The 72,089-nt window shown below is 43.0% G+C and overlaps 1 protein-coding gene and 1 long non-coding RNA gene across 2 annotated transcripts in view; both read left to right on the top strand.

Moving 5' to 3' along the window:
- Nucleotides 1–22,635, top strand: part of Ankrd55 (ankyrin repeat domain 55) — a 99,777-nt gene extending 77,142 nt beyond the window's left edge. Inside the window, exons 9-12 of the mRNA XM_013125432.3 lie at nucleotides 1,868–2,035; nucleotides 6,846–7,507; nucleotides 19,823–19,915; nucleotides 22,110–22,635. Of these exons, the coding sequence (XP_012980886.1) occupies nucleotides 1,868–2,035; nucleotides 6,846–7,507; nucleotides 19,823–19,915; nucleotides 22,110–22,231 (1,045 nt within the window). The 3' untranslated portion in view covers nucleotides 22,232–22,635. The remainder of the gene's footprint in view (nucleotides 1–1,867; nucleotides 2,036–6,845; nucleotides 7,508–19,822; nucleotides 19,916–22,109) is intronic.
- Nucleotides 22,636–33,331: 10,696 nt separating this feature from the next.
- On the top strand, nucleotides 33,332–70,866 carry LOC106022550. Its single transcript, XR_001197507.3, has 4 exons — nucleotides 33,332–33,466; nucleotides 34,322–34,444; nucleotides 65,449–65,593; nucleotides 70,149–70,866. It is a non-coding gene; the product is annotated as an uncharacterized LOC106022550 (long non-coding RNA).
- Nucleotides 70,867–72,089: the final 1,223 nt, after the last annotated feature.

The following is a 72,089-nucleotide window of genomic DNA, read 5'->3' as shown; positions in this document are numbered from 1 at the left end:
AGCCCTGACCTGTCATACTGGGTCAGATGTAGAATTTTCCATTTGTGATATCCAATATGTCAGTGCTCAGAGCACTTCAGAGTTTAGATTTTAGAAGAGGTAAGGCCAGTGTGGGACCTTTTGTGATTGGCTCGTGTCACGTAGCAGAATGCACATGACACTCATCTCTACTGTCACGCACTGGTGGCCTGTTCACTATGTCATTGAGGAACCACCACTTGTTTATCCATTGACCCCTGGAAGGACAGTGGCTTGCTCCCATTTGGGGAAGTTATGATCAGTTGCTATAAACATTTGAGGGCAGGCCTAAGGTAAGTTTTCATTTCTCTACCTAGATATCTAGAAGTGAGATTTCTGGTTCACATAGTTGAGACATATTTAGCCCTGTAAAACTTCCACTAAGATTGTAGACAAATTCCAGGTCTTTTATTTATTTATTTATTTAATTTTTTTTGCTTTATCAAGTTTTGTTGGGTTTTGCATTATTTTAATCATTTTTACAGGCATGTGCTGAGTCAGGGTATCACACTGTAGGGCAGGTTGACCTGGAATTCCTGGGTGCTAGGACTTCAGGTGTGTGTCATGCAGCTTGGCAAGTATTTTTGAGCCGGTGGCACCTCATCCATTCTTTTCTTTTCTTTTCTTTTCTTTTTTTGTGGAATGTCTATCCCGATCCTCTGCTATTTTTCAAGTGAGTTTGTTTTCTTATTGTTCAGTACTGAAAAATGTTATGTATTCTAATTAAAAGCCTTTTGTTGAACACGTGGTTTGTGACTATTTTATCCTGCCTTCCGACTCCTCTTCTGGTTTTACATTTTAGCAAATGGTTAAATGTTGGTGGATATCTGTCTTCTGGTTAAGAAAGGACTTTATAAACATGAAAGAGATAAGATAAAATGCAATTGAATATGAATGCCTTCCATTTTTATAGAAAAATCACTAAATATTTAAAGATTAACAAAAATTTATAAAGGTTTATTTATTTATTATGTATACAGTGTTCTGTCTGCATGTATCCCTGCAGGTCAGAAGAGGGCACCAAATCTCATTATGGATGGCTGTGAGCCATCATGTGGTTGCTGGGAATTGAACTCATGACCTCTGGAAGAACAGCCAGTGCTCTTAACCTCTGAGCATTTCTCCAGTCCAAGTAACAAAATTTTTGAAGTTTGTATAGATGACCTATAAATGATTAATATCTTTAGTATACAAAGAGTCCATTCAAATTAGTAAGAAATACATTAATATTATAATAGAAAAATAGACAATAGAAAATGGCAGGGTGGAATTTGCCTATAATCCCCACACTTGGGAAACCGAGGCAGAAAGAGTGTATATTCAAGATTAATCCATGCTATACAGTGAGAATCTACCTTTTAAAAAATCAGAAAAAAACCAAAAGGCATTAAGGGTGATTTCAATGAAGAAATTCAAATGGCAAATTTAACCTTACTATTAAATAAAGAAATGCATAGGAAAACATCAAAGTATCATTTGCCAACCAAATTGACAAAGATTTTACAAATGGTGATATACTCAGTGTTCAAGAAGGAGTAAGGGCTCAGCTGTAAGAGGGTAAATTAAAGGCAGTTAGCTCTGTGTATAAGACCCTTAAAACCACTCATATTTCCTCTTCTAGGAAATTCTCAGGAAGAGCAGAGATGGGAAGGCAGAAAGAATGCCCAGAGGTGGAGGGGCCCTCTGGAACTCACCCTAGACTCTTACACTGGGTTCACGTACACAATGTCTTACTATATAGCAATGGGGTCATCCTCCTTCAGCCTGACTCTGGGTGGAAGCCAACCATGACTAAACAGCCTGTAAGGTTCTGATTGAACCCCTTGTGTTTCTTCTGTTATTCCTCCAGGACACCCCTGCACTGGGCTGCAGCTGCCGGAAAAGCAGAATGTGTCCAGTCACTGCTGGAGTTGGGCATGGACAGCAACCTGAGGGACATTAATGAGAGCACACCCCTGGCCTACGCCCTGTACTGTGGTCACACAGCCTGTGTCAGGCTCCTCTCCCAAGAAGGCCGGTGAGTGTATCTCTAGTGTCTTTCTCTCAAAGACTTATGACATTAACATTTCTCTAAACCACTAGCATGCAAACCCAACAATAGCAAGTGCACGCTCTCGTGTGTGTGTGTGTGTGTGTGTGTGTGTGTGTGTGTGTGTGTGTGTGTGTGTATAGCTCAGAGACCAGTTTTCAGAAGTATCTCTCCTGCCATCATGTGAGGTCCAGAGCTGGAACGCAGGTCATTAGGCTTAGTGACAGGCATTTTTATCCACTGATCCATCCAGTGGCCGTAGTAATTTAATAATATCAGAATTACATAATGTAAGTAACAGTATCAATTATCCAATTAATTATGCATGTTTGCTGTCATCTAACACAGAGTAAAATGGTCTCCATTATGTGGAACACAATGATAATAACAAGCTTGAATCCATCAGTTCCGGGTCACAGGACTTGAACCCCTCTTTCCTTCTCCTTTTCTTCTCCCTTCTGCCTAGATCACTTTTTCCTGAGACCACCCTTATACATTCTCAAAATTTACAGAAGATGCCAGAGATTTTTAAAATCTGTTACATCCACCACTACTATGCTGTCAAAATATCTAATTAAGAAAAATTTAATAAAATATTTGATTTGTTACTTAAGTACTAATAAGTTTGTGGTTGCTACATGGTAGAATAAAAACATTTTAATTAAAACAATATTGTGACTTTAATCCTGGGATTACAGAAGCTAAAGTGGGGGTGTCACAAGTTTGAGGCTAGTTTGGGCTATCTGTGTAAGGAGACACTGTTGGTAAATGGATAATAAATAAATAACTTTATTTCATTTAATGTAGCTATTTTCCAAAACAAGAAAAATTAATAAGAGCAGCACTGTTTTCCATTTATGGCAAATCTCTCCTCTCTCTCTCTCTGTCTCTCTCTGTCTCTGTCTCTCTCTCTCTGTCTCTCTCTGTCTCTGTCTCTCTGTCTCTCTGTCTCTATCTGTCTGTCTCAACTAGACAATTAAACTTGGATTGAATTTTGAATTTTGCACTGTGGTATAGAAATTCCATCTGGTCAAAGCCCAAAACCAATGAAGAGAGAAATTAATGGCACCAAGATTTTCCCACCTCTCATCACACTAAGGCTGATTACCAATCAATCTTCACATTTCATGTCCCTCGGGGCTCTGTTCCGTAAAAATCCGTGCAAGATTTCCACATTGGAATTCTTAATTCTCCTGGGGCCAGGGGTGGGGAGAATCAAACCTCAAGGCAACAAAAGGTCATCAGATCTACTGGGTCCAAGAACAAAATTCAGTTTAAACACTGTGCCTCAAACCAGAGCGAGTTGGTCGCTAGGAGCTGAGCCCATTGCAGAGCGAGACTGATAAAGCTGATTGACAGCTGCCTCAATGAAACAGTCCATCAATAGTGCGCATAAAATTCATGAAACTGCCCCAGCCATTGGATGTCAAACCAAGAAAACTAGGGAATGTGTTTAAAAGCACTAAAAAGTGTTTCATATAAACCACTGCATCAGTCCAGAAACTACTATGAAAAAAAGTGTGAAAACAATAAATACAAAGTTTAGTCAACTTTTCTCTTTTTCCCTCAGTTGCTGGTATAATACCACTTATAAGATGCAAACTCTTGAAAGCCTTAATTTCTTGTTCAGGCCCATTAAGTATTTCTATAATGTCTTCTTTTGTTTCATAATTCATACATTCTACAACATGGCTACCTGAGTAACTTGGGTAGCCCTCATTCTGGGAAGGCATTCATTGATCACGTGATCGCCATGTTGAAAGAGAGATAAAAATGTGTTAATGATTAAAAACTATAAATTGGCCAGGCATTGGTGGCGCACGCCTTTAATCCCAGCACTCGGGAGGCAGAGGCAGGTGGATCTCTGTGAGTTCGAGGCCAGGCTGGACCGATAGCCTCCAAAACAATACAGAGAAACCCTGTCTCATAAAAACCAAAAAAAGAAAAAACAAAAAACAAAAAAACTATAAATGGAGATATATATGAACAAAGATTCATAGTGAGAAAACATCCACTATCCAAGGAGTAATATTGCAGGTTCCCTCTTGGCAGCCTGCACATGGGTCCAGTTTCATAGTTGATCCCTGATGCAGAAAACTTTGACTGGACCGTGGCTTCGAAAGAGAATAGCACAGAGTTTCCAAAGAACTGGAACAGAACAACGCCTCAGGGAAACTCAGCTTGAGCACGCCCGCCAAACAGCTGCCACGAACACTTTTTCATTTGAGCTTGCTTGTAAGTTGAGCATTGCTCACATGTGCCACGCCCAACCTCTGGCACACACAACTTCCTCTTCCACTGGAACTCAAACTAAGTCTTCTCTGCCTGTTTCCTTTATTTCATAACCATATTTAGGGTGTTTTTAGATGTGAAAGAAAGAATAAACAGCATAAAACAGGCAAAATGCTGGGTGTGTAATGTCGGTGCTGCTGGATGCCCTGGACTCTCTCACTCAGAGCAGACACAAAGCCAGTTACCTGTGCAGCTCCTAGCCTCTGAACTCACACCTTACATTTAATGCCTGTGCCAGTGTTGACTGTCACTGAGAGATGAGAGAGTGGGAAGGCTTTAAGCTATTTTCAGGTTAATCAGTTGATAATTGAAAACATTGTTGTGAGGTAATTGAAAGACTATAGCCTCTGGAGGCCAAGGGGATGGTTCAGCCAGTAAATGCTTGCACAACAAACATGAGGACCTGACTTTGATTCCCAGCACCCATGTAAAAGCCAGGCATAATAGCCACAGCTGTAATCCCAGCACTAGGGAAATGGAGACAAGGGGTGTTTGTGGCTTGCTGGCCAGTCAATCTGCAAGCCACAGATTACTTGAGAGACTCTGTCTCAAGTAGTAATCATAATAATGTTGGTTCAGAAACATGGTTCAGCAGGTAAAGGGGCTTGCCTCGAAGGCTTAGCTTACGTCTGAGTTCCATCCTCAGAGCCCACATAGAGTTCAGAGGAGAGAACCAGATTCACAGGGTTGCCCTCTGACCTCCACAAACATACCCTAGCATGCAAGCATCTGCCCTTACGTATACCACACAATGTCAACACAGAAACACAACTCTCTCCTCAAAAGGGATCAGAGATGGTTTGCTCTGGAGCCAAATATGAGTGGTCAATGGCCTGGGAACATAGATTTAGGTTACGTCAAAGTCCATGTTCCAAGATAAGATTTTTTTTATAAAAACAGAACAAAGAAAGTTGTCAATCAAGGCACCTTGCAGACACATTGGTGGAAACATTTGGTAGGCAGGTTAGAACAGAATCAGGGAATTTCTGCTACGGCTCTCAGGTGCTATCTGGCACCCTTAGCCTTTTGGTTGCTGGGAGTTTGGCATCAGTTTGCTCATTCCAAAGGATTTACCTACTGGTCGGAGGAGCACAATACATGGCTATTGAGAGGGCTGAAAATGGCCTGAGGAAATTGACTCTGAACTTATAACATCCCAAACCCTCCCCACTCTCTGAAGTTTTAGTCGGTTAATTGCAGAAGGGTCAGTGGGGGCTGCAGCGTCTTGCAGAGAATTATTATTCACACACAATAATAAATAATGTCAAAGATTAAATAAGTAAGTAAGGTTGACACACACAACAACCTCTGGTCTCCACATGTAGGGAGAAGAGGGAGGACGGGGAGGGGGAAAGGAAAAGAGAGGGAGAAGAGAGAAAATATCCCCTATGGAAGTTAATGCAGAAACCCATGGAGTGGTCAAAGAGCCAAAAATAAGCAATCGTGGAGTGCAGGGTCCTAAATAGGACGGCTGTGTCACACCCGCCAAGGCTCAAGGAACATCACAAAGAGAAAGAGGGAACAAAAGAGCCAGAAGTTGGAAAGATGTGCAGCAAAACATGTCTTCTGGACATCACTCAGCCATCGAATTCACGAACTCACTGCTGCTATGGTTATCTGCATAAGACCTGTACAAGACTGGGCCTGTCGATATTTCATCATGATGGGGAGGGGACCTCCTAAAGAATTATCTGAAGTTATTGGCTGAGTGAATAGAATGCCATCTTGTTTTCTTCTTCTTCTTCTTCTTCTTCTTCTTCTTCTTCTTCTTCTTCTTCTTCTTCTTCTTCTTCTTCTTCTTCTTCTTCTTCTTCTTCTTTTTTTTGGTTTTTCTAGATAGGGTTTCTCTGTGCAAAAGTCCTGGCTGTCCTGGAACTTGCTCTGTAGAGCAGGCTAGCCTGGAACTCGCTGAGATCTGCCTTCTCTCTGCCTCCCAAGTGCTGGTATTAAAGGCATGCACCACCGCTGCCAGGCTAGGATGCCATTTTCTTATCATTGTATATCCATGATAAGGTGCTTATGCTCCTGTCAAATCTTCTCTCCCACACTCACGCAAGAAATGCTAATTAACGTCAATATGAGTCAGCGGGAGAGGGAGGAGGTGAAAGAGAGGGGAGCTGGGGTGAGATGACTAAAATTTACTACATGCTCGTGTAGCGTTACGTTTCATACACGTACAGTACTGTCAAAGAACTACAAGGGAAGGGGGAGAGGAGTCAAGAGATATGGGTAGCCCAGCACTCAGGAGGCTGAAGCAAAAAGATTATGGTTTGAGGTTACGTTACATACAACCCTCATCTCAGAGAGAGAGAGAGGAGTGTTGAGGTACCATCTCTACAAGAAGTTAATGGAAGCTAAATTTTGGCTTGAAGACTACAGGCATCTGGGGATGAGCCTGGCCAGACAGGCCAATCAAGCAGATGGAACGGGGCTTGGGGTTTCAGTATCTTCCCCTTTCCCATTTCCTGTCCTGGCATGGCATTCTTGTTCTTTTCTGTTCCTCTAGAGCAGAACATGCTCGGCCTCTTCCTCCCCAGAACAGCCGGCCCCAGAAGAAGGAAGGGCGATTCAACGTGCTCAACCAACTCTTCTGCAAGAACAAGAAAGAGGAGCAGAGAGCCCATCAGAAAGACCACAGCAGGGACAGACACAAGGACGACACCTCAGAAGTCAATGACATCATCACCACCTTTGACAGTGTCGTGGATACCAACTGCCAAGATCAGCCTGGTGACCAGGTGGCTACGGTTGTCTTTAAGAAGAGGACCTCAGAGAATTCAAAGTATCTCTTGCCAGAAAGGAAACCCCTGGCCCAGAAGGGGCTTCCACCAATCAGAACACAGAGTCTGCCACCCATCACCATGGGCAATAACTTCCTGACAGCCTCCCATGGAGCTACTTCTCATGCTGGCCTGAGCTCTGGTCCTCAGCATACTACCCAACGTTCTCAGAAAAGTCGGAGTGAACAGGACTTATTAAATAATAGGACTGGCTGCCCGGGGTCACTAGATAACCCCTGGAAGGGTGACACTAATCAAGTGTTCTCCTGCAAGGCTTGGACCGTGTCTTCCTCTGATAAGTTACTAGACAGGCTATTTGCTGGCCAGCCTGGTCACCAGGAGCCCTCTGGGCCACCTCATCTTCCTCATCTACATAACTCCTCATCAGGTAATGGCCTTATTTTCTTCTCCTTTGCAAAGACCTCCCTCACACAGGGAGTGTCTCTTGTAGAGTTAAGCTAGTAACTGCCAGGTGAGTAGCCTGAGGGCAAGGGCAATAAAATGTAACCACAGCCTGAAGATTTCTGGGAAGTGAAAACTTTCAGCTTTTCCCTGAGTGTGGGGAAGTAAAAGAGTATTCTCAAAAAAAAAAAAGGGGGGGCGTGGTTGGGTGTTGCTGTTTCCTTTAAAATGTTCTTCACTGGAGTTGTGTGGCACTCCTATTCCCGAGATGCTAATTTTCTTGTGGCTAGTTGTGTGTTTCAAATCATGATCTACCCCACCAGCACCTTTGGTGAGGAAAATTACAGTGCCTTATTTGGGCCTGTGTAGAGGGGACATTTGCACATTTATGATTTGTTGTCTCCTCCAAACCTACATAGTGAAGCCCTTTCTCAAAGAATAATTTCAAAAACTTACATTTTATATACACATAAATATTACATATTAAATGATAGTAATGGTATATTTATATTATTATTATGCTCATTATGAATAAAATATCACATCATACTAAGCAATTTATTTTGCTGCTTGCTTTAGCATTGAACTTACTATGTAGCTAAAGATAACCTTGACCCCTAATTTTTTTGCCTTTACCCCTTAATGTGCTGGATTGTAAGTTTGTGCCATCTTGCCCAGCTCTTATTTTTACTTTAAAAAATGACTCATGTAGGACTGTGAGGCCCTCTGAGGCTATGAGACAAATCTGCTCACTCACATAGGGCCTTGGTTTCCTTTTAGATGAATCAATTGCCAATACTTAAAACCTGACATTCTATACACATATCTAAAGAAAGATGCTGAATTTCTCTTGAGAAATAGAAGCCAGCCTTCTCATGTGGCAATAGCTGATTAGCTCTGAGTAATTATGGTACACTGGGGTGCCACTGTTTCCAGCATAATTCAGAATTATTTGCATCCCTACTCCCTATCAATATACTTCAGGTAGTTTTTTCCTTACAGTAAGTTAAGGGAGAAAATGATGTATTTATTTAACCCATATTTCTGTCTAAGTTTGAAAAAGGAAAAATTAAGATTTTTTTTTAAGTATGGAAGGGTCATGTTTCTGTTTGAATGTGGGATTTTTCTTACTATTTTTTAACTTGAGGTGGTCAAGGGACAGTTTTGAATGTCATCTTCAAGAACACCATCCACTTGTTTGAGACAGGCTTTCTTATTGATCCAGGTTTACCAGTTAAGTAGACTGGCTGGCCAGTGAGCCCCAGGGCTTCTCCTGACTCTGCCTTCCTAGTATGGGGATCCTAAGACTACAGCAGCACACCAGCAGCTCTGCTGGATTCTGGGAAACACAGATCCTTGTGATTGAAGGATAGCTTACCAACTAGGTCACCCTTGTAGTAGTTTGAACAGGAATGGCCCCATAGACTCATGTGTTTGAATGCCTGGTCACCGGGCAATAGCACCATTAGGAGGTGTGGCCTTGTTGGAGGAAGTGTGTCATTGGGGGGTGGACTTTGAGGTTTCATATGCTCAAGCCAGGCCCAGTGTCAGGCTCTCTTCCTGTTGCCTTTGGATCCAGTTGTAGAACTCTCAGCTCCTTCTCCAGCACCATGTCTGCCTGCACACTGCCATGCTTCCTTCCATGGCAATAGTGGACTAAACCTCTGAATTGTAAGCCAGCCCCAATTAAAGGTCTTCTTTCATAGAGTTTCTGAGGTCATCGTGTCTCTTCACAGTAATAAAACCCTAACTAAGACACCCTCCAGCCCCAACCATCCTATCTCATGTGCAGCATGCTGGGCACTCCTCCATCATTGGCATATGCTTGATGCATGAAGCTTTTAAAGAAGAATGTGGCTCTCCTCGTGTACATAAATATGCATTTATGTGCTTCAACACAGGACAACTATGGATGTTCACATGAGAGCTATTGGCTGATATCTGAGATGAACCACTTAAAATTTTGCCTCGTCTACAGAGCACTGAAATCTTTGGCTAGTGGCATGAATGGTTTAGAGTGTTCCTGCCGAAGGGTTACAAGAAAGCACATTGTTCTACCACCTTTGACAATTTGGTCTTCCTATTGGAGTTAGTTCTGGCCTGGCCAAGCTATGCCTCCTTTATAGAACCCTTTGAAAGCTTGGAGATCTTGTTCTTTTTCCGTGTTTCATGTAAGTGATTGGGTTCAGTAGCACAAGGGTTGGGCTCAGCTCCTATAACAGAAAGTCAGAGTCACGGTTGGTTGTTTGCTGGTTCAACAGCATAGGGGTTAGAGCATTTCCAGCTGCACAGTCCTCTAATAGCAGCACTCAGGAGACTGAGGCAGGAGTATTTATTCTAAGTTCGAGGTCTGGTGAGACCCTGCCTCAAAAAGAGGAAGGTGGTGTTTCACTTGTTATCCAAACAGGCATACTACCCTCTTCAAAGTTTGCCAAATTGCTGAAATCAGTGTTTGCAAAAGAGAAAAAGTTGATTGACAACAGGGCCAAGAAAAGATGCAGGGACCCAAACCTGAGATCACCTCCCAGGACCAGGGTTTGAGACTATTTATGGGCTATAGATGCCGATGGGCCAGGGCATGGGAGAAAGATAATCAGAGGTGAGGTGACTCGTGTTCCGGATGGCATTTTGAGCATGATCTGAGGGTGGAATTTTGCCTTCCTGCCTCAAAAGGTCCCTACCAGACATCTGCATGAGCCCAAGTGAGCAGTTGGTAATTTCTATAAAATCACCTCAAATCCGTGAAAAATAGTCTAAGCAACTGTTAGTCATCATGGCCTATACATCAGAGATGTTATCTAAGTCATGCTAGGGGAGACTAATAACACACTGCTCATCTGTATGACTGTCAAAACTGGTGGTGAGACACAGTCTCTTTTTATAACCCTGGAATTTCCTGTGTAAGGTGAGTATGCCTTAAACTCATAGCAATCCTCCTGCCTCAACCTCTCAAGTCTTGGGATTAGATGCATGAGACACCATGCCCAAAACAATATTGATTTTTTAAGCCAATTAAAATCAAATTAACAGCGGGGTGATGACACATGCTTTTAGCACTGGAGGGCTGGGTCAAAGCAGAAGAAACAGGAGTTTGTGCCAGCCTCTGCTCCATAGTGAGTTTAAGGCCATCTTCAGCAAGTCTCCAATGAAATCAAAGAACAACTGGAGATGAGGGAGGCTTGGAAGCTTTGTATGAGACACAAAGTACAGAGAGTTGGCTGCTGTAACTAAGCCTAGGCCAGCTGCGTTCATCAGATGGTCAAACCAGGATGCTGCTCTCCCACAGAGTGTCAGAGACATCCGTCTTGTTACTTTTGATAATGGCTCTTGAGTCCTTGAATGGTGAGGTCTGGGCTTCCAAAGACATATACTTAGAATGCTAAGGCCTCCTTTAATAAACTCCCAGCCAAAAGAATGTGGCCTGTGTAGCAAGAGCTCCATCTTACTCTCACATGCAGCAGGTCTGATGTAGGCATTGCCCAGACTTTTGGTGGCTATGCCATCACTAGAGACACAGCTTCCTTTCGTCTGCATGCCCCTCTGCCTAATCCCTAGCTCCCTCCCTCCAGGTAACTTCACAGTGCAAGGCTGACTCAGCAGGAGGAGGGAAGGGTGAAAGGAAGCCTCCCAGCTCAACCGGCTCCCACTCAGAAGTCCTCTGTCATAAGGCTCACACTTGCATCTGACCAGCTGTGTCACATACTCACACCTATCTATAGAGAGGATTGGGAAGTATACTCTTTACATCTCCAAATCTGATCTCTGCTTCTTAGGGAGAAGAGAGTAGATGTTGGGAAGGAAACTAGTGGATTCAGCCTAGTGTATTATCCAAAACATCTACATTATTTAAACAAAATAGCATTAAACACAATTGCTTTGAGATTTGGTCAGGCCCCCAAGAAGTAAAACCAGTGAAGTCCTCAAGTGACAGAACAATGAAAAGAAGAGGTGAAAGTCACTAAGGGATTCTGAAGATCTGAACAGAGCTTATAGCAAAATGATTGTATTATTTTAGCCAGTACTTATCCGTGCTAGTTATAGCTAGGAGCCATTTAAGTCATGATAACACAAATCTAAGAGTCTTTAGCCTATAGTGACTTTTAAGGGATATAGAACTGCTAGATGATTATGCAGCTAAACTCGGGGCCTCCTAAATGTAAGCAAGCACTCCATCCCAGCCCCCAGCATAACACTAGGTGATATGAGCTAACTTTATGGATAAGCCTGGGAAGAGAGAGAAGGAAAAGGGATTAAAGTCAAGATATAGTCTCTAGGGGCACAGCTGGCTTCAAGGATCCACTCCCTTGAAATCCATCTCACCTCCTAAGTTCCTATCACATCCTTGTAGCATGTGGGATTGTGAGTCTTCAAAGGAGCAGTCACTTCCTAAAATCTGTCGCTGCACACTGCTGCATGGAGAGCCAAGTCTTCCACGCATGAGCCTTTGGAGGTCATTTTAATTCCCAGACCATAGCATTTCTCATCTGCAAAGTGGGAGAAAATCCCTAACTCAATGGGTCATTGGTAGCTGTTAGGACTGAGTGAGTTGGAAACTAGGGAGGTGGTCCAGTGCTTGGTAGGAAAGTGTGAAAGCCTAAGCTTGGATTATGTAAATACTAGGTAGGTGTGGCAGCCTTGGAAGGCAGAAACAAGGAATCCCCAAAAGCAAACCCCCTAAGAAAACTAGCCATATCAACCAACTCTGGGTTTAATTGAGAGAGCCTGCCTCAAAGAATAAGGCAAAAGTGATCAAGTGTGATTTTGCGAGTGTGTAGGCACTTGCATGTATATGTAAAATAACTAATACCACACACTTATACACGCTTTCACACTCACACATACACACTCACATACATATGCACTCACACACACTCTCACATACACATACTGTAGGCAGAGTTTTCTGTCCTGTAGCTGCTCTCAAATGCACTGAGGCCTGTATTAATTATAAATGCTCGACCGATAGCTCAAGCTTATTACTAACTGGCTCTTACATTTTAAGTTAACCAGTTAACCAGTCTTCTTTATTTATGCTCTGCCATATGGCGGTACCTTTGTTATCATGGAACACACATGCTCCCTCTACATCTATCTGGTTGGCAACTCCAGATTCCGTCCTTCATCCCATCATTCTCAGTTTGGCTTTCCCTAACTTTATTCTGTTTAGCTATTGGCCAGTCAGCTTGTTTATTAAACCAATCATAGCGACATATAGTCACAAAGTATACAGAAGGACTATTCCACAGAACACATACACTGACACACACTTACACATACACTCACACATTCTCACATACACACACACACTCTCACATACACTCACACACACATACACACTCTCACACACTCATACTCTCAAACCTACTCACACACACACTCTCCCTTTCCCTCACATACTCTGTCACACTGACACATAAGGAAACGGACTAAGTTGGTATGGACAAAGTAATACAGTGACTGGCAGATATTACTAATCAAATATGTTTTGCTGTTGGTATTGGTGTTGTTTAGTTTTGATCTGGTTTTTGTGTGTGTTTGTTTTGGTTTTGGGGATTGCTCATTTGCTTTTGTTTGTCAAGACAAGGTCCCACTCTGAAGCTCAGCATGGCCTTGAACTCATAGTAACCCTCCTGCCTTAGCTCCCAAGTGTTAGATTATAGGAGTAAGATTGTACCTGGCCTCCAGCTTGTTTATAGATGTTGGTTAGTTCCTGTGCTAAGCAGTACACATTAGAAACAAGCTACCAATGACCTGTATTTTAAAAATAATGAGTTTAAGCCAGGTGTGTAGCATGCCTAGAGTATAGTCACAGCTACTCAGGAAGCTGAGGCTTCTTATTAATATAGCATAGGCTAAATGATGAGACCGAAAGAAGGAAGGAAGGAAGGAAGGAAGGAAGGGAGGAAGGGAGGGAGGGAGGGAGAAAGGAAGGAGGAAAGAAAGAAAGGGAGAAAAGAAGGAAGAAAGCAGGCAGTCTGGGTTTGGTAGCTCATGCCTATAATCCCATCACTTGGGAGGAGACATGAGGGTAAGGAGTTCAATATCATCCTTGGCTACATAGCAAATCAAAGGCTGGCCTTGGTAAGAGATACCCTGTCTCAGCAACCCTCCCTCCCTCCCCCCCCCAAAAAAGAGGAAAGGAAAAGGAGGCAGGAGAAGTGTGCCAAGTGCATGCCTCGCTTCTATTCCATTCTATGGCTTAGGGCTGTGCTTCCCAGGCTCTTTGCCTGCTGACTTCATCCAGGAGGAGGCACAGAGAGAGGATGAGGAGAAGGAGAGGAGTAGGAACCCAATGGTTCTCCATGGCAACCCTGCTTCCTGTGGGAGTTGCAGTAGACATCAGAAGTGGTGCAGTACTGTGACTCCCACTCAGTTTCTGGGCCATGGTAGCATCATCTCCTCCTATCACCCCTCCAGCCATGGCCAGAACAATGCCTCAGTCTAGGGCTTGTGTTTTCTTGCCCAGCTTTTTCTACAGTTATAATAAGCATCTGCATGAAATTCCTTCTTTGAAAGGCCTAGAGACCTTTAACGAAGCAAGAAATGCCTTTCTGTACTACAGTGTCAGAGGACCATCAAGACATGGGGGTTGTGACATGTTCATGTCATAAGGTCCTTTCTTGACATAATTCACATCACCTACAAAAGTTAAATGATTTGCTCAGTAATGTTCCAATCAGAACTTGAGCCCAGCACTCCTGTACAGGAATATCCTAGTACTGACACTGAATTTATTGATATACTTACCAATTCTATATCATAATTTTCTTTATAAATTATGCTGGCCCCAAATGAACAGGCTTCCCTATCCTGAACTTTATTTTGTGGATATCTTAACACCATTTGATATATTGTTTTTAAAACTACTGAGTTTTTTGCCTTAAGCTCAAATGGCATGGGCCAATGAGAAAGCTCAGAAGGTACAGGAGCTTAGTGACCCGAGTTTAATCCCTGGAAGCCACACGGTAGAAGGAGAGAACCTACTCCCACAGGTTTTCCCCTGATGTCCACACACAAGCCATGGCCCAAGTACACATAGATAGATAGATAGATAGATAGATAGATAGATAGAGAGAGAGAGAGAGATAGATAGATAGGCAATAGGTAGATAGGTAGGTAGGTAGGTAGATAGATAATAGGTAGATGATAGATAAATAGAGAGATAATAGGTAGGTAGGTAGATGATAGACAGAGAGACAGAGGCATACATGCATAAATATAACAAAATGTTGCTTAAAAATCAAAAGGGCTCACTGAAGTGGTTGAAGTTGTTATTTTGGGCAGGTTGAAATTTCATGAAACTTCCAGGTTTTTATGGCAAACCTTGCTGTGGTGAAGCACTTGAATAGTTCTGTAGCACTGGCTTTCGTTGAACGGTCCTTTTAGCTTAGAATCTCCCTTCTCTTCTGCCTTGGTTCAGCAACACTAATAGAAGCTAATGGTGCAGCTGTCTGAGTTCCGGGCATCTGCTCTCCTGTGCTTGCTCAGCAAGCCCAAACATTCAGCTTTAGCAAGGATTGCTCGGTGTTTATTGGGACCCGTCAGTGGGTAGCATGAGTGATGAGGAAGAACACTCAGCCTAATGAGTTGGAATTTGGAGTGCCTCAGCTTAATTCATTGCCAGCAGCATGCAGAGAAAATGGAACAGAAAGGTCTGTGGTGTTTTCCGCTAGCCTGTAATTTACAGGCCATCCCAAGAAAAGAAAGAGCTCACTTCCTTGTTTCCCTCAAGAAAGAGCTTTCCCCAGAACTTTCTAGATTATCCCAGCAACAATGCACTCTTCAGGCTAGGTAGGTCAGCACCAGTGACCCCTGCATTTAAACCCAACTTCAGCCTTTCCAGGACAAAAGCCAGATTCCTGACCTAGGTAAACACAGCCCTCACAGGGTAGACTAGCCTGCTTCTCACTCTCAGTGAACCTCCCATCTCAAAGTCCCAACACATACACCTCAGCAGTTCCTGACTAGCTCTCAGTTCCTTGAAAACCTGCCACCTTCCCGTTGTGTGACACCTCAGCCTGTATTATTTTAGCTTCTATCTACTATGTTTGATTGATTCGTACAATATTTTTAAGAGCCAGCTCAAGATGGGCACAGTAGTACACACCTGTAATTCCAGCACTGAATTTAGTTGGAGGCCAGCCTGGGCTACATAGGAGACCCTTTCTCAGGGTCTTAGGTCAAAATGCATCTTCTCTTCGAAGGACACAGTGACACATTATAAACAGTGGCTCCTGCTTATTGAGCACTTTCCATCAGTGACACTGGAAGAGAGAATTTTATGCCCATTTCCCACTTTCTAGACAAAGCACTTGAGACTCTCAGAAGTTAGCTCACCTGCCTAAGTCTCAGAGATGGATAGGAATGGACAGACACACAATAGAGGCCTACAGGATTCGAGACCATCTCTTTCATAGGGCTTAGGTCTGAAATGTCCTCTGAAACATTGTGCACAGACACACAAGAGTGACTAATGCAAACCCTCCTTTCTACTGAGGTGATTTGACATAGTGTCACATCCTGAGGGACATCAGGATCCTGTGTAAACACAGACTAGGTCTGGAGTAAGTGAGCTCTAAACAAAACAGGTAGCTACTAACTTTATTACTTGTCCCTCATGGAATGCGCTCCCTGAAGGTTCCTAAGATACCAATAAGAGAGCTTTGGGCTGTGCACAGATCCATACTGACCCTCAGAACAAAGCAGAGGGCCAACATGGAACCTTCCATTCTCCCATACAAACAATATTTCTTTGATGCCAAGGGAGACAGGAGAATGTGAGTTTTAAGGTCAGATACAGTTAGTCTGGAGCCTGGGTTCTGCCCTTTCCCAGAAAGTGACCTCGAACATATTTAAAATTCCTCCAAACCTCAAGGTCCTTGTTTGCCAAATAAGGAAGATAATAGTTATGGAGACGGAATGAGACCATGCCTACAGCAGTTTGCTCAGTCCCAGAAACAATGGCTGCTTAGCAAACAGCATCCGTAACAGCTGTATTTAGTCATGACTTTTTTCTCAACCGTGACCCCATTGGGGACTTAAAATACTACTACTTAAGAACGTTTCCTCTCTAAATAATGGATCCTGGGGCTATTTTGCTTTCAAGGCTAAAGGAATAAATGTAATGGCAAAGTGTCAACCACAGAAACAAATCTTCAAGCAGTCTCTGTCATGTGGCACTGCTTAGGTGATGGCCATGCATAGTATACCCTTGGAAGTAGATGAGATCTTGGCTCATGCTCCCCTGACCTATTCTACAGATTGCTTTGTCCAAACAAAAGTCTTGAGCTCAGTGAACTTTGCTACAGTCAGGTTCCTTATTAGACTACCAGGCAAAAGATAATTTTTTTGTGTGTGCAGGGGGGGAGGGGTTGGTTTTGATGCTGTTTGCTTTGTTTCTGCTAAGGTTGATTGAGTACTTTATCCTGTAAACCAGTGGTTCTCAACCTTGCTGATGCTGCGACCCTTTTATATAGTTCCTCATATCGTGGTGACTTTAACCATAGAATTATTTCCTTGCTACTTCATAACTATAATTTTGTTACTGTTATAAATTGTAATGTAAAATATCTGCTATGCAGGATATTGGCCCCCCCCCATAAAGGGTCATTCAACCACCTCCCTCCTTAGGAGGTCATGATCCAGGTTGAGAACCACTGCTTGATGGGGAAAGTTCTTCTGTGTATATGTTGTCTTATTGGTTGATAAATAAAGAACTGTTGGCCAATAGGGAAGCAAGATAGGTGGGACTAGGAATCAAGGAGGATTCTGGGAAATGTAGTAAAGAGTAGGAGTTGCCATGTGATCCCAGGAGGAGAGGACATGTCAGGATGGCATCCTCGGAAATATAAATCTTTATACAAATATATATTAGTAATTATGGGTTAATAATTAAATCAGAGATAGCCATTAAGAAATCATAGTAAACGGCCAACAGCTTCATAATTAATATAGTGTCCTTGGTGTTCATTTGGAACTGATGCAACTCTGGGACCAGACTGGCAGGGAGAATGTATGTTACAACTACTGTAAGCTAAAAGCTGACCATGTATTCTCCAATTCAGCCTCAGCACAATTGGAAAGACAGATGCAACTATTTTCATCACTTTATGGAAGTTGGGGCTTAAAGATGTTATGTCACTCAAGCAAGATCACCCAGAGAGAGCATGGTGAAGCAGGAAAAGAAGCTAATCTTGCCTGGTGTCAAATTGGAATTCTTGCTCACCATTTTCCTCCAACAGAGCTTAAAACGGACTTCAGGAACTTTTTAATGGACATGTTTTCACTTTTATTTTTTATACGTATGGGTGTTTTGCCAGCGTGTATGTCTGTGTACCACATGTGTGACTGATGTCCAGGGAGGCCAGAAGAGGGTATTGCATCCCCTGGAACTGGAGTTATAGCCAGTTGTGAGCCACACCATGTGGTGCTGGGAATTGAACCTGTGTCCTCTGGAAGAACAGCCAGTGCTGTTAACTGCTGAGCCATCTCTCCAGCCCCTAACTTTTCTCCTGTGTATACGTGTATGCCTGCATGTGTGTGTATCACACATGTACAGTGCCCAGAATGACCCAAAGAAGATGCTGGACCCGGAGTTGCAAACAGTTGTGAACTGTCATGTGGGTACTAGGAAGCCCAGGTTAGCCTCAGCAAGAGCTGCAGACACTCTGAAGGGCAACACCTTCCTTCCAGCCACTCTACCCCCCCCCCCTTAAAAATAACTCCTACATATCCTTGTGCTTTCCGATAGCTGGACAATCCAACTCTTGAGATCAGCAATGTGCTGAATTTTTAACAAGTGGCCTTCAAAAGTCAGAGCTTGTTAATTTCTGTGGTGTAAATATTGCCACTTGATGGCCACAGACAGAGCGCCAAGGTGTCCTTAAAAGCTTTCGAAAGTGCCAACAGTGTAACCATCTGCTCTGAAAACTAGGTTCTCATGCACACATTGCTCGAGCACACCAAAGCCCAGAGTCAAAGTTAAAACTAAGCCATTTCTTGCCAGGCTTTAATCCCAGCACTTGGAAATGCAGAATAGGGCAGATCTCTGGTTAAGTTTGAGGGAAGCGTGGTCTACATATCGAGTTCCAGGACAGTCAGAGATGCATAACAGAGACCCTGTCTCCAAAATAAATAAGCAAGCAAAGAAACAAACAAATAAGAGGCAAAAACAGACAAGCCATTTCCCGAATGCAACACCCAGTTTCCTCTGTAGGTCGTGTTAAATTCTGACTGCACATTTGAGTCACTGGTGAAAGTCTGATGCTCCACCTGCAAAGATTCTGATTTAATCCACTTGGGGTGTTGTTTTTAAACTAAATCTCAATCTTACCATTTTACCAATGAAAACTAAGGAGTCAGATGCTGGGGTGGAAACCTGCTGCTCAGAGAGGCTGAGGAGCAACCAGCTGGCCTTCCTCCTTAGCGGACATCCCAGAAAAAAGAGTTTCTCTTCTTCTGTCCCAAACGAAAAGGGCCGCCAAACTCAGAGTCCCTCCCTCCTCCTTCCTGCGCATCTCTCTGTCTATTTTCCTGACTCCCTCTGACTCTCTGTGATTACTTCCTGTCAACTAGTTGCGGGCTCCTCCTCTTGCCCCGTGGTTGGTTTTATTTCATTAACGCAATCTCGGGGTTCAAGGTGTGATCAAATATCCCGCAACAGGGTGTGGCCGAGACAGCACTAACTTTAACCGAAGCCCAACTCATGGTCTGTGCAGCAGAGATTGAGAAACACTGTTCTAGGGAAAATGATACTCTAGTCATCACTCACTCAGTAGAGATGCCGAGATAGGTGATAGTGCTAACAGGCATGATTGGCATTTTCCCAACCTTAAATTTTGTAAGTTTAACTCTTTAGAGGCACTGATTCTTGCTTATGACATTTTATTTAAATTAGTTCAATTGAAAAATGACTTCTGGATGTGACCAATGGGTAAGGGTGCTTTGTCACCAAGTCTTCTGAGCTGAGTTCTAGCCCTGGGATGGTGTTGGAAAGATTTTTACATGGTGGAAAGATTAGTTAGGTGACATGTAGCACAGTCTGGAGCAAAGCCAGAGGCTAAACCATGCCTGTGATGCTGGTGCTCAAAAGGCTGAACTCTGCACTCACATGAGTCTGCCAACACACACTAAATTGTTTTAAAGTGAGTGTCATGTAATAGAGTGTGGCCATTATTATTGCCAGTGTGTCTGTTACTTTACTGGATCTTCAACAACTTTTATGACCCTCTTGTCTGTTGGACTTCATAATTTGCTTTTGGTTAAGTCTCAAATGATTGATACGAATGTGTTTGTTTCCCAGGACAAACTCTTCAGCATCTCTCCCCAAACAGACCTAAATTAAGGGATATCCCTTTCACTCGGAACAGCCTGGCACCTCTGCCAGACCAAAAATGTAAGTACTCGCAACCCCACCCCATCCCCAGCTTCCTCCACAAGCATTAACACGTCTAGACAAACTCTCAGCAGCATTTCATTTTCTTTTTATTTTTCAAAAGAATGGCAGGTGCCAATACTTGTGGACAGAGAAAATTCCTAAAAGGCCCTTGAAATTTGTAATGCCTTTCTTCTCTCAGGGAATTATTTTGAAATACAAACACAATAGCAGAAGTTTATTTAGCTACGTATTATTTAATGTCTTTAAGAATGTACTTTAAGCTGGAGATGTTGGGGCATGGCTTTAATGCCAGCACTTGGGAGGATCAGAAGTTCAAGTTTAATCTTGGATGGATAATGATGGAGTGAATTTGAGGCTGGCTTATGCTGCCTGAGACAAGTCTCAGAAAGGGGGAGTGGTCTGAATATGTTTGATTTCTTTGCTGTGTGGGCCCCAGAAATTATTTGCTTGCAGAGTAAACATTCCTAAGCAGAAAGGAAGTACTTGACTTGTTTGGCTTGGTTCTGTCTTGTTTGAGACACAGTCTCACTGTATAGCCCAACCTGCACCGAAATTCTACTACTTCAGTCTCCCAAATGTAGGATTACCAGTCTATTCCAGCACACCTAGTTTCTTTTGTTTTCTTTAGTTAGCTTTATTTATTTATAGTCACAATATTTTAGGTAAAACTCTCATAATGTAAAACGCACTCTCTTAAACAAGAAATCTTCTAACAGAATGGGCCCAATATCACCTGGTATACTTACTATAGGGGGCACAACACCTGGAGTTATGAGTTTATATATCCTTACATCCGTATTAGGAGGCAGGCTTTATCACCATTCCTATTAGACAGGCAGGAAAACTAAGTTCAGAAAGGGCTTTCCCAGCATCACTTAGGTAGTAGCTAGCACAACCAGGGCCAAAGCCAGCATAGTACCTCATGCCTGCAGTGGTTAGTGCTCAAAAGGCTGAAGCAAGAAGACAGAATGTGATGCCAGCCTATGTTACATAGCTAGTTCAAGTACAGCCTGAGCGATACAGATACTATCTTAAAAAACAAACTGTAAAAGATAATCAGCTGTCTTAAGAAACAAGCCAATTTAGTTTCTTTTTATACACAATCCTACCCTGATTAACACACACACACACACACACACACACACACACACACAGACACGCACACACAAACCCCTTTGCACTTAACTGTGAGTTAGATCATTTGGGAGCTGGCCTAACAATTCCAGACAAGTTCCTAACCCTTTCCCCTCTATAACTGCAGCATGATGAGACTGTCATAGGATTAAATCAGACACTGTACTTACATGCCTAAGATACTTATCATATTTATTTACACTGAATAAGTAGTCAAGGTGCCCTTTCTCCCATCGGTGATAGTTTGAATGGGACCAACCAAGAGTTCTAGGGCTCTAAGTCAAAGCAGTGAGTTACAGGGTCACGGTACAATGTCAGCTTTTCAAAGTGACGTAAAGGGCTGGAGAGATGGCTCAGCCGTTAAAGGCTAGGCTCACAACCAAAGTGACGTAAATTCAGAGCCGATACCATTGGTCCAAAGTCAGAGAGTTAGAAGTAGAAAGCCAGGATTCCTTCTTGACAGCCTGGTCCTCTGCCTTACTGATTTGTGGGAAGTGAGGGTTCTGAGTGGTGTTGATTTTTCTCACTGGGGGAACCTCCAGCCAGCACTCACTCTTAATCAGCTCCTTTGGCCTTGAAAGTGGCCTGGTAAAGCAAGAGAGGCCTTCACAATTAAATTCCGGACAAGACCAAGGTCTCTAATCAATTCTGCTGAATGCAGTAGAAATTGGACAAGCTGCACTCTTCCTAAAAGAAACCTGAGAGTCTTTGGAGGTTTGCATGAAAGCAAATGCCTCCAGGCTTGTTCAGAGCTGTGTGCTCAGCTGTTCCGGCCCTGAGAACTGGGCCGCCAGGCACGCACAGCCAGATCACGTGGAACTGGAGCTGTTGCAATCCTGTATTTGTGCATTTTTCAAATCCCTGACCTGTAGCAAGCCTGATTAGATATGAGCACACAGCTTTGCTCATTCGTCCAGCTCCCACCGACACGGGTTCTTAGAGTGCTCCCACGCCTTGAGAAATCACAGGGCTCTCTGGCACCATCCCATAGTAGCCTCTGGAAGAAGCAAATCTCCAATGTCTCTCATTCTACCCCCTGTTCTTTTCCCAACCCCAGTTCTATCTGGAGAACCCCTGAGAGCAAATCGAGTGCTCCCAGCGATTCCAAGCCAGCGGGGACGCGGCCCACCAGCCGAAGAGAGCAAGCCATCTGCCAGTCCCACCCATGATGAAAACTAATTGCCGCTCTCCATGGAAATCTAGAAGACATATATTTTTCAACTCTCCAAGGGTGAGATTACTCTAGTTTATATGAACAAAGTCTTAATTTAGTAAGCTGTGTTCTACAAGCCATTCACGGTTTTATAATTCAAGATTCCCTATTTCAAATAAATATACTTCCTGAATATGAACTTAGAATCTTTAGGTGTGCAAACATTACCAAGTCTATGAGTTCCTGTGAGCCCCCTACACACTGTAATTCCAAAACAAAATACATTACTGGCAGGAAGATTTCGTACATTTCCTTCATGTTGGTGGCATGTTTGTTGTTTTGTCTGTTCTTTTTTTTTTTTTTTGCTTGTTAGATGATTTTATGTATTTTTAAGTGTATGCTTTGCTGAATAAAATACATGTATATATAAGAAAAGTAAACCCTAGGCTTTTTCTTCACATTTATTTCCATCCTACCTGGGCCCAAAAACAACTGAAAATTCAGTACTAAATCCTTATCATAGTCACAGTGGGCGGCTTTGAAACACACAATCTCTTGCAAAATATTTTCTAATATTGCCAGGTCTTGGTAATGCCCAAGTCACCTGACAGCATTTATGCCTGACTCTGGTATTTAATTCTTTCCACCTTCTGTTGTTTTCAGCTACATCTGACACTCCAATAATAGGAAGGATCATGGGAGCGTGTGTGCTTCCTGGCCTGATAAAATTTCCCACCCATCCTTCAAATAGTCTACATGTTAAAAATTTTCTGTTCTGCCTTCCAAGGCCTTCCCAAAGTTGAGACTTAGCAAAGTTCTGGAAGACTACCTCTTTCCCTGAGAAGGGGGTGAGCTGTTTGGCTTGACTTTGGCTGGAGGCCTTGCCAAAGTCACTTAGGGACAATCACCCCATGTTATCGCTGGGTTCGCAGGTTTTGGAAAAGTGTCAAGTGTAACACTTGGGGGTACTCTGTAGTGAGAATAGACTCTGCTGTCCTCATACAGAGCAGCCTTCGTGGCCTGTTACAGGAGGCAATGTAGACCCTCAGACTTTGACTCCCTGCCCCCCACCCCTGGAAGGGAGTAGAGGTGCAGAAAGGAAGTTATCCATGTCAGGCTTGGTAAGAAGTGACGAGATCGAGCCCATCCAGTCTGTGATGGCTGTCCTTGTGGCTGTGAAAGAGAAAGCAGACGGCTCAACTTCCCACACTGAGCAGAAGCTGAAGCAAGTCCCCTGTCTCACGGACAGATTATCTATTTTACATCCCAACCACACTTTCCCCTCCCTCCTCTCCTCCCATTCCCACTCCCCTGCCTCCCCTCCCCCTATCCACTCCTCCTTTGTTTTATGTTCAGAAAGGGGCAGGCCTCAGGGGGAACACATGGAGCTCCCTGGGAAGATGAAATAGAAGAAATCTCATGGGTATACAGGGGGCAGGTGGGGATGGGAACATGAGGGATCAGGTGGGGGGGGACAGAGAGAATACAGAAAGAGGTGACTGAAAAGGGGGAGCATTTCAGGGTCAGATAGAAATCTGGTATTAGGGGTACTCCCAGGAATCCACAAGGATGACCCCAGCTAAGACTCCTAGCAATAGTGGAGGTATACAGCCTGTTGAACAGGCTGTCTCCTGTGACCATGCAAGACTTCCAGTGAAAGGATTGGGACACCAACCCAGCCATACAAGCTTTGACCTGGTCTGTCCTGCCTATGGGATGTGCTGGGGTAAGGGTGGTACAGAGATTGTGGGAGTGGCCAACCAAAAACTGGTCTAGCCTGAGACCCATGCCACAAGAGTGAGCCCACCCCTACCACAGCCTGGAGTGCCAGAACCCAGAGCCTGGATGGCTCAGAGACCTGGGGTAGAACCAAACACGACTGGAGGGGGGAATAATGTCAATGCCTAATGATACTCTGCTATACTCGTAGATTGACTACCCCAATTATCATCAGACAGCCTTCATCCACTGATGGAAATAGATGTAGACCCACAACCGAACATTGGGCCGAGCTCCAGGAATCTTGCTTAAGAGAGGGAGGAGAGATTGTAAGAGCCAGAGGGGTCAAGGATCGCAACTTCTGGAAGGTTTTCTTTTTCCATTGTTTTTGTCTGTGGGGCACTTTTGTCTTTGAAGCATAACTGTTTGTAAGCATCAGACTGTTAACTTGTTCAGTGTCTCACCAGGCTACTTTAGAATCCATTTCCACCCATTAGTAAATGCCTAGACTGTGCTGCCTAGACTAGCCAGGATAGGCCAGCTTCTGCTTCAATAATAAACATCCCCAAAGTCTCATTGGTCAAGGCATTTTGTTCATCAGTCACGATATGTGTCCCCTACCAGTTGGCAGAGTTGACTGGTATAGATTCCATCTCGACATGGTTTCCGTGGTGATCACAGCAGAGGAAATGAGCTGTGAGTCACCGTTTCCTCTCACATTTCCTTTGTCAAATAAAATTATATGAATGTGACTCCTCTCAAAATGGGGAAGGAGTACAGAAATTCAATCTCTTTGTAATTGTAGAAAAGAGGGAATTAAAATATTTATAAATGATCATAACAATGACCACACTAACCAAAACAGACAGGGCCCCTGATTGAGTGGATAGATCAAAACAAACTTTTAAGTGCGTTCAACTACAGATAAAGCCACCATCACCTAACATCTGGGTTGACTTGGGTGCACATACAAGGAATTTTCCAGTGTTGGGCCTTTTTGTTCAATTTGGCATGAGAATTTTTGTTAGTCATAAAGATGAGCTATGCTGCTACTGCCACCTCTTCAAATGGAGCAGCTACCCTTCAGCCACGAGATAAGTTGCTTATGGCACATGTTAATCAGTGGCTACTCTTTAACATACAAAACCAGATGTTGAGCACTACAATCTACATCTTAGATGGTTTACAAAGGACTGTATGTTAAAGGCTTCATCTCTGGCTTGCTGCTGTTAGGTAGTGGTATAATCTAACAGGATGGGGCTCCATAGAAACTCTTCTGGGCATAAGGAGCCTTGGAAGCACCACTTGGGTCCTGACTGTGACCTCGTATTCTTTGTATTACTCATCTTGGATGTGCACCTCGCACTCCCCAGCATGGTGTGCTGCCTCCTATGAACCAAAAAGCAACAAGAACAGTTGTTCAGGAATCCAGACCTCCAAAATCACAAGTCAAAACAAGAAGTTCCTCTTAGGGCGGTGTACTCGATACTGTATACTAATACAGTCACGGAAAGCTTGCTCGCTAACACACTAAGGATTCTCCAGGATTGGGGTTAAATTCAAGGGTCATTTGTCCACCTCCTGCCCATGAGGCCACGTATTCAGTCCCCAGCACTGCATGGGGAAAGTCACCAATCGGTCCTTGTCAAGTTTCAGGCAAGCTTTTCTTCCAAACTGGTTCATCACTCCCACTTCCCTCCACTGCTAGACATGTGTCTGTCGCTTACATGAATGAACACATTCTCTGATTTGACTTACTCTGTCACATATAAGACTAGCCCAGTCATTCCACCTCTCCCTCTTAAAATTTGAGGCAGAAGGAGAAGTTAAGAAACTTGCCTCAAATTATATGGCTAACAAATGGTAGAACCAGGCTTAGTAAGTAGGTTTCTTTTGTCCCGCAGCTCACACACAGAATGTCGAGACCATCATTTTCCTGGTCCATAAATTCAGTCTCATTTCATAGAGCTATAAGTCCTCTTGACTTGTATGCAGTCTGTCCATCTACACAGGCAAAGTACAGGAAGTACACAGAAACCGAGTACTTTGTGTTAAACCATCAGGACTATGGGAAGTCATGGTTATTTTCCCTTATTTCTTAGTTCCCTGTGGAAATCACCTGGCTTAACACTGGTGTCACTTCTCCTAGTAAATACGTAATTCCATTGTTCTCATCTTCTTGGAATTAAGCCAGTATAAATAGATTTATGCAACTCCAGATTATTTATTTCAACTCTACTATAACACTGCTTGATATTCACTGTGATTTTAGAAACGCTCACTAAGTAACACATTAGAAGTAAGTCAAACATAATCATTAATTTTGCTTTGTCCTCTAGCCTTTTAAATTAAGCCATGCTTGTCTTCCAGCAAATGCTTCCTGGCACTTGGAGACAGGGTTGGAATGAGGTAACTAAGAAAGCATCATATTTGACCTGAGCATAAAATTTAATACTCAAGTGAACAAAATTTTTAAAGGAACACAATAGCAACCCTTACAAATAGAGAGCTAGTCTCTTAGTGTAACCAGTTTTCAGGGTAAAAGCCTGGCACCAACAGGCAAGGTTTGGTCACTCATCCTAATCTGCCAATTAAAGACACAAGCATCAACGTGGAATCTTCACCCCAGCCCCTGGCATCCAGATACCCAAAGAGTCTGGAATGCTATGGTGGAAGTTCCACCCAAGCTCCTCTCCCCCTCCAAACCCTGCTGCATCTCAGAAAGTCAAATGATGGCCCTTTGCCCAGAGATGCTCAAGACCACTCCCACAGGGTATTTAAACTGCCCCCCCCACACACACAGAGAAAACAGACTTGTGATTGTTCTGGTTTCCCTTTCCCATCTTCTCTCTGGGGGCTGGCAGGCCATCCTGGAGCATTGTATCCATTAAACGTGGGCTTTTTCTAAATTTGGTTTGACTTGGTCTGATTTGGATTGCTGTATCGGTGGAGAGGCTTATCAGGATGTAGAAACTTTTCGACAAAAAACAGTGATGAGCAAAGAATGGAATAGAGATAAAGGGGTTGAGAGATCCCCAAGTCCATTTTCGGGGTACTCTCAGGAGCTTTGGATTTAAATAGAGAAAGAATTGGGGAGGGGCAAGAGGAATGAATAGTTAAGCAATCTATTCAAAGTGTGGTCTCCTTGGTCATTGTCTCAGTTCTGAGTCTGCAAAGCAGCTCAGAGAAGGAGGAGTTACAGCTGAGGGAGAAGGCGGAAGATGTCCTTGTAATCTGCAAGGACGAGTTCTCAGGAGATGATTATTTCTACGCCAGGGGACAACCTCCCCCTCATCTGGCAGGTTGTCTGTTCTCTAAAGTTTTGGTTTTCCTGAAAGTCAAGATAACAGGTTTATGACAGTGATGGGCAAGATCTGACAGGCAGTCCCTGAGTGATTGGCATGCCAACCTGCAGAGATGACATGAGATGTAGGCTTTCTCCCTCCTACATTTAGTTCCCCTGTGGATCTGAGTGAGATGTCTTTTTTTTTTTTTTTTTTTTTTTTTTTGCAAAGGCAGCTTCAATAAGTAGAAAGAATGAAGGACATCATTCCTATAGCCTCTGTTCATATGATGCAAAACTACCCCCAAAAGCTTTTAAGATAAGTCAAGTACACACATTGAATACTTAAACACTGATAATGGTAGATTCGTTATGAGGAAGTAATTGAGTCCAGAGAAGTATCCCCTGCAATGAGTCAGTGAAGGCCTGGGCTTGGCCTCAGGAAGAGATTCACTTTCCAACTCGACTAACACCTCATTGGTCACTCAGAAGATCCACCCCCCTAAAACACTAGGTTCTCTCTTCCCATCAGAGCCGATACAACACTGGAGAACACTCAAACAAAGGAACTAGAGCTGGTGAAGGGAGGAACTAAAGTCCATTCCCTGAAGTAATGTGCCCTCCCCACTCTAACAAATAAAAGCAATAAGATGTATGTGGGCAGAAAAGAGGGAAGACTGGACAGATGAATGAGGCGAAATATTCATGATTCTCCCAGGAAGTCCCTGCTTTGTCTCCAAGTATTCTATTTTTCTATCTACCCACTCACACGAACACCCTGTAGCCATTCTTGGCCAGTTCTAGGGGTTGTCATAGAAACTCTACACTGCCATGGTGCTAGTGGACTAGAAACTGACTATGGAAATGTGTCACAGTGAGACAGAAATTAAGCTAGCTTGCAAAGGCTGGACAAAATGGCTTGCAAACTTGCTCTGGAGGGCCAGACACAGGAAAAGTGTACACAACATTGGCCTCAAATGTAGGCACACATGACTGAGGAGACAGTTAGGTGGGCACTTGCCATAAAATCTATAGAGGACCTGAGTTCCGAGCCCCAGAATGCACGTATAAAGCCAGGACACAGTAGTGTGTGTACGCCATCACAATGCCTTCAGCGACATGTGAAGTGAAGATGTAGTCTCTGAAGCTCAAAGATTGGGTACCCTCTATCACAGCAGCAAACGACAAAGACGGAGACTCTCAAAACAGGTGGGAGCTAAATACTGACACTTGAGGCTGTCCCCTGACCTTCCGATGAGCTCCACGGATGCGCACAGCTGCATTCACATACGTGTACATGCACTTATGCTCACACACACAAAAGCAGCAAAGTGGTGGGGCTTACCGATCTAGGAGACACAAACACATCTCCTCCTCTGCACTCCATCAGGGCTCAAGAGGTGGCAGGAGTTTAGTGACAACCATGGGCTGTGAGCATCAGGTGCCTTCTGCCTTGGGTTAAGAAGCTCAACAAGTGAGCATAGGGGCTGCTGTGAGGTCAAACACCAGCTATATCGCAAACACTTAGTGTAGCCGCTAAATAAGTGAGAAGATCTGAGAAAGTATGTGAGGGAATAAGAGCAAGAAGGAGGCACAGCCAACCAGCATTACGTCTTACAGTTAGAGACACCCCTAGAGTGATCGCCTCAGACATACACAACATCGTATCCCAGAACACATGAAGACCACCAAGGCATCCCTATCCCAGGGTGCTGAACAACTGGTTTGGGAGAGAGCGATTACAAATCAAACAGGTGCAAGGACTGTCCCCTCCCTAACATCTCTAGCCCCTGAGAGCATATTGCATTTCCACATGGTTTCCATGCTCTCACACGCAAGCACATGAGAGATTTCCGTGCTCTCAAACATGCAAGCACAGTGTGCATGCTGAACAGTGCACTGCAGTCCATATTCAGCAGTAGAGATTTGAATTTCTGTGAAGTCTTTGTACTAGTGCAGAAAGATAACGAAGTAAGGGTTTTTATCATTTAATAAACTATACTTTTTTCCCTTTTATTTATTCTCTTCTCACATAATACATCCTGACTGCAGCCTCACTTCCCTCTGCTCTTCCCAGCCCCAGATCCACTGCTCCTCCATCCCCTTCAGAGAAGAGCAGGCCTCCCAGGGGTGTCAACAGACATGATATAACATGTTACAATAAGACTAGGTTGGGAGGCAGAGGCAGGCAGATCTCTGTGAGTTCGAAGCCAGTCTGGTCTACAGAGTGAGTGCCTGGATAGGCTCCAAAACTATGCAGAGAAGCCCTGTCTGGAAAATCCTAAATAAATAAAAACAGATAAATAAATAAAAATAATAAAGGAATAGGCACAAGCCCTCATATCAAGACTGAATGATAGGGTCCCCAGAGCAGGCATAACAGTCAGACAGCCAGACTCCCACTTTAAGGAGTCCCACAAAAACTGTTCAACAACCACAGCATGTATGTAGGGGACCTAGAGAAGACCCATACAGACTCTGTGATTTAAAAACAAAAAAATTTATGGTGGAGTTTTTCTGGGAGCCAATGCTCAAGAGTCTACAAGAACTCATGTTTAAATCCCATACTGAAGAATTTTTGTGAACTTGTCCATTGGTGACTTGAAATTAGTCATAGTGGAAACATTTGCACCATGAAAATGAGTCAGATTGGGAATTCTAATTTTATTTATTATTTTGTTTAGATAGTACTAGACAAAAACTTTTTAAAATATTTCAGATTTATAAACACTCTAAATTAAAACAATTTTTTGAGACAGGGTCTCTCTATGTAGCTCTGGCTGTCCTGGGGCTCACTGACAAGCTCAGAAATCCACCTGCCTCAGCCTCCCAAGTGCTGGGATCTAAAGTGTGCACCAACACACCTGGCTTTTAAACACAGAATGGTCAGACTTTCTTCTGGTGACTCTGCTGACAGACAATTGATTTTGAAGGTAATGATAACATGCCTACATTTTGCTATATTCAGTAGTAATATTTCATCGGATACAATTTAATTCGGGAGTTAGTGGAACCCATGCACTATTGCATGTATGAGTCAGCATTGCCCCCAGAATGGGACTTCCCCTGAAGGTTCATCATGAGCCAAACACACCTTAATGAGGATTCACAGAGGACCACTGTCTCTCCCTGGTAGCCTGCAAGCCTTGTAACAGCTGCAGTTCAGTTTAATTGGTTTTCTGTTCAAGATAAGTAGGCTGGACTTAATACAGATGACACTTGTATGGTTCCTGTTAGGCAGTGTTACCACGTCCCCTACACACACACTCACACTATTAACACTCAAGAAGTAAATCTATGTGCTCCTTCTCACCTCCTCTTCTAACTAAGAAATAAGCAGCAAATCCAGTGAAGAACACAAGATGGGAAGGAAATACATATAGTTGTTTCCTTGAAGCCTCGTCTCCCAGAACTAAGAGACTTGCTAAGGTTTGGATGTGACGCAAGTGTGTCTCTAGAATGAGGCAGATAAGGTCATCAGGGTGGAAGTCCCTGTGAATGAGTAATGGTGGCTTTGTAAGAAGAGGGAGAGATGGGCACACACACCCCACGTAAACGCACAGTCGTGTGCACAGATGTCGCCACACCTTGTCTCCTATGGGCTGTCCCACGACTGCCAGTGAGGAACCATCATGTGATGTGACTTCTCTACCTTGGACTCAGAACTGTGATCCAGAATAAATTGTTTCACCCAGTCTGCAGTTGTGCTGTTGGTGACAGAGAACGACCTAATTCAGAGACACAAACATTCTACATACATCCATGCAAGACATAGACTCTTTCCACAGAAGTGGGTATGGGCAGGTTCCCATTGCTTGGCTAGTAACTGGTATACCCAGAGACTGCTGTTCCATGAGGAAAAATCAGCATGCGTCGCACCAACACTCAGGCATCACGCAGAGATCCCATCCCAGGGCCCAGAACTAGCAAGTTTGTTTCCTGGGACAGTATCTCACTCTGTAGCACAGGCTGGCATGGAATTTGTTTTCCTTTTAGTCTATCAAATGCAGGGTTTACAGCGAGTGTTGCCACACTCGGAAAGGTCCTGAATTTGTCTCCTCTGCCCCCTTCTTTTTTTACAACGTGTTCTCTGGACTGGGCTGAACGTGTTCCTGCTAAAAATACAAATGGCTGTGATACATTTGCACATTTACTCATTCAGCAAATATTTACCAGCTGCTTGGCTCTGCAGCAAAGAGTATGCAGGCTAGAAAAAGAACAAGTTGATAAGGTACGGAATAATAGACTTTCTTAAACTTACTGGAGAAAAGAGTCATTATAAGTTTTACTCAGTGATTGTGTGTGTGTGTGTGTGTGTGTGTGTGTGTATGTGTGTGATTTGAGACCAATGAAATTACTTTTAATAAAACAAAATATTAAGTCTAAAATATTTCTCTCTTTTTATTCTTCTATAAGTCACAGTTATGGAATCCTTTAGGAAGACCATAGCTGGGTATGGTAGCATGAATTCTAGCCCTTGAGAGGTAGAGACAAAAGGCTCAGGAGTTAGTGGTAATCCTTGGCTACATAGAGAGAGGGAGGCCAGTCTGTGCTACATAGGACCCTGTCCCAGAAAACAAAACAGACCATAATTTAGGATTGATGGAACATATAGGTAACCCCAGAACTAGCAAGTCTGAGTCATCAGTCTGAGCTATACAGCAAGACTGTAGAAAAAAAAGAAAGGAAGAAAACAATATTCTGAGTATAAGCACCACTCAGTGCAAATAAAACAGATAGTCCAAGTTGTTGACACTGTGCCTCTTCAGAGTCCCCAAGGTCAGGGATGGAGTGTGTTGGCTGGATGTCACAAGCACTTACCGGGTTTTAACCCTGGAGGAATGACGACAGACTTAGCAAGCTGGTTTTGAGTATGTATTTTACTTTACACTTATATCAGAGCAATACACACAAGCAGTAGCAAAGTCCTACGACCATAGCTACCAGGCTCACAACTGGGGTATCTGTCCAGTGAAGGGCCTCGGCTCGAGGTGTCTCAAGATGCCTCTGGATTCAAGTGGCACGTCCACCGAGGTCTCTAGTCTTTGATGTCTGGGGTGGGATCTGGTGGCTCTCAGCCGAGTGGACTGGCTTCTCAGGTAGAGGAGAGTTCACACAGTCGTCATGGTGGGCTCTGCTTCTCAGCCCTGAGCTGGTCCTTAGACACCTTGCTTATCACACTCTGCCACACATGCACAGTCTCATTCATTCTTGTCTCTAGTAGTCAGGTAATGGACCCATGTCCACTTTTCAAATCTCCCTCCAGCCAGGCTTCTGCCTGTCTGTTTTCATGCTCCTTACATTGTTGTTATCCGGTCAGAATGTGAGCAAATCTGCAATGTTCTTACGAATGCCGTCCTACTATCAGGAACAAAGAACTCCATGTATTACAAAGCTCCCCTAGTCTCCGAATCATTTTTTTTTCTAGAATCCCTTGGGTCAACACACCAGTTCTGCCTCAGTGGGCCTACGTGAAAGGAGACCTAAATCTTGAGGCTCTAGAATGTGTGAGGGAGTAACCTGCTTCTTCCTCAGCCACCTCCAGAACCCTAGGTTCTCAGAATTTGTGAATTAGCTTCTCTGGAGGAGGCCATCAGGATGGAGCAACTTTGCTGTACTTATCTCTGAGAAGGGTCCCAGTTTCCTCATGCTAATGGGCTAATGGATTATGAGTTGTCTTCTTTCCCTTCGCTCAAACCTTGTTTCTTTTTCTTTCTTTCTTTTTTGTTTTTGAAACATTGTCTCTTTCTGGAGCAGTGGTGGTTCTACACCTCACTGTATAGACCAGGCTGGCCTGGACTGGAACTCACCTGCCTGCCTCTGCCTCCTGAGAGCTGGGGTTAAAGATGTGTGCCACCATGCCCAGTTTACACTCAAACTCACATTGTTTTTAAAAAGCAAAGCGGCCTAACTTTTGAGTTCCTGTTTTTCCTAACCACTTGTTTATTTTGGAGTTATCTCATGAACTCTGGACGGGGACAGAAAAGCAGAAGAGACAATGCCACTTAGAGACATTCTTGAGCTGTGCTACAACGAGCAGGTTTCTTTAAGAGGAAGTTCTCAGCAGGCATTTGATGGAGAAGGAACTGGGTGCCTCAAGGAAGGGCAGAGACAAAGGGGACTTCTACAGCCAAACTCTGCGTGAAGGAAGAGAGAAATGAAAGTTGTAATCAGAAACAGACAATGAAAACTCCAGCGAAGAAGAGAAGAGGGCTGAGAAGAGAAGCAGGCGGCGACCCTCAGGTGGAGAGTTCCGAAGGTGAGGAAACCACGTGTGTAAGTCAGTCATTAGTGAGGGCAGGAGTAACTGGCTGTTAGTAAAATCGGTGGGGCCGTTGGTTTGCACTGACCTCCTTTGCTAACCCTCACATGGGGTCACTCTAAGGTTCTACACTCCCAAGAAAGGTGACAACCAAATCTCCAAATGGACGCATGTGCCAGCATCAGATAACAAAGACAGGACTGACTCCACCCTTGCAAGCAAAAAAACTTTGAAACAATTAACTTTCCTGAGCCTTTAATTTTCTTCCAAATTCCTGCTCATCTCCAGAACCCTTGTTTTGTTGTAGAATGAAGTGCTGCCCAATTCTGGAGTCACAAATAAAAGATCTTAAAGTGTATAGTAATTTTTGTCTTCAGACATAGCCAACCTGGTGTCTTACGTCAGCCCTGGTCTCTATGTGTTTCACACTCAGAACAGATAGTTAATATTTACGCAGTATTTCAAAGGTACAGCCACTGTACTAAAATTAGTACACACATCAGTCACCATGTTTAATCCTAGTTACAACCCAAGCAACAACACCATTGTTTGTATGCAACTTATAAAGACATTGAAACTGGGAAGACAGGAGACGAGGATCCCAGCCCTAGCAGTCTGGTTCTGACCCCGGCCTCTAACCCCTGCACAGCTGTTTCCTCAGAGTGCCTGACCGGACACTGCCAGCACTCAAGTCCTTGGAGCTTCTTTCCCTTGGTGTGTGGGGGAAGGGCCCCTCCTGGCCCTTGGAGGGAGACAAGTGCAGGGCTGTGTGTGTGAGTCACTGTGGAGGGCCCACCTTCCGTGGGTCTGCTCATGAGGTCATTTACTCACTCTCTGTTCCCTCTCTGGAAGTCAAGTGCAGAGGCCAGTGAAGGACTCCAAGGCCCTTGAAGATGGGGAAATACTAGACACAAGCCGGCTCAGTTCCCTTGTCAAACAGCCCACTAACCTTCAGTGTTTTCAAGAAGTAATCAGGTGAGTATCAAACAGCTGATGTGCAGTTGTTTCAATAGTTATGATTCACCCCCATCAATATGATAGCTGGGTTAATGATCCTATCAGGTGATTTTTATCAGTGTGTTTTCAAAACAAGACACTATGAACAAGAGTTAGGACTCCTTGTTCCATTCATTTACGAAAAAGCATCTCAGTGGGGGCTGGAGAGATGACTCAGCAGAGCACATACTGATCTTCCAGAGGTCCTGAGTTCAATTCCCAGCGCCCATGTCAGGGGCCTCCTAAACACTGTAACTCCAGCACCAGAGATTGGACATCTTCAGCCCCTGCTGGAACCTGCGCAAGTACACACACACACACACACACACACACACACACACACACACACTTAAAAATAAAAATGAGTGTTTAAAAAGGAGAATTTCACCAAACAAGAGAGGTTGGGTTCTTTGAGACAAGCCAGCTGGCTAACGAGGAAGCCCCACATGGTTGGAGGCTGAGGAGGCTTTCTGCACAGAGCTAGGCCAAGAATGGACCTGCTAGTACTGTAATCCTGAAACTGGAGTAGGGGATCCCCCAGACCAAAGTGGATATCCTCAGAGTCTGGCTGTATCTGTCCTCGGGTTCCCAGTTGCAGAAATGTCAGTGAGACTAGACCCCAGGGTTGTGACAATGAGGAGTTTTCTCAAGGCCAAGACCCATATGTATACTCACCCTGCCCAGGGTTTGTTTAACTGTGAAGGCCCTGACCCACTCAGCTCTGGACAATTGAACTCCTCTGTCACTCCAGCGGCTGAGGGTCATGACCACTAGGGGAATAAGAACAGAGGGTGGAGGTGGAACAAACACCTACCAGAGTCCCTGGGGAAGACAAGGTGACTTTCTTCCTTCATCTCCCACCATTCACCAAGCACACACTGTAGTTTGCTTGTGAAGGGCAGGGCAGAAGAAATTTGATGGTATTAAATAGGGACCTGAGAAGGAAAAAGAGAGATAAATGGGGTACAGTCAACTTCTCTGTCCTCCTGCCTTAAAGCCCCTTGAAAGAACATTCTGTATTTACCTGTGCCATGTGGATAGGGAGAAAACATCTCAGGGGAAGAGTCTTGGTCCTATAGGAAGACTAACTATAGAAGTCTGTAAACTAAACATCTGAACAGAACAGGGCCCAGATGTTCTCTAAATGTGACTTGAAATGATCTTGTCTAAAATAAGGGCAATTTAAAAACTCTCTGCATTGAGTTTCCCAGACTTGGCTCCTGGTCAAGTACTGCAGTTGTATAGGCTGCCAGGCCTCCAGTTTAATTTTAAAAAAAGTTCCACAGTCCTCCTTGCAAATTGTATAAGAAGCAATGAGCCACCATCTTGTGTCCTGGGCACTGCCCAGCAGCAAAGACATCCTGCAAGTTCTAAAAGAGCCTGGTGTATATCTTGTAAGATATGATTTTAGTCTATTTCATGAGTAGCTTTACGAACCAGAAAATTACAGCGCTGAAGTGCTCAGAGAACCTGTGAAACTTCATTGTCCTGTTTCTCATTTATACAATGAATTTGTTAAGTGAGAACATCTTTAAATATCCTAGAAACTGTGAAAGGCCCTAATCTTGCTTACAGACACAATGTATCTGTATATCTATGGCATAGCTACATGAAAGAAGTCCACAAAGAATCAAGCTGTACTTTTAAAATGAATGAATGAATGAATGAATAAATAAATAAATAGGTGTCCCTAAAGGTTTACATGACTGCCTCTCTTTCTTACTTTCTTTTTTTTTCCTTCTTTCTTTCTTCCTTCTTTTTTGTTTTTTTTTTTTATTGAAATTAGAAACAAGCTTGCTTCACATGCCAATCCCAGTTCCTTCTCCTTCCCCTCCTCCCCTGTCCTCCCAAATCCCCCTATCCCTCACCCAAACCCAACTCTACTCCCCAGGGAGGGAGAGGCCCTCCATTGGAGAATCTCCAAAGTCTGTCATATTATCTGGGGCAGGGCCTAGGCCCTTCCTCATGTGTCCAGGCTGAGAGACCATCCCTCTATGTGGAATGGGCTCCCAAAGTCCATTTGAATGTCAGGGATAAATACTGATCCTGCCTGAGACCCCATACATTGTCAAGGCCTCCTCACTGACACCCAAATTTAGGGTGTCTGGATCAGTCCCATGTTGGCCTCTCAGTAATCAGTCTGGGATCCATGAGCTCCCCCTTGTTCAGGTCAGCTGTGTCTATGGGTTTCACCAGCCTGGTCTTGGCCCCATTGCTCATCACTCCTTCTCTGCAGCTGGGCTCCAGGACTTCAGTGAAGTGCTTAGCTGTGGGTATCTGTTTGTTTACATCAGTCACTGGATGAAGGCTCTAGGATGGCATATAAGGTAGTTGTCAATCTCATTATCGGCGAAGGGCATTTAAGGTAGCCTCTCCACTGTTGCTTAGATTGCCAGTTGGTGTCATCCTTGTAGATCTCTGGAAATCTCACTAGTGCCAGATCTCTCCTCAAACCTATAATGACTCCCTCTGTTATGGTATCTTGCATCCTGCTGTCCTCTATTCTTCCCCAGACTCAACCTCCCTGCTCCCTCATGTCTTCCTCTCACACCCTCTTCTCTCCTTGTCTTTCTCCCAGCTCCCTCCTCCCATCCCCATGCTCCCAATTTGCTCAGGAGATCCTGCCCCATTCCCCTTCTCTGGGGTACCATGCGTATCTCTCTCAGGATCCTCCCTGTTGGCTGTTGGTTTACTGTATATTGCTTTTATTATGTTCAGGTATGCTCCTGTTATCCCAGATTTTGGATTTTGTCCAAGTTTTTTTCAGCATCTAGTGAGATGATCATGTGATTTTTCTTTTGCAGTTTGTTTATATGGTGGATTATATTGCTAGGTTTTCATATGTTGAACCATCCCTGCATCCCTGGAATGAAGCCTACTTGATCATGATGGATGATTTTTCTGATGTGTTCTTAGATTCGATTTACCAGTATTTTATTGAGTATTTTTTGCATCTATGTTCATGAGCAACATTGGTCTGTAGTTCTCTTTCTTAGTTGTGTCTTTGTGTGGCTTGGGTACTAAAGTAATTATAGCCTTATAAAAAGTTTGGTATGAACCTTCTGCTTCTGTTGTATGGAACACTTTTAGGAGTATTGGTATTAGCTCTTCTTTGAATTTCTGGTAGAATTCTGCACTGAAGCCATCTGGTCCTGGGCTTTTTTTTTTTGGTTGGGAGACTTTTGATGACTGCTTCTATTTCATTAGGGATTAGAGGTCTATTTAAATTGCTTGTCTGTCCTTGATTTAATTTTGGTAAGTGATATCTATTCAGAAAATTGTTCAATTCCTTTAAATTTTCAAATTTTATGGAGTACAGGTTTTCAAAGTATGACCTAAATATTCTCTGAATTTCCTCAGTGTCCATTGCTATGCCCCCCTTTTCATTCCTGATTTTGTTAATTTAGATGTTCTCTCTCTGCCTTTTGGTTAGTTTTTATAAAGGTTTGTCTGTCTTGTTGATTATCTCGAAGAACCAACTTTTTGTTACATTGATTCTTTGAATTGTTTTCTTTGTTTCCACTTTATTGATTTCAGCCCTCAGTTTGATTATTTCCTACCTCTGGGGTGAGTTTGCTTCTTTTTGTTCTAAAGCTTTTAGTTGTGCTGTTAATTCTCTAGTGTGACTATTCTCCAGTTCCTTCATGTGAGCACCTCATGAACTTTCCTCTTAGTACTGCTTCCAATGTGTCCCATAAGTTTGAGTATGTTGTGTCTTCATTTTCATTGAATTCTAGGAAGTCTTTAATTTCTTTATTTCTTCCTTGACCCAGGAATGGTGCAATTGTGTGTTGTTCAATTTCCATGAGTTTGTAGGGTTTCTGCAATTTGTGTTGTTGAATTCTAACTTCTTGGGTCATTTGATTGGAAAATCTTATCCCAACTCTTTACTCTGAGGTGTCTTTCTTGTATGCAGCAGAATGGTCTTCATATCCATTCTGTTAGCCTGTGTCTTTTTATAGGCAAACTAAGACTATTAATATTGAGGGAAATTAAGAACCATTGAGTATTAATTCTTGTTTGTTTTTGATTTGTTATTGGTGGTGTTATTCTTTGTGGATTTACCCTGCTTTTTCTTTTGGCTTTTGGTACAGTGGGGTTATCTATTGCCTAGCTTTTTTGTGAGTATAGTTAACATCCTTAGGTTGGAGTTTTCCTTCCAGTACTTTCTGTAGGGCTGGACCAGTGGATATGTATTGTTTAAATCTGGTTTTGTTGTGCAATATCTTGTTTTCTCCATCTACAGTGATTGAAAGCTTTTCTGGATATAGTAGTCTGGGCTGGTATCCATGGTCTCTTAGTGTTTGCAGAATATCTATCCAGGACCTTCTGGCTTTCAGAGTTTCCATGGAGAAGTAAGATGTGATTCTGATAGGTTTGCCTTTATATATTACTTGGCATTTCTCCATTGCTGCTCTTAATATTCTTTCTTTATTCTGTATGTGTTGGGGAAGTCCTTTGTCAATAAAGCACTGCTGGCCAATAGGAATCTAGATAGGTGGGGCTAGGAGTCCAGGAGGACTCTGGGGAGGAGAAACACAAGGAGTCGAGATGTAACCGCCATGGGGTAGGAAGCCCAGAACTATTCTCCGGTAAGAGAAATACTTAGATGAACAATTATGGGATAAATACTTAAGTCAGAGCTAGCCAGTAAGAAACAAGCAAGGCCAACAGCTTCATAATTAATACTGCGTCTTGTGTGTTTATTTGGGACTGATGTGGCTCTAGAACCAGGCTGGCGGGAATGCTCCTCTCAAGGAAAAGCTTCTCTTTACATGTATGTTTAGGGTTTTAATTACTATGTGCTGAGGGGACCTTTTTTGTGGTCCCCTCTATTTAGTGTTCTGTGGGCTTCTTGTACTTTCATTGGCATGTCTTTCTTTAGGTTGGAAAAGTTTTCTTCTATAATTTTGTTAAGTATGTTTTCTGCACCTTTGAGGTGCGTTTCTTCACCTTCTTCTATACCTATTATTCTTAGGTTTGGCCGTTTCACAGTGTCCCATATTTCCTGGATATTTTGTGTTAGGGATTTGTTAGACTTAAGTCGATGAATCTATTTCTCCTAGTGTATCTTCAATGCCTGAGATTCTCTCTTCCAACTCTTGTATTCTGTTGGTTATGCTTGTATCTGTAGTTCCTGATTGTTTACCCACCTTTTCTAATTACAGCATTCCTTCTGACTGTGGATTTTTTTTATTATCTTCATTTCATCTTTGGAACCTTGTACTGTTTGAATTGTTTCTTGCAAATTTTGATTTGTTTTTCTTCCATTTTCTTTAAAAACCTTTAAAGGTTTTTCTCATTTCTTCTTTTAGGGTCTCTATCATCTTCATGAAGTTGTTTTTAAGGTCATTCTCTTCTGCTTCATCTGTGTTGGGATGTTCATATCTTGCTGGTGTAGAGTTCCTAGACTCTGGTGGTGTCATATTGGTTTTCCTGTTGTTGAATGTGTCCTTATGTTGTCATCTTCCCATTCCTTCTTCCAGTGGGTACAGGTGGGGTTTCTTCCTCTCCTTGTGGGTACGTTTCCAAGGTTCTCTTCTGGTGGGTGCAAGCAGGTCAGGTCCAGTACTCTTATGAGTCTTAAAGTGGGTGCAGGTGGGTCTGAGGCACTCTCCCTCCTGGTTGATGGGAGCTGAATTAGCACAGTAATGTCAGGAGGCTCATGGTTGCTTGGTGAGGTAGGGGCAAGTCCTGTAGTGCCCAGGCAGGAGATCCCAGAATGTCTTTTCTTTTCTTTCAAGAAGTTAGCCTCAGCAGAATGTGAGCATAAAAGCTGACTTAGTTAGGGTTACTATTGCAGTGGTGAAACACTATGACTAAAAGAAACCTGGGAAAGTTTTATTCTGCTTACTCTCCCCCATCACTGTTCATCCTTGAAGGAAGTCAGGGCAGGAACTCTGGAGGCAGGAGCTGATGCAGAGGCCATGGAGGGGTGCTGTTTACTGGCTTACTCCCCATGGCTTTCCCAGCCTGCTTTCTTATAGAACCCAGGACCACCAGCCCAGTGATGCCACAACCAATAGTGAATGGGCTGTGCCTGCCCTCATCAATCACTGGTTAAGAAAATGCCCCACAGGGTTGCCTACATGCCTGACCTTATGGAGGCATTTTCTTCATTGAGGTCCCTCCTCTTGGATGACTTTAACTTGTGTCAAGTTGTCATAAAACCATCCAGCACACTAACCACTTTAATCTTGCCTCACTCTATAATAAACTCACTGTATAGACCATATTTTTCAAGGTACAGATAACATCTCAAGTAGATTTCATTGCCTTTTTAGGTCTCCAAACATTTTGTCACATAAAAAGCTCATAACTGTTTGGGGCTGAGGCTTTAGCTTGGTGTCAGGGTCCTTACACAGCATGTGCAAGGCCTTGTGTTCAGTTTCCAGTGACAAACATAGAGTTCAAAGCAGTTTGGAACCAAGATTCTGAGATCCCAACTTTGTGCATCCAAAGACCTAGCTCAGGATTGCTTGTGCTTGAAAACATCCAGGAGAGGGCTGAGCATCTCTGGCTTCTTTTCTCTTAAACCAGCTTCCTTTCTAATGTGTAAATGTTTCAGCCTTCTCGGGAGCACCAGGGGAGAAATGATGAGGAAGACAGGACATAAAATAGCAGCTTCTTTGTGGTGAGGCTTGTTAAAAAGCAGCACACTATCTACCGCCTTTGGTGAGAATGATGCCTCTGGATGGCGGCCTGTGTCTCTAACCAGCCTTCCATTCCAAACTCAGCCTTCTGTGGAGCCCTTTCTCTTGGGCAAGAGCAATTTCAAAGATGCCACTGCTTCCTACCGACACTTGCTCCTGAGACAGATTTTTACTCATGAATGGCCTCACTTTGAAATCTTTCTCTTGTTGGGGGAAGCATCCTCCTGGTTCATAATGGGGGGTGGGGGATGTCTCCACTGCCAGACTTACTCTGGTACAGTCCCTCCATTAGTTAGTTTCCTATCCTCCCAGCCTCACACACAATTCATAGAGAGCTTAGGTAAGATAGAGGGCTGATTCTGTCCAAACTGGGTACTGTCTTTCCACATGTTCCAATAGAGCTCTAACAAACCCAATTTTCTATGAAGGGATGTTTGACACTTACTCCTTTGTCCTTCAGTCAAATTCGCAAACTGCTGAGCTTCTGAGCATGGAGGAACTTAAATGTCTAAAGAGTCATTTGTCTTCAGTTATAGCTGGGGTTTCACAAGAAACATCTCTTCAGCTCAGGTTCTATTTAAGGAGTACTGGAGTTGGTGGGTTTTGTCCTAATTCAAACTTTTACAGGGAAAAAAATATAAGTTTTATGAACTAATTCTGGGTCTTATTGATTCCAACAAATGAGGGTTTCTTTTTAAAGAAGAAAATATAAGTAAGATCTAGCAAAATAAAATAAAATTTAAAAAAGAACATTTTGATTTGGCTCACGCAATGCATTCCATTTACCCAGCTTTTGGTTCATCCTTCCTTGTGGAATCTGATATTAAACTGACCTCATTGTCCCATTCATTCCTCTGTCGGTTTAAGGAAGCATTCGATAGTACAATTTCCTCTCTGTGAAGACAGAAATGGAACGGCTTCATCCAGGAAGTTTGTTTTTTCTGTTAACAGATCTATGTGTGACAAGTGTGTGTAAGAGTACATAAGACACTTGTTATTTACAGTCTCTATCAGATAATCTCCCGATACCAGGCAAATAAATATGTTTTCCCCAGGGAACCACTGAGAACTCCACTAACTCACAAATAATGATTCCACTGTGTCCCACAATGGCATCCTCTGACTCAAGGCACGTCACTAACTGCATTCCTAAAGGCAGCCCAAAAGTCAGCTGTTCATTCGTTATTTATCTAATTATTAGATAGGAAATGAGTGGTGCGGCCCAGCAAGTTCAAGAATAGCCCTTGAACAGCACCACTGTTAAAGAACACTACTCTGCACCAACATTTCCAAGAATGCAATGAATGACTGGATGCCAATAAATATAAAATATAAACAGGAAATCCACCACCCAGAGGTCACTATTGCTCAAAGTCGATGCTTAGGCTCTGCTGTGCCTGTGCACTAGCTCCTAGACCAGAGGTTCTCAACCCCCACAGGGGTCACATATCAGATATCCTGCATATTAGATAATTACATAGAGCCTAGACTCACAATCTCAGCTCCAACAAGGAACTAAAAGGAAAACTGTGAAATTGACTTTATTTAGATGTTGTTTAAGTGAAAAAACTAAGAGCAGTTTAGACACACACACACACACACACACACACACACACACACTCCTTTGGAAATAGCATAACCCACAGCAGGTGCTCAGTGACTATGGTCCTAGCAATAAAACAAACATGAGAACAAATCTGTAGGCTTCAATGGACGCTGTAACGATACGCGACACACAATTACTGAAAGTAAAGCTAAGTATTTAATGTAGAAATTACTCACAAGATACCAAACCCAGAGGAGCCAAGCAGTTTTCAGCTATCGGACCGGAAGCCGAACTCCAGGAAAAGAGGCCGAGACTTCCTGTGTGCTGTCTTTTATACCTTCCCCCGTAATGCCCCCTAGCCATGCCCAAAAGTGGGCCTGGCTAGTGACGTAGTTCCGCCTACGTACGTATACGTCTTTACGTCCAGCCGTATACGTCTTTAGTCCTGCCTAAAGTGGGTGTGGTTAGCGGTGTGGTAAACCGCCCTTTTATTACATCATCTGTATGCGCCTCTAATAAGTCACATGTTTAATGGCGGCATCAGACTTCCTCCTACAAAATCCTTAGTGTTTTCAGGACAGGTCACATCACTGAAGCACTAGATTCACAATCATTTCTTCAGTAACTCTTGGTAGAAGCCCTATGCAAGATACTGGAAATGGTACAGCCTACCACCATGGTCCCACCCTGGTCCCGCCCTTGAGGGACTCACCACTGTCACAGAAACAGACCCTCTATTGTGGTAAGACCTTCTCTGGGCATTCTGTTGGCGCCAGAGGTAGCTAAAGGGAAGCTTTAAGAAAGAGCCCATGTTTAACCTGGGACCTCGGATGTGCATGGGAATCAACCCAGAAGTAGAGATGAGAACAGTTGAGGAACCTCACACAGGAAAGCTGAGACATGAGACAATGTACAAATAATTCAATGAGGTTGACAGCGAAAGGTGAGGGTGGGGGTAAACAAAGGACACACGGAAATCCTTGAAGATGCTTTTGTGACGTTTGGTCTTTGTCATTAGGATTACCTCCATCAAAGGGTTGTGGAGGACTACTCTCCATCAAAGAGACAGATGAGGTATTTATTCTGGTTACAGTATGAGGAACAGAAGGGAAAGCAACAAAAATGGGTTCAGCAAGAGTATGAAGTTATCACATTAACTAAGTGGGGAAAATAATAAGCAGAAGTAGATGGAATGGAGACATTGCATGGAGGTGATGTATTCACTAGACATAAGGAATATGGCATAGGAAGGTGGCAAGGATGGTGTTGGGATTCTGACTTCAATCGCTGGAAACGCATGGGACCATTCACTGAGAAAAGGGTAGCAGCTGGAGAACAGACTAAGGGGTGGGAGCCATAAACTCCATGTAGGAAATGCCCATTCTGGAATGCTGGTGTAGATAAGTAAACTACTGAACTTTGATTTCATTTTTGTTTTGCTGTTTTGTTCTGTTGTTGTTGCTTTAGATAGGGTCTCACTGTGCAACCAGATGCCCCAGCCTTTCAAGTGCTGGGATTACAGGCACATGCCATCATAGTCAGACCAACTATTGAGTTCTCTATGAACTCTACAACAAAGATATCAATAGAAGAATTCACAGAAGGTTCTATAAAATTGTGGTGAAAAGATAGATGCTACAAGCCAAATCAATTTTTCATGATCAACAGTATTATACGCTACTTAAAGCACAAGTTAGTTGATGCTGGTAGGAAAGAGCCTTAATGTAGCAGGGGGGTTATTAATGCTGGGGAGGTGGTTTGATGGGAAAGAGCGCATGCTACACAAGTACAGGGACTGGAGTTCAAAGCCCTAGAATTCACATAAAAGCTGGAAATGGTCACGCATGTACCTATAACCCCAGCACAATATGGACACAACATGAGGACCTCTGAGCTTTCTGACCAACAGTCTAGCCAAAAAGCTGTGAGTTTTGTGTTGAGTGTGAGATTCTATCTTAAGGAAATAATGTGTAATAAGATAACTACACCACACACTCACAAATACACACACGCCAAGAGTGAATGGATAAATGGCATTTAAAAGTAAACATTAAGACAACACCTACACAACTCTGAATATGGAGAAATCAAGCTGATGGCTGCCTAGAACCTTCACCCCTACAGATTAGTGTTCATGGAATTGGAAGGTGCCCTTGTGCACTATCAAAGGAAAAACATGAATACTAACCCAGTTACAAACCCTTCAGTCTACAATGAAGACCTGCCTGCGAGATACATTAGTGACACAGGCTTTTGGGAGTAACCAAACATATCTGATTGGATTTAAGGCTCACTCCATGAGATGGAGCCTATCCCTGACATTGCTCAAGTGGCCAAGACCCTAAGACTAGATAGCCCAGGGACCTAGGGGGAAAATTATTACTGTTCTGCTAAAAAAAGTAGTCGTAAAATGATTCCTAATGACATTCTGCTATAATCACAGACCAGTTGCCTTGCTCAGCCATCATCAGGGAAGCTTCCTCTCGAAATACATGGGAAAAATATAGAGACCATCAGCCAGACGATGTGCAGAAAGTTAGAGACTTTGGGATACTTGGTCCTAAATGAGATGTCTCCAACAAGTAGCACCCCTCAGGGCCCAGGGAATCCTGTGGAAGAGAAGGCAGAAAGCATGTAAGAGTCAGGTGGGAGGGAAGGACAGAAAGCAACAGGCCTTGTAATCACAGCAGGGCTCACAAGCACGTGAACCCACAGAGGCTGCGGCAGCATGCACGGGTTCGGCACAGGTCTGCATCAAATGGAGTCTCAGTGCTGAGAGGAAAAGTGGGCACAAGCCTCCAACCTCAACCCAGCAGCAACCTCCAGTTGATAACAAGTCACAAATGAAAGACTAGCTTTCTCCAGTGAAGATGCAAACCACTCACTAGGGATACTAACCACTCAAGAGCAGGCCCCATGCCCAGCAGTGGATGGACAACACAAAATGAACTCAAGGGTGTCCTTGTGTCATAATATTTTGTCAAGGCATTTTTAACTTTATAGGTCCTTTGCATATACAGTAACTTCTGGTTTTGTTGTGTTTTGTTTTTGGGGGTCCTGTGAGTGTCTCTGTGTCTATATGTTTCTTGTGCTTTTTCTCTGGATCTTTTTCTTGTGTTTGTTTTGTCCTTCCCTGTTTGTCTGGTTTTGTTTTTATATTATTTTACTTTATTTCATTATTATTCTCTAGATGTCTGTCTGTTTTCTAACCAGAGACAGAAATGGTATCAATTCAGATGAGAGGGGAGGAATTTCGATGAGAGGGGAGGTGGAGAGGATCTCAGAGGAGTTGGAGAAGATGAAACTGTAATCAGAACATATAGTATTTAAAAAATCTATTTTCCATAAAAGAAAAATAAAGAAGCAGTAAAAATATACATTAAAGGAAACTTTATTGATAATATTTAGCAGGACTAGAGAAATGTTGGAATAGAAGTCAGAGTTCCAGAATGTTAGTGTGAGGAATTTCAGGGTAAGGATGTACTGACTGAGAGTATAGTAGCTTGTCTTAATAAACCTGATGTAACCAAAACAGGTAAAATAAGCCAGTGAGGCAAGAGGATATAGAAGTGTGTTTGTGTGTGTGTGTGTGTGTGTGTGTGTGTGTGTGTGCAGATGAGCATACAGCTGAACACGTATGAAGCTAGAAGTTAACCTAAGGTGTCATTCCTCAGGAACTAGCCACCGTTTTTTTTTTTTTTTTGAGACTGGGTTTCTCACTGGCCTAGCACTCACCAATTAGACTAAATTAGCCATCCAGAGAGTCCCAAGCATCTCCCTGTCTCTGCTTCCCCGGTTCTGGGATTATAGGCACACTTACAACTACTGACCCCCATCTTTCTACATAAGGGCACTCGAGAGTCAACTAAGTCTTCATGCTTGCACAACAAGCACTTTATCTTCCGTCCAGAAAGCATTATTTTAAGGAGCTAGTGGAGAAGAATACCTAGGCTGTTTAAATCAGTAGCAAGTGAAGCAGAAGGAGGGAGAAGGAATCTGTAACAGGGCTGTCTGTAAGGCTGCAAGAAAAACCCAATGCCCTGACACTGGCAATGAGAAGAAATCACTTCAGTTGTGATGAAGTGGAAGGAGGAAATGATGATTGCTTCTGCAGGTAGGTTTGTGGCAAGAATCAGAGGAAGTTCCTGTCTAGTGGTTTTATTTTCTCATAAAGTACAAAAATATTCCACAAACAGAAAACTGGTTTCTTTTCTTAAGTATGTGTACCAACGCTATGATCATGAATTTTCTCTGATTATAGTTTCATCTAAGTAAAACGAAAACATGCCATCAAATGATTCCTTGTCTTCCTTTAACAAGGATATCTTAAGGCCCAGCCACTATTTGTGGTCCCAAGATGTGCTCAAGCCAAGATTCAGTGAGCACTGGAGTATTGACTGATTTTGGATGGCTCCCTAAACTACAGGAGTAATACTATTGGCTTTATGTAGGGGAAGGATGTCCAACCTCACAAAAGACCTGAAATATTACAGGTACCTCTGCATGCACCAGTGACCTAGACCCCATCCAAGAGTGTATATCAGGAGGGCGCTCAATTGTAAGTAGCTACCAAGAAACAAGTTCTGGCTTTCCCAGACATCCTCAGCGCACCCCTTTCCATTCCAGCTGCAAACAACATGGTAGACAATTTATGTGCCAAAATGACCAAGACTCCACCAAGATCTGGAGAAGGAAGCAGAGAAGCTTCTGTCTGGTTTCTGTCCTCATTCTGGGGGGTCGGGTTTGGGTGTGTCACAAGGGAGGGTCCTTGAGAAGTCTGCTGATTGGTCAGCAGCAGCCCTTCCCCTCACATAAACACACCCACGCCACACCCACATCATCAGGTGGGAAGTCCCTGAACTTAAGACTGTCAGCCTTTATTATGGATAGTAGCCACCTTTTTTTCCCCAAAACACATCTTTTTATAAACCCAATAAACCTAAATTCACCCCCAGAAAAACAACCTGTTTTCCAAGTGACATAAGGTCCTGTAGCTCCAACTGTTTCAAAAAGGAAGGACTCAGGCCCCTCCTTCAGCAAACCTGAGGAAAATTATTTCATAGACTTCCACGGTGTCTATTTCAAAACTAAGTAGCAATTCTGACTTTGTCAGTGAAATGAAAGCAGGGAAAGAAGGGGGTGGGAAGCATCATGGCAGAAACGATGAACAGTAGATAAAAAACGAGAGCATGGAAGGGTTGTGCTGACCCAGCAATTGAGAATTCCATTAAAGGTATAACGCATCCCCCGTTCTTTATTATTTACCAGGCATTTTACCATATTCCAGAAGAATAAAATATGATCCACTCCACCACCAGAAACATAGCTATTAGAGAGATTTTTCTTGTAAAGAAGTAAATAGAAAGTACAAACTACAAGCAGCAAGCCAAAACCAACAGTTAGATATTCATTTCCAGCTGGAAAAAGCGACCTTTTTAGGGTTCCCAGCCACACCCCTCACTGGCATTGGTCTGCTTCTCTTTGTGCCTAGAATTTTCACGTTTTCTAACACGACCTTAGCTCAGGGTCTCTGACACAAGCACAGCTGTTTAGAAGCCCACTCCCTCTGCTTTCCTCGCCCAACTGCAACGCTGTGGCCACCACCTACGAAATAAAAAGTGGACCTTGCTTTTCTTCCTGGCCGGTTGCCTTGGTCATCCCAGCCAGCGCAATTCCCTGTTGACATTGTGGCAGGCTGTGGACCAAATCACTCACTTCCCAGTAAAAGCAATGGAAAAAATTTTATATGGCCCCCAACAGTCACAGTTCTGGCATAAGCAACCACAAGTGTCCGCCTGGAGACAAGCCAGGACCAGAGTGAGTTGGGGCTACCAGACCTTATGTCACTTGGAAAACAGGTTGTTTTTCGGGGGTGAATTTAGGTTTATTGGGTTTATAAAAAGATGTGCTTTGGAAAAAAATGGTGGCTACTATCCATAATAAAGGCTGACAGTCCTAAGTTCAGGGATTTCCCACCTGATGAAGCATTCGGTGAGGACGCTGGAACTTTATATGACTGAGGTCATCAGCTGCAGGGGACACCGCTTGGGTCGTTCTTCTTTAGAAGGCTCACTTGGGATCCATGTACAACCAGAAAAGAGGAACCCAGGAAGATGATAGTGGAAGACAGGGTAGGTAAGCCATTTGTCTTCAGTCGGTGACCCTGGGAATTTGCATTCCACGGGAAGACAAAGAGGAAAATAAAAGTGCAAGTTTTCTGAAAGTGGAGGAGAATCCCACTGTGGTTCTCCTTGGTCCAGCTCCAGTCTGGAAGTAAGAGGACATTAAGCAAAGCTGTGAAAAACTCTTGGACTAACTTCTTCAGCAAACGCATCACGTGGAAAAAGAAAGAAGGAAGTTGCAGGTACAACAGCTAAGTGCAGCGTGTGGTCCACACGGGTTCTGGTTTGAATAGACCAGCTACAAAAGAGAACAACTAGTGACATTGCAGAGTAATTTATTTGTTAAGTCTGGTTGTGATATAAGTTTATGTGAAAATGTTCTTATTTTCAGAGATGGTATATGAGCACTTAGGGTTGAAATATCATTGCTTCTGGAGTTTACTTTGAAATATCTGGGTTAAAAAACAAGGTAGTGTAATAAGTTAGCAATTACCTTAGATATTTGAGATACTTGAGTATTAATTATACTCTATGCTTTTTGTTTATTGAAAATACAGAATTGGAAACGTTTAAAAAAATAAAACAAGCAAAAAGTGAAAGACGGTTTAAAAAAGATTAGAAAGTATCTACAGGTCAATTATTCTCCAAAGTCCCTTGTGCAACTAAGGGCCAGGTGCAGAATCAAGAACACACAGCAACAAAATCTAGGTCATTCTTCAAGAGGCAGCAACTGGCAGGCAGACAAGTATTCCGACCAGTAGAACAATGGCCAGGCCGTATGGAAGCTGGGAGGAGGTGAAGGGGAATGGAATGGAGACTGACAGAGAGTCTGGGGGTGGGGAGCAGACCTGAGTTGAGGCTTGCCCGATGGGAAGGCCCCATTGGGTAAGAAGTCCTTCCCTTTCAGCCAGGGAGCCCTCTCAGAACCTGAGCAGGGGCTGCAGAAACAGGTGGGAAATGAAGAGGGAGCATTGTCAGAGACCAGGGCTTTAAAGAAAACATCTGTAGTGACTTTGGTCAATATGCCCTGGAGTGACATAAAATCTGAAGATGGAAGAGAACACTTCTGACAATCACCAGATAGAGTGTATCTGGTCAAACAAAGTTATTTCTCAGTGCGGTGGTTTGAATAAGAATGGTCCCCATAGGCTCATATATTTGAATGCTTACTCCCAGGAAGTGTAAATGCTTGAAAGCATTATAAAGATTAGGAGGTACAACTGGCAAACTAAGCAATAGCGGAGAGACTACATTAATAGCCCCTCCTTGGTGATAAGGTTGATGACTACCTTATATGCCATCCTAGAACCTTCATCCAGTGACTCATGGAAGCAGAGGCAGACACCCACAGCTAAACACTGAACTGAACTCCTGGAATCCAGTGACAGAGATGGAGGAGTGATGAGCAAAGGGGTCAGGACCGTGCTGGTGAAACCCACAAAGACAGCTGACTGGACAAGGGGGAGCTCTTGAATCCCAGACTGATGACTGAGAGGCCAGCAGGGGACTGATCCAACTCCATGAATGTAGTCTCAGTGAGGAGGCCTCAGAAATCACTGGAACCTTGGGTAGTAGATCAGTGTTTACCATGGCGTATGAATGAACTTTGGGAGCCCATTCCACATGGAGGGATGCTCTCTCAGCCTGGACACATGAGGAAGGGCCTAGGTCCTGCCCTGGATGACATGACAGACTCTGGAGATCCCCCAGCACTGTGCCTGCCATGGTGCTGTCTACGATAATAATGAACTAACCCTCTGGAACTGTAAGCAAGCTCCCCATTAAATGCTTTCTCCTATAAGAGCTGTCTTTCTCTAGGTGTCACAGCAACCAAACAATAACTAAGACCCTCAGAAAAACTAAAACTGAGCCACAGCAAGGCAAAGTTCTGAAGACTTTACGGAAACACAGAGAACGCCAGTTGGGTCAAAAGCAGAAGCAGGGACTGCACTAATCCCCGCAAATGTGAGGCTCTGGGGGCCTGTTGGCCCAAGTGCACACCTCCCTTCCCCTCCTGGCTTCTCTCTCCTTGCAGCCAGCCTGCAGACCCTCTGTGCTGTCTCTCGGTTTCTCTGCAGTCTCCCAGCTCGCTTTCACTCTCTGCTTCCCCTTGGAGCTTATAGGAACGCTAGCACAGTGCTCCACGTGGTGGCCCTCTCTTTCTTCCCCCACAGACCCAGAGTTCATCACATCTTCATCTCCGCACAAATCAAAGGCCAAAATTGACGAACTTGATTCCCAAATTCTCACAAATTGATAACAATTGCTACTGCCACAAACAAACAGTCCCCAAATATCGTATACCTAAACTGCTCTGCTGCACTTCCAAAGTCCCTTACCTCTAAGGCTCAGCTTCCCTACTCCTAAAAATCTTTTGTCTCTGAGTTCTTTACATTCTGCTCTCATAGAAACATAATAGTAATCTTAATAATTTTAAGATTATACTGTAAACTCTTATTTCAAGGTTTGTAAATTACTCATTGGGTATGGTTTAAAATTTATAATTTGTAGCAAAATTTGGCTTTAAACTTTTAACAAAAAGCTTATAATTAAAATTCTGTTCATGGGTGTATAAACGTGTGTGATTCAACTCTTGTTTAAGATGTATATGTGGCTCCTTCCTACTCTCTTTGCCGCTGTTCCCCTGGGGCAGACAGGACTTTTCCTGTCTCCCTCCTCTCTTCTGTCCTCTCTGTGTCGCTTTACCTCTTTTCTCTTTCCTTCCCCCACCCTCTCGTTTCTAATAAAACTTCTCACTCAAAAAAAAGATGTATATGTGTATGTATATATATATGTGTGTGTGTGTGCGTGCAAGATATATATGTGTGTGTTTATGTGCAAGATGTGCATGTGTGTATGTGAGTGTGTATGTGTGTATGTGTGTCAGAGAGAGAGAGAGTAAGCCTTGTATTTAACCATATATGTGTGTAATGGTGTAACCTGGATTTAACTCTGTGTGTATGCATATGTAACTTGGATTCAACTCCGAGTGTATGTCCATGTAACTTTCAACTGTGTTGTGACAGACATGCCAGCTACTGGCAGCACTCCTATCTCCTCCAAAGAAATTGATGGGCACAGAAGAACCCCTGATCAAAGCAGTTGATTATCTTTAATGCGATTTCTCATTCCATTTTGCTTTATGTGGCAACACTGGCCACTGGACCAAAAAAAAATGCTTTTTACCTAACTGCTGCCAAGACCCTGTCCAGAGTGGACAAGCAGGACATTGGCTAGTCGATTGCTCCACTTTGCCATGACAAGCATCCTACTAGGTCCCCTCAAAATCTGCGTCCCAGACAACTTGAAAATGGCTACCTCCCAGTGGCCCAACCTTATAAAATGTTTCAACTAGCCTGGTGGGCACAGTTTGCTCTCTTGCCTCTTCTTTCCTCTTGCCTCTCTTCTTCCTCTTGTCTCTTCTCTGTTCTGCCTGTCTGTCTGTCTGTCTGCCTGCCTGCCTCTCTCACGTACCCACTCTAACGTGATCTTCCACTCTCTCCCTCTCCCCTCCCCCAATAAACCTCTTGTACTAACTCTGTTACCTGTGGAGTGTTCTCTTAGTTTGCAGGGCCCACCAAAAGGTACCTTTGCCTTTCATTATTTATCCTTTCAGATATTGACCTTTAAGAGGCAAAGTAGGACAGCAACAAGGAACACAGAAGATCTGCACAGATCTTAGCAGCTAAAGCTCTGGGACCCTGATGCTTCGGAAAGGAATTAGAGCCAAGCTTATGAAGAGTTGCTGATATATGCTTGGTTAAGGGGCAGGGTGGGGGACACCATCAATTATCCAGAAGTCTCTCTCTCTCTCTTTCTTTCTTTCTTTCTTTGTCTCTTTCTTTCTTTATTTATTCCTTCCTATTTATTCCTTCCTTCCTTCTTTTTAAAATAGCTTTTTGGGTTGTTAGAATATTACCATAGAGGAGTTTGAGAGTAAACTTGGAGGACATCTTGTCCAGTTGCCTATGACACTCTCCAAGTCCAGGTTTGTTCAGTTTATGCTCATTGACCTCTCAGAAAGCCTGTTGCTGTTTCTACAAAGAGAAGTCATACCTGTGATTACAGTTACTGTGCAAATTGAGATACTGTCACTGGAGATTGATGAGGGGAAAAGGCAAGCCAAAATCACTTCATTTCATGCATGAACCCTTTTCCATGGTGGGAAGTAGTTCTCAAGTTTATGTTCCCTGTGGTGGAGTGTGAACTAAAGGGATCTGAAGGTTCTGGCTGTGGGTACAGGGTAGTCACACCTCAGATTATGATTAGAGAGAAAGAGTATGTGCTCAGGTTTAGGATTCCTCTAATTACTCTACAAGTGAAAGACATAGACACTCTTTATTTTTCTGGTATCTGAACCTAATTCTACATCTTCAGCTAAGGACCAGATAAAGTAGCTGGCATATATAGCTAGAGGCTGCATTGCGTTTTTGAAAGAAAGAAAGAAAATTTCAGAAACAATGCATCGTAAGTAGTAGAGTCACACACGGAGAGGGCACCCAGGAAATGGAACACATCAGAGAGGACAGGATCCCAGTATGAATGACAGGCTATACACCATGTCCCCATTTCCTTCTTCTGTTTCAGAACATAGACAGGGCCTTTGGATTAGCTGGCCTCCAGTTCCTGATCCTTCTGCCTCAGCCTCCTGATCAAAGCACTTGATTATCTTTAATTCATTTTCTCATTCCATTTTGTAAAGTCTCACTGACTCATATGAGGGTATTACAACTGAGCATAACAAACCAAAGCTTTGTTGAAAGAGAAGAACCTAGAATGCTAGACCCAGGACAAATGGACAATGCACCAGAAGACAGATACCCCTTGGTTTGGGAAACTATTAAAGCCTCTAGTAGTAAGTGGCAGCTCACTCCCGTAACCCCTGCGCTGGGGAAGCTGAGTCAGGTGGAGGGCTGTGAATCTGAAGGCTGGACTGGGCATTGAGTTCCAGGCTAGGTTATACTACAGAGTGAGGCTCTGTATCAAATAAACAAATGTGTGCCTGTGCCATCCCTGCAGAAGTGAAACCACTGAGGCCGGTGGACTGAGGAAGGCCTTGTGTAACTCCCGTAGCGGGCCAGCAGGACTAAGCCTTGCCTTCCACTTAACGGCTGTGTGACTTGGAAGGTCTCACAGTCTCACTTCCCTTAGAAGTGGATAATAATAGCTCAGATTTCCAAATGCTGTTATTAGGATGTAGTAAGATAAGGTACGCAAGTTGTGAGCGCCTGGCACAGAATAAGTGCCTGACGAGAACTATTAATAATAATAACCATCAGGGCTGTAGAGGGTCAGAAGAATTTTGATGAGTAGAAGGAGAAAAACCATTGTGGGTGAGGCACGGGCTCCTCACTCAGTTATGACCTCATAGGATTATGATAACACCAACTAAACAAGATCTTATCCAAGCTCAGCATAGTACTTTGCAAGCACACAAATTTACTTTGTGTGTATTCAAGCTATGCCTTTGGCTTGCTCTCAGTGTTTTATGACTTGGAGATTATAATTACAAAACACTAATCTCGAAAGACATGGGAGATCCGCCGAAGCCTCATCTGTAGCAACTATAAGTAGGAACAGTTGTGAAGTTACTATGGTACAAGTTCACATTCTTTCTCTCCTAGCTAAACAGGATAGAGAGTAAGTTCAGAAACAGACTGAAATGTACCTGTGCCATATTTGAAAAATAAGATCTTTAAATCAAATGTCAAAGTCATGCTTCAACTTCTTAAGAACCAAACTGGGAACTTGCGCTCAGTGGGCAAAAGGGATCTGCCTCCGGATCTGCCTCCTAATCAGATGAGTTCATTTCCTGGGATCCACATGGTTCTATAGGTTCCTCTGAACACCACACATACATTGTTATAGCCTTCCCTTGACAAAATAAATAAACGCGCAATAAAGTTCTCTGATTTTTATGCATATTTTCAAGCATTTAATTTTCAGCAGTATGAATTTACATAACAATGACTGACTCCATTTTTTTCTCCTCTTGAACTTTTAAAGCAATCCCAGAGGGATTATTTGTTTCTACAGCTATATAACTGTAAAGGAATATGCCTCAAACTAGCACACTTACATTTGCTCCTAAAGCTAATGTATAATTTAAGTTTTTAATCAAACTCAGAATTCTTCGAGACTGTTCTGAGTATCCGCATGACTTAAAAGAATCTGTTATTGATCAGCTCACACTCAGAAACTGCCTCTAAAGAGCTTCATTTCAGGGTCTTCAGAGCCATAATTTAGAGGTTGGAGAGCTAGCTCAGTGGTCAAGAGTATTGCAGAGGAAGAAATCAGTTCCCAACATTTACGATGGGCAGCTCACAACCTCCCGCAACTCCAGCTCGGGGAGCTCTGACACCCTCTGGCCTCTTTGGGCACTTGCACTCATGCACACATACCCATGCTCACACACATACACAAATATACAGGATTTTAAAATTTACAAAAAAAAAATACAATTCAACTCTGATCTGTGTCCCAAAGAAAGAAGGTGAAATGGAGCTTGCTGGGGACAAGCAGAACTGATTTCTTACAAAAGGTATAGGATTCTCTGTAAGAAACTTCTGTTATGACTTTGGTTGAGAATAGGGACTAGGACCAATGGGAGATAAATAGAATATATAAGCAGAATAGAAGTGGCCATAATAAACCCCCAAAATCCAATAACTTCTAGTATACATCACCATATACTATGGCTGTGACCACAGGCCACGTTCTAGGAAACAACTGTAGACCCGAGTGAGTTCTAAAACCTTCAGTGTCCTCCCAACTCGTTCTGTCAAGGTCAAGTTCATCAAAATTTTCCTTTGACGCAATGAGTGTTTCTTCTCCATATATAGGCCCTTAGATTTGTTGTTGTTGTCATTTTGTTATGTTTTTGTTGTTTGAGACAGGGTTTCTCTGTGTGGCTTTGGAGCCTCTGGAAGCTGGGATTAAAGGCGAGCACCGTCAATGCCCGGTGGACCTTAGGTTTTTTTTTTAACACCTTCCCTCCCCCATGTTTCTTCTAGGTTATTCACCATTCCTTCTCCCACACAGTTCCCTACATTCTTCCTGGCTATTCTGTGCTGTCCCCACAAGCAAGGATGACAAGTACAGAAAGAACACTTCCCAGGTTTCTCCAGAGGCCATGGGTCAGAGGCTAAATAATCCACCCAAAGGAACCCAGGTTTGCTTTCCAGCTTTGGCACAGGGCTCCAGTTACCCACAGTCACACTGGGCTCCTCCACACACACCAGCTTTTAGGGCCCTCCAAGGGAGTCACTGCCACAGCTGTGAGAAGCAGGGATCCTAGCAGGCACCAGGGCTTGCACAGGGAATCTTCCTGTGCTATATTAGTCTTTAAAAATCTGATCACTCTACATTCAATGTTAAAAAAAAAATCACTGGGCTTGCCTTTCTACAGATAAACTTAGTCTGACTGTTTCCTTTCACTCCAGGAAGCCTATTGTTTGATAAATATGCTAACACTGCTTAAATTCCAGAGTGAAATTACAAGAAACAAGGAGGAAACACTAAGGCCCACAGGATTGAGATTTCACTTTTAAATGGTTTTATCCTATCCTATTTTTCCCCCAAGTCATATACAAGATTGTTCTAGAAGTACATTTTTACATCTATTCTTCAGAGATGGTTTCCCATCTGGCTTCTTTTTCCTTTCAAAAAGTTAAAATTTCTCACAGCTTGTCAACATAAAAGTGAGCATTGTCCTTCGTGGGAGTAATAAAATTAGTTCTATTTGGATTGAGGAGAAGACAGCACAGATAACACACTCGGGACAGCAGACCTCCTCACAGACCAGAGAAATTCTCACATTCCTCTTGTTTGACCCCAAAACACTCTTCTGGAAATTCTCTTGCATGACATCCAAGGAAACCCCTATTTGGAGCCCTGTGGGCTAAGAAAGGGCACATCATCCCTCCACAATTAAGAAGGAAGCCCAGTGCTTATATTTCTTCCAGCTGGATATGAGGTCATATCCAAAGAAATAAAGGCCTTGATTTATTTGGGATCTTGTTAATATTGACTCAAGACTTACAGTATCAGAGAAAACTTGGCCTTTTAGGAAAAGATGGGTTAAGTGACGGGAACTTGAGAAGTTGTTCTGACATACAGTGAATTGATGCAGTTAACGCTCACAATGACCCCCGTGAGTGCTGGAGGTTAGCTACTGGTGGGAAATGAAGGCAGGTCACATTCAGGAATTGATTGTATGTAAGTATTTCTGGTAAATGGATCGTCATGCCTTTGTATGCATGGTTTTTACATTCTTTCTCTTAGTGGGTGCTCAAAATTGTATCACACACGATCCGGTCCTGTCACTGTATAAGTGTATAAGAACGAATAATATTGAATTCTAATTTACTATATAGTCTCTCAGTCACCATGTTCTTTATTGGGGGTTCCTTTTCCAGTTAAAAACAAGTGTTATATAACCTTTCCTTCATTTTGCTAACATTTTCTAAAAGAAAACTCAGGAAATAAAATGTGTGTGTATGTGCCTGCATGTGGGCATGCGTGCGTGCCTGTTAAGATAAGGGGCCCAGAAGAGTGTGATAGTAGAGCTTTGAGACCAAAACTCTCCCTCCTGTAGAACAGAATGAAAGACTGTAATGTCTTAAACCAGTAATATGTCTGTGGCTCTTCAAAACTGTGAACACATACTGAAACTTCAAAGAAACCACTACTGCCACCACCCCTATCCTAGGAGGAGATTTCTCTGAACCGAAAGGATGCTGCCAGAGAGAGCTCTAGCTAAGGTTCCTCAGAGGATATAATGGAGCACACTGTTTAACATTTTTATGCTGTCTCTTTATGAAAGATCCTCCAATAATTTCCCGACCTTAGTTCCAGGAATGGTTGTGCTTCTAGGGCCGCTGCTCCTTTTTATCTTATCGACTGTGTACACAAGCAGCCACGGTTCAAATTTGGAGCTGGTTGTGGGTAAATCCAAGGTCAGATCTGCAGCCAAGTCGTGCCTAGCAATTATGGTAAAGTCACATTCCAGACTCCTTTTTTTTGTTTGTTTTTGTTGTCTTTCTTGTTTCTATTTATTGTTTGTGATTCGATGTTGTATTTTACACATCTTTTCTTGAGAGGGAATTGGGAACATGAATTAATAAAATATTCTTTCTTTTGATTTATAGAGACAGGGTCTCTCTACACAGTCCTGGCCAACCTTGAACTGTGTCTCCCAAACTAGCCTGAAACTCAGAGTCATCACCCTGCCTTTCCTTCCTGAGTGCTGAGATCACAGACAGGTACCATCAAGCCTGGTTGAACTAAGATATTGTTTCAAAATAATTCTGGCCATAGATTTAGCATAGACACTGGGTACGCAGAAAGGAAAAAGAAACCACTTGTTTACCATACCAAAATTAAACTATTTTGAATGAAGGTATGTGTGGCAAAGTGCACTTCTAAGACCCTTCCTCCTCCCCCTCCACACACACACACACACACACACACACACACACACACACACACAGCAGCTGCTTCACTCTCAGTGTGTGTCTGACATCATTCTAGCACTTCTCCTAACCACAGAAGAAGCTAGCCCATCTTTTCTGTGCTCAGAATTTACGCCACCCCATCTCTTCTCAACCTTGATCCTAATAAGACACCAATGCTCTGCCTCCATCCAAGCTGGACACAGGGTCAGATGCACACAGATGGGGTCTTACAGAAGGCTCTCAGACATCCGGGAAATGGTAGGAAGGCGATCTAGTCCTAAACAGCTTCACTGACAATGTAGACTGGGTGTGAGCTGGCCGGGGGATAGGGAGACCCAAGCTTCCTGGACCATCCCGAAGATCTGGGCTACCCTAAAGGGCACCCCAGATCTCATGGGGGATGCAGGCAGGACTGGTGTTCCAGGAAACTCGAAGGAGAAAAGCAGCTTCCTAGCAGGGAAGGGGTTTGACTCCTGACTGGTCAGTCTTCCTGGAACAGATCTGAAGTCTGAGAGCCCTGTCTCAAATTTCTCACCGTTCAAATGCCAATTCAAATCAAGGAGAGAATTAAAGTTACCATCACCCTAGCACTTCTAGGTCTAGCGTCCCAACCATGATTATGGGAATGCCCAGCCCCAGGACTTCCCCTGCACCACCTTCCTGTAGCTTCACACTGCTAGGAATCCTTACTAGCGTCACCAACCCTGTCTTTCCATCAGGTGTGTCTTTCTCCGACTCTTTCTCCTGTTCCTAAAAAGAGGGGGTGGGCTGACTGTGGGGACATGTGAGACTCTATATACACCAGTTTAATCTGAGTCTTTTATTTCCACCCACAAATTGAGATGACTACTGCAAGTTTATGTCACCTAAGAAAAATAAGTCAGCATTCAAAAATGTATGCTAAGGGCTGTAGAGATAGTTCCATCTGTAAGGTACCTGCCACACAAGTGTGGAGGTTTGGATCCCATGAACCACTATAATAAAGAGGGCGAACATAGTTGAGCATGTAAAGATGCTTGCTGCCAAGATTAACAACTCGAGTTCAATACCCAGAACCCATGTGGCGAAAGGAAAGACTCAACTCCAGAAAGTTGTCCTCTGACCTCAAACACAGTCAGTAGCATAAGCACATGGTGGGCAATATGACATACAATATTCATTGCCTCTCTTTATTCATTCATTTTCCTTTGCTAATAAAAACCATTTGTAGTCGGACGGTGAGGGCACACACCTTTAATTCCAGCACTCAGGAGGTAGAGGCAGGCAGATTTCTGTGAGTTTGAGACCAGCCTGGTCTACAAGAGCTAGTTCCAGGACAGGCTCCAGAGCCATAGAGAAACCCTGTCTCAAAATCGCCCCCCAAACAAAACAAAACATTTTGTGCATCCCTTGGATAACTATGTTTCAGAATCATTGAGCCCTTTTCCATCTAGAAATAAACTAACTCATCTAGACTTGTTACAATATCCAATTCCCCTTACCAAAGCAAGAAGAAGCATGTGGGCTAACCCAGAAATGAAGTTAGATGACGGCATGGAGTATGGTCCTCACGTGGTGTCAGTGGAACATGGGGGCTAAGAGAGGCCTCTACAGCTCTTCTAACCATAAAACACAATGAAGCACTGTTGTCATACTTGAGGATATAAAGAATATGAGTCTTCAGTCACATCTTTAGGTCACTGAACTAATCAATTCCAGATGCCCCTCCCTTCTAGAACCATTAATAAAAAATAGTACAGATTTCTGATAGATCCAGATAGGTATTTTGATCTGTAGGCCAGACTGTCTATATCACATCTGTTGTACTCTGTCTTGCTAACACAAGAGTAGCCATGGGTGATGCATGAATGAATGAGTGTGGCTGTGCTCCATTTGAACTTAATCCATAGATACTGAAATTTGTGTTTTAGGACATTTTCATTTGTCAGAAAATATACTTCCATCATTTTTAACCAATTACAAACGTAAAAATCTTTAATCCCAGTGCTCAGGAGGCAGAGGCAGAAGGATCTGTGTAGTTTGAAGCCAGCCTATTTACAAAGCAAAGTCCCAGGACAACCAGGGCTGTTACACTGAGAAACCAGGACTACACAGAGAAGCCCTGTCTCGAATAAAAACAAAAAGCAAACCATGCAAATAGCTGCATGTAAAAATGGGTAAATGTGAATTAGATTTAACAATTGTTATTTTATCTGTGTAGTTTATAAGATGCTATCACTTGGGAAAACTGAGTGAATATTATAAGGGAACCCTCTATATTGCTCCCTTTTCTTTAACTATAGCAAATATATCACAAAACTTATCATTTTAGAGTTCATAAATAATCAACATTAAGTACATTCATATTTTTATGTAATCAACCACCATTCACCTCCAGAATATTTTTATTCTCCCTAAATAAAGTTCTACTTTTCTCCTTTAAAAACAAACAAATAAAACACCTTCCCATTACTCCTGACCACAGCCCTTCAAGTCCCTTTCTGTCCCTAAGAATTCAATTGTTCTAAGACTATCATGTACAGAATCATACCATATTTATCATTTTGTGTAGTTTATTTTACTTAGTATATTCAAAGTTCATCCAAGGTGTAATATTCGTAAGAATTCCATTCCTTCCTAAGGAAGGGTAAACCCCAGTGTGTTTATCTCTCAAATTTTATTTATCCTTCCATCTATTAGTGGATATTTCTATTTCCATGTTTTGGCTGTTGTGCATGATGGTAAATTGAACATTGATGTACAAGTTTCCATTCAACTGCCTGCTCTTTGAGATATATACTGAGAAGTAGAATCACTGAATTGTATGATAATTAAATAGAATATAATATGAGCTAAAGAGATGGTTCAGCAGTTAAGAGCACTGTCTGCTCTTCCAGAGGACCTAGATTTGATTTCCAGAACCCACATGGAGACTAATAACCATCTGTAACTCAAGTTTTAGGGGATCTGATGCCCTCTTCTGGTGCACTGAGTGTTCATGGTACACTGACATACATGCAGGCAAAATGCCCATACACTTAAAATAAAAATAAATCTTGAAATATATATATATATATATATATATGGACAGCACACAGCAATACTTTTCCACAACAGCTGCACCATTTTTCATTTCTACCCACAGTGCACAAGGTTTCAAATTTCCCTCCATCCTTGCCAATGTATTTTCTGACTTCTTGGCAATACCCATCCCAATGGGTGTGATATGATCTCCCTGTGTTTTGATCTGGGTTCAGTCGACAACACTGCAAAATGAAAACAAGAACAACAGAAACATTTTAAATTTTTGGTAACTATGTTTATATGTAGTTACATTAAGAAGAATAGAAAAATAATAAGTAAAATGAACTTCATCAAAACAAAACATTGCCCCTCAAAAGGACACCACCAAGAATGAAAAGACATTTCACAGAAGAAAAACAATTGCAAGATTTTTTCTGGCAAGGAATTAATATCCAAAATGTTTTTTAAAATGTCCTATGGATCAACAATACAACTCTATTAAAACATGGGTGAAGGAGTTGGACAGACATTTCTTTAAAGAAACACAAATGGCCAATGAGCACATGAGCAGCATGCCCACTTTCTCAAATCAAAAAGTTTAATCAAACAAAATGCAAAGATAATTTGCAGTTCATAGATTTATCCCACAAGCCAGTCTGCAAACCCCTGCTACAGAATAAAAAAAAAATGGAGTTGTCAAAATTACTGTCTTGCATTAAAAATGCTTATCTAGGCCAGGCATGGTATCCTATCCCGGCAATTCCAGCAACTCAGGAGGCTGAGACAGGGAAGTAGGAAGTTTGAGCCCAGCTTGGACTCTACAGTGAGTTTGTCTCAAACACATGCGTGCGCGCGCACACACACACACACACACACACACGCACACACGCGCGCACACACACGCACGGTTTCATTTTATTTGTTTCAAAAGTCAAACTAGGAAACAAAAAATAGCTCCAGTGCCATATTTGATTATAAGAAACTAACACCTCAGGTGGCTAATCCCCTTGAGAACTCTACTCTTAACGTGGTTTTATGCTCTTTGTTGCTTTGTGGCAGAGGATTTCCGAATTTGGCACCTTGGCCAGTGCCATCTAACCAGCCTGCCCCCTGGGGATCCTCTCTCCACTCCCTTACACATATTGTCTGCATCTTGGCCTCCCACGGCCCCCAGAGGCAGCCACTTCCAATGCCTGAGAGAGCTGTTAGAAAGTCCTGCCTTCCTTACATTTACAAGGACAGTTTTCAATCTCTTCTAAACATTAAATGCAGCCTCTTGTTTAAAGAAAGTGCTACTGTTGGGTGCCCCCCCACCCTCCCACCCCATTCCCCTGCCTCCCATGTCCCTTGCCCCCACCCCTCACTTTCCTCCCCCTCCCACTACACTGCCCACAAAGGTCCCCTAATTTAGCTGGTAATGTCAGTTTGTATCCAGGCCTTTGGGAAGTAATTTGAACTGAATAAGGTTGTGAGGATGTGGCCTCCCAGGTGACATAAGTGGTTTTATCAAAAGAAGAGGAGACAGCAGAGCTAGCCAGCTTGCTCTGATCCCCACCAGACATAGGTACCGTTACATTTCCCAGTCTCTAGAATCATGCACTAAAAAAACCCTCTATTCTGTATAAATCATAGTCTGGGGCTGGTAAGATGCATCCACAGGTAAAGGCATTTGTCACCAAGTCTGACAACCTAAGCTCAAACCAGGTGACCCACGTGGCAGAAGCAGAGAACCTCCAGCAAATTATTCTTTGACTTTAATGTACACGCCATGGCAGGCATGCACTCAAACACTCCTGTGTATGAGCACATGCTCATATAGTTGTACATGTGCATGCCTATGTATACACACACACAAATACACATATGTATGCATATATATTATGTATTTTTGTGCACCATGTGCACACCTAGTACTCTCCAAGGCAGAAGAAGGTGTTAGATGCCCTGGAGTTGGAGTTATAGATGGTTTGGGGCCACCATATGAGTATTGGGAATCTAACTCATGTCCTTAGAAAAGCAGCCTGTGCTCATAACCACAGAGCTACCTGTCTAGCCCTAAATATATATTGTTAATTAAAAATGATCAGTCACAACAACACAAACCAAGATAGGTTTTTAAAAATACATTTACTTGTTTGTACTTTTTAAAAAGATTTGTTTATTTATTATGTATGCAGTATTCTGCTTGCATATATTCCTGCAGGTCAGAAGAGGGCACCAGATCTCATGACAGATGGTTGTGAGCCACCATGTGGTTGCTGGGAATTGAACTTAGGACCTCTGGAAGAGGGATGAGTGCCCTTAACCTCTAAGCCATCTCTACAGCCCAAGATAGGTTTGTGTGTGTGTGTGTGTGTGTGTGTGTGTGTGTGTGTGTGTGTGTGTGTGTGTGTACATACAGTAGTACAGGTTCTAGTTGGGTCCAGAAGAGGGTGTTGGATCCTCTAGTGCTGGAGTTACAGGTGATTGTGAGTTACTCAGCATGAGTGCCGGGAACCAAGACTCAGCTGCTCTGCAAGTGCTCTTAACCACTGGGTGATCTCTCCAGCTCCTCGTTACATAATTTCATCTCCCCTGATTAAATAGGTAAGAGTGACATTGTTACACTACATACTACTTATACATCCGACTTGATGGGAAATGTCCAAATTATTTTCCAGACTGTCTTTATCACTTTACATTCCCGTCATCAATGTACAAAAGTCCCAGATGCTTTCACCCCTTGTTAGCAATGGGCATTGGTGGCTTTGTTCCATCTACATGTTTAACAAAGCATAGAGTAAAATCTGATGAGGAGGCTCCGGCAGAGTGCTGAGGAGATGAGAAACTCCTTTGAACCCATTTCAGAGAGTACTACAGCCTATTCCCTCCCACTTACCCTCCAACCTCCACAAAAATAACCTGTAGCCAAACTGCTATGAAAGCACAGGGGGATTTAACATGCTTAACCGCAGAGGTTGTTTTTCGATCTGAACTGATAACACTAGAGCTTTACCGCCTTGCCATTGAGCATGTCTCCAACCACGAGCTCTCTTCTGGAATCAAAGCAGTGAGTGTCAGTGTCAGATGTATGGAAATGTCACTGAGGTCAAAGTCACCGACAGTTCAAAGACTTGCAGGAGCGGAAAGACTTCTGAAGTTTGATTGGTTAGCATATTTTCCAGATCAACTGGTAACTTAACTCTGCAGAAAACTACCAGCAAATTATTTTCTCCCTCTGTTCTCTTTAACGATTTAAAGTCCTTCCTTTGTTTGGTTAGTTGGTTGGTTAGTTGGTTTTTCTGTTTGCTTTTGAGACAGGGTCTCACTACATAGCTCTGGCTGTCCTGGAACTCACTGTGTAGTCTAAGAAAAAGCCTACATGTTGATAGGCACTAGGAGTCACAGGTGACCCTTGACAGCTGCACCCTACAGTGTTAAGTATGAGGGTTATCACATTAGGCCAATTAAAAGACAGATGTGCAAACTACTAAGAGAATTTTATAGCTTGCTTTTGATTGCATCAGAATATTTCAACGAGAATGCCTTTCCAATAAAGTAATAGGAAGCTGGTTCTGGAGCTGGCTTTTATTAAGGTGACATTAATGACTCACCAGAAGCTATAAATAGAACTCGGTTTAAATCTCTGTCTACAGTCACGCTGAAATTCCCACAGAGATGCTACTAATAGCAGAAGGCAGTCTGCTAGCCACTTTGACAGTTATAGATAAGGTGAACCACAGTCTTGTGGGATATGAGCCCCGAGGACTGATGTCATGTGTTTCTTTATGTACTTCATAGCCTCTGGAACAGTTTTATTGTTCTCGTTAAAGATCACCATCAATGTGTGCATATGTACCTAGTCCTCTCTGAAGATAAATCCAAGAAAATAACTGCCTTGGGTAAATTATTTATCTTTGTCGCCTCTCTTTCCCAGTATGCAACACAGTCTATTGTAAAGTATGACGGCACACACATGGGAGGGCTCAGTAATTATTTGTTGAATGGACTGATGTGCATGTTAACTATTCTAACGTAATATCACGCAATTGTCTCCCTATTCAAAAAGTGTCTCAAAATTTGATCATGGCAGCACACACTTATAATCCCAGGATCTGGAAGTATGGAGCTCCATAGTGACATCCTATCTCAACAATAACAACAACAACAAGAATATGTACCATTTCCCTCACACCCCGACCCCACCCATCCCTTAATCTTGCAGTGAGAAGAGGATAATATATCACCTGGAAGCAGAAAGAAGTAAAGCATGTGAAGACTCCATTTTCACCACAGCTAAGGACCAGTTTTACTCCAGCTCTGAAGGAAAGATGGGAGACAGAGGAAGTAGGATTGAGGAAAGAGATGAGGTAAGAAGTGGCCTAGAACAGACAGTTCTCCTAGAGAAGACAGGCGGAACTGTCCATCCTGGGTAGATTCTGCTAAAGCAATCAGGACCTGGGAGAAAATGAAGAAACAAGAAACTGTATTTCCTATGTTCTTGTAAGTTTGTGCAGTTGCCCCTTCTCCTGATGGCCAAATGCTTGTCAAATACATCTAGGCTGCTGTGGGTCTGAGAAGGCAGAGGAATACAGGAGGGTGAAGTACACACGGTGAGCTGTCATCTCCTCTCATCACTCGTGTTCAGATGACATCTAAATAGACAGTGGGGATTCACCCGTCCTTTCTCTTCCCTGACACTATATGAACAAATCTTCCTTTGACTTACATGCAATCCTACCTTCTCTTCATAAAACCTAGCAGGTAAATGGCAAAGATGGCCAGCAAGTAGAAAAGGCAAATGTCTGAAACTGTGTCAAATCTGTCTGCAGAGGCTCTATTCCAAGAAGCAAAGGAAGAAGGAAGAGAGAAAAAGATGCCTGAAATCCTTGGCCAGGGTCCTCTGAATCTAGTAATAAGAAGCCAATGCATGTCTTCTTCAGGTTGTAGGGTTTAGCTCTATTGGAAAGGTGCAGGGCTGGACTGTTTTCTGTGAAAGGAATCCTCTTATCCCAATACCACAGTGGTTGAGAAAACCCAGAGGGACTAAGCTCAACTCTGAGCCCACCTCCCGGCTCTCCTCTTCCTTTTTGTCACCTTCCCTTCGAAGCAGCTAGAAACACAAGTCCCAAAAGGTGTTCATATATGAGGCTTGACAGCTGGCTAAAATTCAAGTGAGGGACCCGGGGAGTTGGTCCAGTGGGTTACTGAGCATGCATAGGCATCTGAGTTTGGTACCCACCACCCATAGCCAGGAAGGACTACAGAGATGGCTCAGCAGTTAAGAGTGTGCTCTGCTCCTCCAGAGGACTGGAGCTTGACTCACAACCTCCATGTCAGGTGTCTGTAACTCCAGCTCAAAGCCGGAACCTCTGTACATACTTACGCAAAACAAAAAATAATAAAGAGTGAACCTTTTAAGACATTAAAAGTAAAAAGCTGAGTAGAGGTGCATACTGAGAGTAGAGCCCCAACTGTGCACCTGCACACAGCACACACATGCAAACCACACGCGCACACGCGCCCACACACACACACACACACACATGCTCGAGTGATGCGAGTGATATGGCAAAGTGAAAAACAGGAAGTGATGTACGATAGCAGAGCCTGAAAGATTTGAAGGTCTGAATGGAGGGTGCATGTTTATGAGCTCCTGGGAGTATTCGGTCTCTCTCTTGCCTCTGCTTCTCTGTGTGTCTGCTTCCATCTTTAAAGATGCGGCGAAGTCCACAACCAGGGTCTCACATATGATTGTTCTATGCTCTTGTGACCTCACACCTCGCTACCACATCTCCGATGACCACCTAGCTAGTTTTTCTCATAGCTGAAGGCCAGCCATGTTCTAATGTAGCTAAGACTGTGAATACTAGTTATTCCCTGGTTTTGTTCCAATGAATGGGGTTTCATCTATTTAGCAATTGGAATAAACAGCTGTATTTTAGTGGTTAAAAGGTAAACCTTGAGCTGGAGAGATAGCTCAGCAGTTTAGAGTGCTTGCTGTATAATCATGAGGGTCAGAATTCAGATCCCAGTTCCCAAGTAACAAGCCAAGGGTATACACACACCTGCAACCAAGCTCTAAGGGAGCTGAGACAGAAGTATTACTGAGACTTGATTGCTTCCAGCATAGCTGAGAAAACATGAGCTTCAGGTTTGAAGGGAGAGACCCTTCCTCAAAGGCACAGCACAGAGTGATCAAGGACACTCAACATCCTCCCCTGCTCTTCACACATGCGCAGGCATGTACACTCACTTATATGTGTGCACACACATACTACAAAATGAATTAACCATTAAAATAATGTAAAAATGTCTTTAAAATTAGAATAAGCAGCAGAACTCCCAGAAGGATGCAAATTCATAATCAACCAATCCTAAGATTCAAAAAATTATTGTGTGACCAAAAAGATGGCCCAGCAGTTAAGAGCACTTGTTACTCTTCGTGGAGATCTAGCTTCATTTCTCAGCACTCACCCGGTGGCTCACAACCATCTGTAACTCCAGTTCAAGGGATCTTAATATTCTTTTCTGGCCTTGGGTGGCACAAGGCATGCACACAGTACATATACATACATGTACGCAGAACACTCCCCCACCTCCCACACAATGGTTATAAAAACTTGTTACAAACTCTAATGTGGTCTGACTTTCCTCTGGGCCACCATCACTCAGTAATGACACAAAGACTTTGTATTAATTATGAAAGTTCGGCCTACAGCTTAGGCTTGTTCCTAACTATCGCTTACAGCATAAATTATCCCATTTATTTTGATCTACATACTGTCACATGGCTTCTTACCTCATGTCTCCAGACTGCCCATGCTACTTCCTCAGTATCTGGCTGGCAGCCCTGCCTTCCCCTTCCCAGAGTCCTCTCTCTGCGCTGAAGTCCCCCATCCCTCTTGCCTAGCTATTGGCTATTCATGTTTTTATGACACCAGTAATAGCAACACATCTTTCTCATGGTGTACAAATATCCTACAACACTCTAGGGCTCACACTCTCAGTAATTCCTCTGTGACTTTGGAACTTTCTTTCACAGTGAATTATATTTTGTTTTTTATCTTATTAATATTAATGAGATTACTATGAAAGACATTTCATTACAGGCATAGATGGAAGTGAAACCTCATACATTCCAAATTATTTTTCATATTAGTTCCATCTCCACCCATGATCAGAATATAGTGTATGAAAAATACATATTTTCAGAAAACTAGTTAAAATAAGATATCAATTATTTGAAGACATAACAGTCTTTGTGCACAAAAAAACTTGATCATTTAAAACAGTTCCAGTCTAGATCATCTTGAATTTTTTTCCCAAAAATGAGATAGCTCTTTTATAGAAACAAAAGCAAGACTTTTACTTAGCCAGGATCCAAAACAGATCAATAGCATATTTCATGGTAGATTCCTTAGAGAATCCTAGGTACTTCCCATTTTTAAAAACTTGCTATCATGGAAATCATCCAAAAAGAGTGTACAGACATTACATACAAAATGCAATTCTCAGTCCAGGATCCTGTGGATCCTTCAGAGCTCTTGTTGGAGCAGGGATCAGATGTCGGAGCAGTCACCAAGGACCACATAAACTAGTTTACCTGCCAACCACCAAAAGTGGTTAGGTTTTCTAAGGAAATTTCATCATGCTACAGACTTGCAAGGAGAAAATTGGACCAATACTCAAAGGTTGACAAAAGTGCAGACATTTTAGAAGATGAAGTCCATCCAGGTATAATCTCCAAGGCCGGAGCTTCCAAACATCAACAGTGTATAGGAGTTTTTTTGTTAGGACCGCCAGCCAGTACTGTCCAGCCAGCTGGCTCCCAAATAACCACACAGAGACTTATTAATAATTATATTTGATCTGCTGATAGCTGAGGCTTGTTACTAACCAGCTCTTACAGCTTAAATTAACCCATATTCCTTATCTGAGCTCTACCATGTGGCTGTACCATTTTTCAACATGGCATGTTCATCTCCTGCTTCTTCTGAGTCTCCCTGGTGACTCCCATCACTCCACCCTTCTTCTTCCCATCCTCCTCTTAATCTTACTGTTGCCTAACCTCTTTTTGCCTAGATATCAACCAATCAGCTCTCTATTAATCTAATCAAAAGGTGCCTTGGTAAAGACACACCTTCACAGTATACAGAAAGATTTTTCCATAACAACAGTATTTGAATGTGTTGTAGTTTTGCTGTTGTTGTTGTTGTAAGTTGAGATAAAATGAATATGGCATAAAGCAGCCATTAACTATTTTAAAGTATTACACTGAGCTGGACATTGGTGGCACATGCCTTTAATCCCAGCACTCGGGAGGCAGAGGTAGGCGGATCTCTGTGAGTTCCAGACCAATTCCAGGATAGCCTCCAAAACAATACAGAGAAACCCTGTCTCAAAAAACCAAAAAAAAAAGTGTACCACTGAGTGGCATTTAGTACATTGTGTTGTGTAACCATTACTGCTGTTTTCAAGGCATTTCATCACACAAAAGCACACTCTTGACCCGTTAAGAAAGCACAGGAGGGAACACTTTAAAACTTCATGTTCTAGCCAGGCTGTGGTAGCACACACTTTTAATCCCAGCACTCAGGAGGCAGAGGCAGACTGATCTCTGAGAGTTCGAGGCCAGTCTGGTCTACAGACTGAGTTCCAGGGCAACCAGAGAAACCCTGTTTCAACACTTCTCCTCCTCCCCCCCAAAAACAACAACAAAAAAACCTCTGTTCTGAGAGCCCACAACCCAAGAGATTGTCATTCTGTGGACCTGAAAATGTGTCTTAAAACTTCCTGGGTATCTCATTCCTAGGTATTTATCCGAGCAAAAGGAAAATGTGTGTATACCATGACTATACATGTGTTTCAGTGCAACTTTATTCATAATTATCTAAAGCTAGGCATAACTGAATTGTCTTTCAGATGAATAATACATGAATAAACTGATATCTTCACACAATGGATCTCAGTAATTGTGAGGACTGCAACACAGCAAGGTGGATCTTCAGTGCATCGGAAAAGACCTGTGATGATTAGAACCAGTCTACATACCACTTCCATGACATTCTGGAAAATGCAAGTCCTTACTGACAAAGAACAGATTTCTCAGGGTTTCTGGGCTGGAAGGACAGGGAAGAGACTGAGTGCAAAGGATAGCATAGAGGACTTTGGGAACAGTGGCAGAATTGCTGTGCATCCTGTTTGTGATGGTGGCTGCTAGCATTTGTCAAAACTCACAGAAATTGAGCCCTCCAAAGTAAATCTTCTCAGAGTTTGTTTTCATTTTTAAAATCAACTTAATTTTCTTAACCGGTCCACGTATTTCAGAATGAGAAGCCTGTTTGAGGAACTTGGGTGATTATGAACACCATTATTTTCATACATAGAAGGCAATTCACAAACAATGCTGGGCAGCCTGGTATCCTGTCACCCCATCGCACTGTCACTTTTCCTCTGGCCGTCCACATAGCATCTGGGTATTTTCCAGAGACTAGATGTGTGCATGTCAGCTGCCCTACCAGAATCTGGCACACACTTGAGTGTGTCTCTGATCAACTCTGGGGCCCTAAGCACACTCCAGCTTTGCTTCAGCCTCTGTCAATGTGAAATGCTCACCAAACAGAATGACTTCAGACTTTTATTAGTGACTTCTAATTTGTCTTTCTTTCTAATTCATTGTCAGTGGATAATCACCCTCAATGGGATGGGGCTTGTTTAGTGAGTCTTTGAATTAAGGTTTACCTGACTGTGCATACAAACATCCATACATTGGTTCCAGTTTTCACCAATTGGGCCCATAGGATTTAGTAAGTCTACTGCCAGGCTTGTTGCTGACTCCCTCTGCGGGGAAAAGAAAACAAGAAGTTTCTTACCATCAACTAGGTATCAACATTTGGAAACATAAGATGGTATACACAGGAGCTGGTTATGATCTTCAATTTGTCACATAAAACCTGTATTTCCAGTTTTCTTTTATTTGGATTTAACCATACATTCAGATATCCTTATTCCCGTCTCTCCCGACATCAACCTAAGACCGATGTGGCTAACATCTCACACCAGCATATCTGAGACTCAGATAGAAACAAGACAAAAGGAGAAAGCAGTAAGTTAGTGATGTTACACGGAAAGGTAAAGCTATTTTCAGCCCAGAGCCCAGGAAACCAAGGCGAATCTCCCTCTGTGGTGCACTGCACTGTGTCAGGCATGTCTGTGCCTCCATCGTGCACGCATTTGGATTTTGCTGGGTTCAGACTCCAATGAGTTCTGTCAGTGCCACTCTTTGCTCTCCCATCAATTTGCAAAAGATAGCTACAACTCCTTTGAGACCTTGTGCTCACACAGCTTCTTTTTTTAGAGTTGCTGCTGCCTGGGAGGAAACGGAGCTCTGCGTGTTTCCTTTCCATCCGAAGCTGTCTCTTTGGTGTGGTGGGGGAGATAACTGAGGGTTCACAGTTTTCTCCAATAGCTTGTAACAGTATTGTATTTTCTCCTCAGCCTCACTTGAAATCCTTGTCCTAGAAAGTATTTATAAATTGTTTCAAAACCTCCAGGAAACAAGTTGGGCAAGCTCTCCCTCCCCAAGCCAGAGGGCTCCTCAGACTTCGGTTGCAGCTTACTGCATGGCGGGCCCTCTTCTATCGCCCCAAATCCCAAAAGACATCCAAAAAACAACATGAATAAAAATCACGTCACTTCTCAGGCAAAGTCCCTCCCCACAGAGGAACACACAGAAAAAAAAATTGAATCTCTCTTAAGCATAGAATGACAGTGGCCCTCCAAACTTTCCCACCAAGTGCCTATGGGCAGAAAAGCATACATACCTCCCAAGCACCTGAATTCGACCTCACAAAACGTTGTGTG

The sequence above is a fragment of the Mesocricetus auratus genome, unplaced genomic scaffold (assembly GCF_017639785.1).
Source record: "Mesocricetus auratus isolate SY011 unplaced genomic scaffold, BCM_Maur_2.0 Super-Scaffold_100020, whole genome shotgun sequence".
NCBI classification, from domain to species: domain Eukaryota; kingdom Metazoa; phylum Chordata; class Mammalia; order Rodentia; family Cricetidae; genus Mesocricetus; species Mesocricetus auratus.
Note: the sequence above shows the minus strand (reverse complement) of the source record. Positions and strands in the feature narration are given on the sequence as shown.